The sequence below is a fragment of the Equus przewalskii genome, chromosome 10 (assembly GCF_037783145.1).
Source record: "Equus przewalskii isolate Varuska chromosome 10, EquPr2, whole genome shotgun sequence".
Classification (NCBI taxonomy): domain Eukaryota; kingdom Metazoa; phylum Chordata; class Mammalia; order Perissodactyla; family Equidae; genus Equus; species Equus przewalskii.
This window is the reverse complement of record NC_091840.1, coordinates 38,543,268-38,614,060: the sequence shown is the minus strand read 5'-3', so window position 1 is coordinate 38,614,060 and position 70,793 is coordinate 38,543,268. Positions and strand designations below refer to the sequence as shown.

Sequence of the window (70,793 nt, the reverse complement as noted above, 5' to 3'; positions counted from 1 at the left end):
CACTCTGTGGAACGTCTTGGGAGGCAGTGCAGGAGTGGGGAGAGAAATGTGGACTTTGCGTTCAAACACTCTCAAGATCAAACCTCAAATATGTCTCTTGTTTGCCTGATTACCTTGGGCAAGTCATTTAACCTCGCTAAACATCAGCTTCATCTGTAAAAACGAGAACAATGGCAGGACACACTTACCATGGGTATTGCAAGGATTAGATGAAATATCCTATATAAAATGCCTCACACCTGATGTGATGTGGGTCTGTAAACTGGAGGCTTGCTCTCTTCTCTTTTCTTTCCAAACCCTTCACGTCTCACTCGTTCTTTCTTCTCTTCATCCCTTATCGAATATTTCGCCTGCCTTCCAGAATCTAACACAGTGCTGGATATCTTGTAGACACTCACAAAACGAGCACTGAATTGAAAAGCATCCAACTGAACACAAGCAAATTAAATATAGTTTTGGTGTACTCTTTCCTCTCGAAGCCTCGGCTCTGATTGTCTGTGGTTCAGTTCAGTCCACTGTTTAGAAGGTCTGGTCTCCCCTAGGTGCTCTCAGAAGCATCAAGGGTGGCTGTGCCTGTGTCCCAGGTCCCGCCTGGTTGTTGACAGTCTGGTGAGGGGTTTAGGGGAGGAGAGAGATACCCAAACAGTGTTTCCAGGGTTTTCTATGTCGTGACCTTCTTTCCTCTTGCACTGGGCATATTTCCCTAGAATGCAACATCTATCTGTGTGTATTGACCACTGCAAATGGACAGGAAGTCTCCCCTTCAGAACACAGAGAGCTCCGCACTTCCCTTGCGCCGCTATTCACACCCTGTCCCAGATGATAGGTACTAGCCAATTTATCTTGTCCTTTCCCTCATTCTTCCAGCTCACCACACACACAGACACACCCCAAGGTGACGGCTGCCCTTGGATCTGCCCCTCCCCAGCTGTGCCAACTTCAGCAACAACAACAACAGATACACTTTCTGAACAAGCTTCACATTCCTGCTCTACAAAATGGATTTCTTGTAGGTATTGGGAGGAGTGAAAAGAAAAATAAATTATGCTCATTTCTTTCCTTCCTTATGTATCTTTGCATCTCCTAGCCACATACTAAGCACGGGGAACTGAGTTCTAGCTCATTCTCCCTCACCATGTAGATGGGAAGGCCTGACTTGGAGGGCCCCTGTGTGTGACTGGCGCTGACAGGATCTCTGCACACTGTCCCCAGCGGCGCCTCGTCCCCTCCTCTGAACCAGAATCCCTCCAGTTACCCAGCCCCGGGGCTGCCCTGGCCCTGGGATGGTGCCCTGCCCTCTGGACTGGCCTGGAGGCTGCTCGCCTGGCTCCCGGGGGCTGCGATTCTGCTCCTGCTTCCCAGGTCTCCTAGCTTCCTGCTCCCTCCCTCTGCTTCCCAACCAGATTCAGAGACCCCCTGCCCAGGATTTTAGCCATGTGTCACCCACTGTACCTAGACGCCCTGCTGGGGAAGTCCCAGCAGGTGCCGGTGTGGGGTCCACATCTGCCTCTTACCAACTGCGTGACTTTGGTTCTTTCCCTCTCTCACACACACACCCTGCCCTGGGACTCTGCCTCCTCCTCTATAAATAGAGGAGCTGGAACTCACATTCTATGGCCCTGTCTTAGTAAGGGACCGTGCTCTGTTTCTACAATCGGCCCTGGCCCCCTGGACTCCAGCTCCCACACAATGCACGCTGGGCCCTGCACTGAGGTGATGGAAAATACGGGGAGGGGGTTCCCCCTGGGAAAGTCATGAGACTCGTGCAGTAAGAATTTGTTCTCCCAGGTCATTTCCTACAAACATCACCGCTAGGTTCTCTGCAGGGGGAGATGAGGCCAAGCCAAGGGGACAATGTGAGGCAACCGGGGCCAGACATATCCACACACTCATCCCCTCGCAGACACCGCCACAGAGGGCTGTCTGCAACGGCCTTCCTGGCGGCGCCCGCCCTGCTGCCTTCTCCTCGCTCATTACCATAGAAGCTGGGGCCAGGCCTCCACCCGTGCCAAACTCTGATTCCTCCTGATTCCCGCCTCTCCTGCAGTTTCGGTTTCCAAAGGGCCGGATTCCCTTCAGGGTCTGAGCCTTCATGAGAAAGCCTGGAATTTCCTCCTGGACCCTGAAATTGGGAAAGTCCCAGCTTTATTGACTGTCCCCAAAAGGCAAGATAATCCCTATCAGCAGGCGGGTACTCAGAGCCTGAGGGCAAGTCCCTGCCCTGGCCTCTTTCCAGCCCCACTTGTGGGGCTGCCCAGCAGCCAGATGAGGTCGGCCAGCCACACTCTCCATCCTCCCAGCCTGCATCCAGCCAGGCCCCCGGTCCTCTGGGACTTCTCCCCACCCAGAGGAGTGCACGCAGCCATTGCAGGGGCTCCGGTGGGATGGACACTGGTTAGAGTAAGAAGGAGACCAAAGCGACTTCAGTGCCCGAGCATCACCTTCGCAGCCTTTGTTTCCACAGCCCTGAAAGGGGGAAGTGGTGACTTCAGAGAACCATGGTGAAGACAAATAAAACTGCGTGCAGAGCAGGAGGTCTAGGGAGCGGGGGTTGACTGTGAACTCAAACCATCAGAGGTGGCAGCCTTGCCTCACTCGCACCCCATCTATTCACCAGAGGGAGGGCCAGCCAGGGGGACAACAAGGCTGGGTCAACCCCCCAGCATGGTATCAGAAGATTGGGCTTCACCTCTTGGCTCTACCTCTCCCCAGCTGTGCAATCTTCATCAATGCTTAGCGCTCTGGGCCTCCATGTCCTCACGCTTTAAAGAGTGATGATTAAACCTTGCTTGTCTTATCCCCTCCTCTGTGCCTGGCAGGCCGGATCCCGCCCGTGTGTGCTGGCATTGCCTTCCTGACCCTGGACGCTGGCCTGCACGCTACTCACTGCTCACAGTGCCCTTTCCTCACCTCCTCTGCCCCACCATCAGCACATCTCGTGTGGTTTTCTGAGAAGTTTCCCTTCTCTTTTGTGAAATGGACAGAAGAAGAGGAAGTCCTCCCACCCCAGTGCCTTTCCCCAGGTTCATGGGAGGAACTCTGCCCAGCTGCTCAGAGTGTCCCCAACAAGACTTCTCTTGGGGCCGGCCTGGTGGCGCGGTGGTTAAGTTCGCATGTTCTGCTTTGGCAGCTCGGGGTCCACCAGTTCGGATCCCGGGTGAGGACATGGCACCGCTCACCAAGCCATGCTGTGGCAGGCGTCCCACATAGAAAGTAGAGGAAGATGGGCACGGATGTTAGCTCAGGGCCAGTCTTCCTCAGCAAAAAGACGAGGATTGGCAGATGTTAGCTCAGGGCTGAGCTTCCTCAAAAAAAAAAAGACTTCTCTTTCCCCAATTCTTCTAGGGGACGGCGGTGAAATCTCCCTTCCCCAGCCTCCCAGGGTCTGCCCACAGACACAGCTGTGCAGAATAGGAGGGAGCCAAGTCTTTCCTGGGGCTTCCGCATCACCCATCATCAAGTCCTTGGACTCCAAGAATACCCTGCCTTCAAGCCACTTTCCTCCGAACTCCGCCTGGGCTGGGGCACTGGCCCTGGCAAGGCGCAGGTCATCTGGCTCTACCCCAGGTATCCACAGCAGGATGTGTCTCTCCTCAGCAGGCCGCACTGCCAGGGCATCAGCTCCACTGAGCCCCATGGTGTGTTGATAGGTGAAAGTCACTCTAATTGCCCCATGTTGATAACGTGGTACCCACGTCCATCGTTCTCCTAGACCAGGACATGAAGCATCAATGAATCACGAGTAGAGAGAGGCATTCCCTTTTCAATTATCTTTTAATCTTTCTGATTCAATCAGGAGGAAAGCCTTAGTCCTGGCCAATCTCTATCCCCCGCCCCCACTTCAACAAGAGAGAGTACACTCAGGGCTCAGAACATGAGGCAGCCAGCTGCATCAAGTTGAAATTGAAAAACAATGTTTGTTTTGATTGTGTTTATAGCAAGCGATATTGGTTTTAAATTTATAGCAGTTATAAAATGTTTCCTTTCAAAGTGAATTTATTTAAGTAAAAAAATGAATCATCGTAAAGAAAACCACTAAGTATGTAAGAGAACAGTGTTCCAAAGACTTGTGAAAAATCACAAAGGTAGGATGGCAAACTGGGGTGTGCCATAGCTGAAAGACACACAGGAACAGCGAGAGTTCCAGGCCCTTAGGACCAGCTGGTGGACGAGGTGTTTGGATCCCAGAGTTTCTTAATGTGCCCTGGAATCTCAGCTCCAAGGGGATCATGCACCCTGAGGATGAACTCCATCTGTTTTCCTAGGTCCATTCATTCCTTCACCAAGTAAGTAAAAAAAAGAGAGAGAGAGAGACTGAAAGACCAAACTTTGCTGAACAGGGAGCCCATCTAATGCCCAGTCTGGGCTCTGGGAGATGAAATTGAGGAGAGGGGAGATGAGGTTGGCAGGAAAAATCTCTGGCATTAAAGGTTGGCTGGTGAGGTCTGGGTCCATCAGTCAGGTGACAGCGGGGCTGGCTGGGGGCAGGCTAGGCATACATGGGCCTCTGGATCTCGGTGGCCAGATGCTTCTGCTGCACATGTGACACGTCTGAGTCAGGATGATGCACCCAGACAGGTCCACCCCAGTGTCAGAAGGCCAGACTGCTAGGTTATGCGTTGTCACTTATTAGAATTGTGTCACAGAAAGACCACATAAGTAGGAGCCAGAAGCCATAGATTCTAATTTCAGTCTTAATCCAGCTGATCGTATGACCTTGGTCAATCCCTTTACCTCCCCAGACCTCAGTTTTCTCCTCTGCCAAAGGGCAGGGATGGGTAATATCTCTTAGCTCAGAGGGCTATGGGGAGAATTAAGAGTGAGCTTCACTGAGGAGGGCACCACGTCTGCTTGATGAGTTGATGTGGCCCCAGTATCTGTCCCATGGCAAGTTCTAACTCTTTTCATGAGTTAATACGTAAAGTGTGTAGCAGGAATGTCATCCCTATTGGGGGTTCTTGAAAATGGTAAGTCTGATGACATCTGTCATTCCTTCTACTCTTAGCACCAGTACTTTTCTGCAGTGAGGATGAATCCATGGCAGCAACAATGAGGGAAGCTGGTTGAGGAGTTCAGTGGTTCTCTCTGGATTCCAAGAGACTTAATAGTTGGCAGGTGCGTGGACCCCGGTTCCCGGCTCCAGCAAGGCACCAGTGTGCAGAGCTAGCTCCCCAAGCTCCAGCTTTGTCAACCTGCCCTGGGTGGGGAGATCAGAAAGATTCTGAGAGGAAACACCGACCACGGAGCAGAGAGAAAGAAACGCTGGCTCGCGAGAAGAAAAAGTCAAACGGCTTATGATTTTCCTCTTGAAAAAGGACCTATGTATAAAGAAAGCCACAAGAAAGTGTGGACTTTCCCAGCTGCAGTGACTAAAGCTGCTCTTGCATTCTGCAGCCTCTGGGGGCTTGAGAGTGACCCCTTTGTTCTCCATAAAAACAAACACAGACACATTCCTTCCTTCTGAGCTCCAGCCACCCCCGAGGGTGGACCAAGTTGGCTGCCTTTTGTAAGCTTCTTTGGAGCAGAGAGGAAAGATAGTTTCTCTCTTTGGAGCTTGTCTGATGTTAAGTCAATGGAACATGATTAAGCACCTTCTTGGTCCAGGCATTATCTATGTATTACAGATTCAAGAGCCCGCAGATATGTCGGGGAGACAAGCACAGATATGTCGGGGAGACAAGCACACGACAGATAATTGCGATAGAGTAGATAAACATTGTTTAACATGAACATCAATGCTGCAGAAATGCAGAAGAAGGGCATCTTTTCTAGCCTGGGCTTCCAGGAGGAAAGGATCTTTGAGCTGGCCTTTGCAGGTTGAATAGAACCTGCTCTGGCTAAGATCCTCCAGGAAAAGGAAACAGCTTGTGCAAAGACCCAGAAGTGCCCCTTTGGGGAGGGGAAGAGGGCAGGCAGTCTCTGCAAACCAGCTTGGCCTTTCTAGAACCAGGGTGCCTGAGGCGGGAGAGGAGAGTTGGAGCTGGAGAGGAAGCAAGGGGCCAAGCCATGACCAATATCTGGGTGGCATGCTGAGGGACTTGGGGTTTATCCTGAGGACAGAGGGGAGCCATAGAAGGATTCTCAGCAGGAAGAGACACAATTGGATTGGCATTTCGGGCTTCCGGCATCAGGGTGAAGAATGGCTTAGAGATGTCAGACTGTGGGCTAAGAGCCCAGCTGGGAGCCTTGCGGCGTCCAGGAAAAGGGTTCTAAGAACCTGAAGAAGGGTAATGCCAATTAGGATGGCAAGGAGGGGCTGGACTTGCAGTGTGAGGTCGATGAAAGAGCCCGGGATGACTGCCAGCTCTCTGCTTAATCTGCTGAACCAAAAGTCAACTCCTTGAAGTCCCCTACTATGTTTTATCAGTATGCGGTATCCCCAGCAGTTGGCTGAACGCCTTGCACAGAATAGATCTTTGATAAAACTTTGTTAAAGGATGGGGGGGGGGGGGGCGGTGAGTGAGTGAATGAACGAGCGAATGAGTAAAATCTTTCCCTAAGAGCTCTCTCAGGGTTTCATTGTTGTCTCATGAACACTGGTTATTTATCACTTCTTGTCTTAGCCTCTAGGGAAGAGGCTGGGGAAAGCGGAGACTGTGAAGAGGTGAAGGTGACAGGAAGCATCCATTGCTCTGACTAGGAAGCCCCCTCTGGAGAGAGAGAGGCCCAGCTGGAGTCAGTGGAAGAGACCTCGGGGCGGGAAGCAGTGTCCTGGTCACTGTCCTGTCCTTGGTCATGTGCCTGTCGCCCAGTTGGGGCTTTCTCCATGGGGCTGGAGGCCTGGGCGTGGGAGGCGAGCCTGGGCAGTGGAAGGTACCCTGAATCCTAGGTCCAGTTCAGCTACTTCATCACGGAACCTCCATGAGGGTGACTCCACAAGATTGCTGTCAGGATCTAAAGAGGCGAGGCTGTTGAAGGTGCTTATTACAGATCAATTTAATTATGAGTCTGTGTGCGATAGCAGTATAGCGAAAAGGCCCCGGATTTAGAGCTTTGGTTCTGTTGTTTTCTATCTACATGGCCCTGGCCAAGGTGTTTAACCTCTCTGAACCCTAGGTTCTCAACTGTAAGAGCGGAAAATAGGGTGCCTATTCCAGCAGGCTGGTATAGAGAGCAGAAGGGAGAGATGATACGCAAATGAGCCTGATCAGCTGTAAAATGCAACACACATCCAGTGTAATAATGGGAAGGCCCCTTGATGATGGTTTTTCTTTGGGAACAGGGCTTTTGGTGGACTTAGGGAGTTCCCCACTTTGCAAGTGAGGGCAGATGTCCCTGCAGCTTTGGAACAGAACTGTGAATGACCAACGTTAACATGTCCATGCCTCAATTTGCCTCATCAATGCTTCAGATGGCTGAAACCATGTCTGTAAAGAGCTCTGTGGCCAGCACATGACCCAGAGTTATGATCCCCTCCAGGAAACTTCTTCAAGTTTAAAGGGATGAAATAAGAGTGACCCCGAGAGGTTTATCCTGCATCCATGCTCTAAGATTCTGCAAATCTCTTACCAGGGGCCCCTGAGGCTCCACCAAGAACTTTGTGGTGGAGGAAAGACTCCTTCTCAGAAAAGGAATAAGAGACCTAAGTTTCAGGTCAAGCCCTGGTCTCTAATGTGCTGCATGACTTTAGGCAAGTCATTGCTTTCTCCAAGCTGTAGGATCTCAATCTGCAAAATGTGGCTTGGACGCCATGATGTCTTTCCCATCCTCGGTCTAGACGTGCAATGCTCACATCAATCAACCCTCTTAACCGTGGCTGCACCCACTGCTTGAAGAGTGGTCTCTTAAGCACACAGGGCGTTCGTAACCCTGAGCTCTGTTGGCCTGGAGAAAAGGCCCCAAGCAAAGAGTGAGCATCTACAGTCAGAGTTGCCTCTGCTTCCCCAAGGACCTGTCTGAGAAGCCAGCAGCCCCCAGCAAGGTGGAAGACCTGCTTGTTGTATAAGATGCAAATAATGGAGAGAGAGGGTCTTCTCTGAATTTCCTTTTCCTAGAAGGCCTAGAAACTAATATCACTCCTGGAAAAACCTGTGTCATCTTTCAAAAGGGGATGTCTGATGTAACAGAAACTGTCAGTTTGGACGATAACAAATACCAAGGAGATAAAAACGAAATCAGAGAAGGAAAAATGGAGAACTAGAAAAAATAGCTGTAAGAAAAAATGAGCAACAAAGGCTGATGACCAGAAAGGAAACCAGAGTCTTGATGTTTGGCACGGGGCAGTGAAGATAAGGATTACGTTGCAAAACACTTCCGAGAAATTGGAATGAGGAGGATGTGGTTTTGGCCAAGATGTGAGAGCAGCTCCTACTGTGGCCACACTGGGTTTCAAATCTGGGTGTCTAGATCCACTTTCATACCAAGAAGCCTGACAAAGCAATATTGGAGAGTCCAAACTGTGCTGGTCATAGAAGCAGAAGGCCTGCTTTCCAATCCTTGCTCTGCCACTTTCTTGCACTTGACCTTGGGCAGCTTATTTCACCTCTCTATAAGATGACATGGTTGTTGCTGACCTGCTCATCCTGCAGGTTTGTTACAGATATGAAGTGGAATTATGCTAATGTTGAGCCGTTGGGCATGAAGCCTGGTGTCCCATCCCGTGGGGAATTTCCAGAACTGAGCTATTTCCTTCCTCTGCAGCCACCCTGGAAGTGAGGAAATGGAACAAACAAACCTCAGAATTATAAAAAGATTCAGAGGTTTATTGTTTCCCATCTGTAGATGAGGGCCCAAGATGACTAGAAACTCAGCCAAGGTGTTACAGTGAGTCAGTGGGAGGCGTATGCTGGCTGGGGGGACGGCCAGTGGAGCTCAAACCCAGCCAAAACACAGAAGTCAGATTTTTTCAGATTTTGGCTTTTTTATTTAGCTGAGATCTAAACATTTCTCAGGTTCTCAATTCGTTCATTCAGTAAACATCTGCCTAGTCTAGAGCTCACATCCAGGACAGACTAAGAGCTTAATTACTGTTTGTTAAGTGAATAAATAAATGACCATTGAATGAATGAATGAGTGAATGAATGCTAGGCCCTGTCCTAGGTGCTGGGATAGAGTCAAAGAAGAAAATGTAGATAGATTCTGCCTATGCTTGCTCACAAAGTGGTGGAGAAGACACACATATAAATAACCTTTCAATTACAGGCTGCTATCAAGTGTTGTCAAAAGGAAAGTGTAAAGTTTTAAGGAAGCACAAAGGATTGTGTGCCTGAAGGAATCTGGAAAGACTTCTTGGAGAAGGCCCAGCTACCTTTCCAGGCAAAGAAAGTCATGCATGCAAGGGCCCTGTTCTGGGAAATACGAGCAACTGGTCTTACTACAGCCTAGGTTATGTGAAAGGAGTGATTCGTGAGTGAGATGTGGCCCGAAATGGATGCTGGGGCCAGATGGGGTCTTTTGATGTCCATACTAAGGAGATGGGCTCTATCAAGTAGATATGGAGAGTTGCTGAAACATTTTTAGCAGACACATCAGTGGTTTGGGATTGATAAACTTGCCATCAGTACAAAGGAGAGACTGGACGGTAGAGTTTCTCTTGGCAGGAAATCACATTAAACTGTTTTAACAGGACTCCGCCTGACGCAGGGAGTGTTGGGATGAAGAAGAGGAAACGAACACCAGAGATGCTCCAGAAGTGCAATGGACAGATGTTAGAGACCAACTAGACATGAGAGGACGTGGGGAGGGAAATCTGAAGATGGATCCCTGCTTTCCAGCTTGGCCCTCTGCGCACGTGAATTCTTGGTAGGGGATTCAGATCTGGCAGTGGCATGATGAGAGTGGGGACTGTGGGTCACTGCCTTCCTTGCACTCAGCGTGGTACCTGGCAGTGTAGGGACACACAGTGAGAGCAACAAGGGATGGTTTGGAGAAGTTTAAAATCCCTCCTCAAAAATTATCCATAGACCCCCTGCCTAAAGCCACCCCAAATAAATAACCTAAGGGAAAATAATGTGCCTCCTATGCAAATACAACCTCAACACCAGTCCTCTCCCACGTCTTCAACCAAATCGATTCCCCAAGGCCCTTTTAGGTAGGAATTTTGCATCTGCCACAGGGGCTTATTGCATCTTGGTTGAAAGAAGAAAAGAAAGAAGGAAGAGAGGGAGGGAAAGGAGGTAAGGAGATATACAAAAAAGGAAGGAGGGACTTGCTGATGTTGAGTGACATCCAGGTGTCAACGCCCAGTAGGTAGATAGAAACACAAGTCTAGAACTCATCAAATGAGTAATTTGCTGGATAAGGAGAGGTTAAATGTGGGAGTCCAGAGGAAAAAGAGTCTAGACCCAGGGTAACAAATTCAACTAGAATAGGAGCCAGGCAGATAAGATAAGTGACTGAAGGGAGTCAAGCAATAGATAGCAGAGAAGTCGTGGGGGAGAGGGAGGGAGTCTCTGGTGACCTTATGGACAGAAGCTTCAGCCAAAGGCGAGAGTGGCTCTCATGGAGCGTTGCCATGTGACATGTGGGCTGGGTGGTACCAAATCCTACTTGACCAAGACAAACCAGATATCTGAGTTTTTAAATGAGAAATCTCTGAATTTTAAATGTTAGCAATGAATTTTCTTCATTTTAATCACTGTACAAGACAAACGTTAAAAGTCTGCAGGCCAGGGGCCAGCCCAGTGGTGCAGCGATTGAGTTCACGTACTCTGCTTCAGCGACCCAGGGTTCATGGGTTTGGATCCTGGGTGCCGACCTACACACTGCTCATCAAGCCATGCTGTGGTTGTGTCCCACACATAAAATAGAGGAAGATTGGCATAGATGTTCTCTCAGGGACAGTTGTCCTGAAGCAAAAAGAGGAAGATCGGCAATGGATGTTAGCTCAGGGCCAATCTTCCTCACACACACACAAAAAAGTCTGCAGGCCAGAACCAGGTAATGGGCCCCAAGTTTGCAAGCTCCCATGAAGAGTGAGAATAAAAGTATGAATTCTTAGAGAAGAACAGTATTTAGAGAGGAACAGAGAAGAGAAACCAGTGAATACATGTAACAAAGGAGAAGCAGACAGTAATACAAGAAGAGAACGGAGCCCGAGACACAGACGGAAGGCAGGATTTCCTGTAAGAAGGAACGGCAGACAGTGTTAACTTGGCAGTGATTTCACATTTCAGAGTTATGAAAAAGTGTTTATTTTAAGTAATCAGGAGGTCACTGACGAGACTGTAAGAATTTGAGTTGAGAGATGGATGTAGAAAGTAGATGGCAACAGGTTAAGGAATTAATTGGAGGTGAGAATGTAGAGACCACAAGGAGAGATCAATCATTCAAGAATTTTTTCCCATGAAAAGAAAGAAAGAGAGAAGGGAGTAGCTTGAGGGAAGATGGGGGTTAAGGAAAATACATTTTTTTGTAACAATGAGGAAGATTTGAGCATGTTGGTTGGAAGAAGAGAAAGGAAGAGTGGAAAGAGGGGGGTAAAAAAAGACATAGAGCTAAAGGAGAATGCCACATTCTGGAGAAGGCTGCAGGAGATCAAGGACAAAGATTGATCACTGACCCTCAACAGGAGGGACCGGTTCTTCTCCTAAGGCAGGGTGGAAGAGATGTAATGGCATGAAGATGGAATCAAGTTTTGGTATGGGCGTGGGGACGAGCTTGGCAGGAATTCTTCTCTCATAGTCTCTGCTTTCTCCGTGGAGTATGCTGTCTCCTGAGAGTGCAGAAGCCTGAGGCTGGAGCAAGAGAGGGAAGGGAATGGGGAAGGTGTGAGTGCCACTGCGGAGCACGGCAGAAAGAAATACCCAGGCATACGCAAAAAGGATCGCTGGCGTAGTCATCAAGGAGAGCAAGACTTCCAGGAAGCCTGACAGCCTGGAGAGGTCAGGAATAAGGGGGATGGTCAGATGACCTGGGCTTGGGCACTGGTGGGTGGGGAGACAGAATCATAGAAATGAGAGGATCAATATGCTAGTGAGAGTGTGGCCAACACCAGGCTGGGCTGGGAAGGAAAGGAGGCCAGGTAAGTGTTGAGGGACCCGGAGCCGCTGACGCAGTGGATACAGAGTTGCTGATGGGGAAGGATGTGGAAGTCTGTGGTCAAAGTAAATGGATTACTAAGTTGAGCATCATGAAATGGAGAAGTTCAAGGAGATGACAAAGTCCAGAAGGTGGCCATGGGGCAGAGGCTGAAATGTTGTGGTGATGAATTCACTTGAAAAGGGACCCAGGGAACACGAGAGAACTTCCCTATTAGCTGGTTTACACCCCCATAAACTTTTCCTTCCTTAGCCTTCTACCATCTCACCACGCCTTCCATCTGCACGGTGGACAGAGGTGGTCTCGGAAGGTGAGCTCTCAGGAGAAGGGAAAGGAAATTAACCAGGAGAAGGAAAGGCCTGGTGGGGCCTGAAGAAGACTGGCCTTGGAGGGAGAACATTCTGGATTTCAATCCCAGAACTTCCACTTCTCGGCAACCTTGTCCTTGAGTGAGTCAACCTCTAAGCCTCAATTTCACCATCCGTAAATCGGGGATAGTGAGACCAGTCTCACCCACATTACGATGCCCTTGTTAGATTCACATGATTTTATGAATCATAAAGCATGCACAAGGAATTATAATCGTGGGCGCCTCGTGGCCGACAATTTTGAAATCTTCCCTCGTTAACTGCACAAAAGTTCTAGGAGGCATTCAGTAAATACTTAAAATTAATGTTGATCTTCGTCATGAAATCAAAATTGTATAATGGCAAAGCTTGTCATCATTTTGGAATACAAATGCATCCCAACTGTGTTGGGAGTGGAGTGAGGCAAAGGAAGTAGGCAGGCGATGTGCCGGAGCAGTGAACTGTCCACGATAAAGAAACGTTTGTGCGTAACTGATAGAGTCTTTTTTATGACCTCAGGGTCCAAGTGGTTCTCATCTCTGTTATTATGTTCAGTCAATCACTGCAGCCTCAAATTGTCTGGATTAGGAGGAAATCTAATAATTTGTGCTTAAGCGCCCCCTCTCCACTTCCTCACAGTGCCCAAGAGATGCTGGGGACCTATTGGGTCCCACTTGACAAATCCTGCTGTTAAATTTGGAGCAAAGTGAGAGCGGGGTGATCTGACCCACCAGTCAGTGGCCAGGACTCTTGCTGCCATTGCTCTGCCACTGCCCCCGGGGGAACTGTGGATAACTGACCCCACGCCATCCAAAGTTAGTCCCTGTTCCTTGCTCTAATGGTGACCCCTCCAGTTTTGGCCACAGTGCTACCTTGGCTTCCCAACATTGCAGCATCCTCAGTTTAAACTGGCAGGTTTGGCCATTGCCCTCAAAGCATGATGACTGCACCCATGTGGAGGGGCCAGGAGGTCTTCCCGTCCCTTGATTTCTCAGCCCTGGTTCAGAACTTGGTCCACCAATCCAGTCGGAACCTCCTCAGACTCTCACAGAGTGTTTCATAATTTTGGACTCAAAAGAAGGGCCTCAACTCCTCTCCGCTTAGGAGATCTCTTGGTCTTAAGCAAATGCATCCATTTCTTCCCCTGTGTCCAGCTTTGCGCAGCAATGGGTATTATTAGGAGGCAGTCTTTCTCTTTGGCCACCAAAGGTCCTTTCCTCCTTTCCTCCAGGACAATGAGTCCCTATTTACAATGAGCGCCTACTTCTACTGCCTTAGGAAGAATTCTCTAAACAAAGGAATGTTTCTCCTAGAGAAAAATGTAGCTGGCAGTCTCACTGGAAAATGCCAAGATCTGTGTTACTAGGCACATTCTACAACACGCACACAAACACACACACAGCTTGTCTGCACTGATTTAGGCGTGCACTAAAATCCTGGGCAACTTTCTTTGCCCCACTCTAAATTATAAGCAGGCCAGGGATTTTCAACTCTAGGGTTTCTATGGCCCATTCCCCTCTGATTTTTTCCTCCAGTTCATTCATTCATCACATTATTTGCTGAGCACCTAATGCAAGGTGCTGGTGCTCGGGATGAAGGAGTGAGTAACACACACTAAAGTCCCTGCCCTTGGTCGCACCTAGCTCCTGCCTGCCTGCCATTCCCACCCCATTATAAACAGCTCTAAGCAGGATGCCCGAAAGTTTCTCTCATTACCCTGGCTATATTTTTAGAGCCACATATGAGTTGCAGAGTTGAATTATTTGGTAATTTTTTTTTAAGTTCTTGCATCTAAGTCAGAAGAGATGTGTGTGCTTTGCAAAACCATTTCCCCCAACACTTCCCCTCCGCTAGACAAATGTCATTTGCATTTCCATTCAGACTCTCAGACTAAAATCTACAGTAAATGCAGGAGGAGCTTTCCAATGGAGCCAGTGCTTTGCAACCGGGGACTCCATTCGCGAAGCGAGCTGAAACTGTTAGCAAAGAAGGAGCTTTTTTTGGCAGCTGAAGTTTCCGTTTTTGAGCATGCAGCATTTTGCAACCGAGAGAGAAACAGTTCACCCCTCCAAAGAGGGATCCACGGAGCCCCAGAAAATCACTCGCCATCAGGGCCCTGCACACTGTGCCCTCAGCCCCACCACTATCTCCTCCCCAAAAAAGAAGATGTGGGAAACCCAGGAAACCAAAAGCATTGCTTCTCTACTCATTTCCCTGTATGATATTAAATCACCCCATAATTCAGAGGTCTGGGGGAAAGGATTTGAGATTCCCAGACTGCTCATAGGTTCAGAAAATATCTATTGAGGACTTACTCTACGAAAGACGCTGCACCAGGTGCTGGGATCCAGCGTGGGCAAAGGCCTTGAGGTGGGAAGAAGCATAGAGAGTTCTAGAAGCAGAAGGTATAACCACAGGCCCGCCGGGACCAGTTTGAACTGACTCCATCTCTTATCAACAGAGTGATGAAGAGGAGTTTTTCAGAAAATTTGCAAACTCACGTAGACAGGGCATGTGCAGAAGAGAAAATCTTGACCTGAAAGGACAATAGGATCAAACATTATCCGTATGGAACCAAAGGACGGGGACATGACTGGAACTTGAAAGATGGAGCCTCGTCAGAAGCAAAGGACCTGTTGTCTAGGAAGATGCAGTGCTAAAGCCTCTTGCACACCTTGCCATGAATTTTCAAAGCCCTCCAGTCAAAACCTGCCCCACCAGCATTTCCATGGACCAGCTTGTTGTCCCTAACCTCTTAAATTTTGCCCCAAATCTTGAACTGGGGAGACAGACTTGAGAGCTTTTTCCTCCTGTCTCCTTGCAATAAAGCTTTTTTCTTTTCTCAAAAGCTGATGCCATCATAATCGGCTCTTTATCCACATCAGGCCGGAGAACCCCAATTCTGTGCAGTAACGAGAGTGAGGTTGAGGGTGCCCGACGTTTAGAGGCAGACAAGGGCCTGGCAGAATACAGGCTTCCGGCGAGAGCTGGCTGCCGTGTGAGGAGCTAAGGCCCTAACTTGATTCTGGGGCTGCCCTTTCTGACCCTTAGCTTTCTGTCAGCACCCAAAGGCTCTCTCTCTCTGTCCAAAGGTAGACAAGAGGGATGAGAAAGAGCTTAGGAAATCTAAACCTCACTGCATTATATAATATAGATGCCCAAGGAATTTTCATAGCAAGAAATAAGTGTGGAGGCTTGGGCTATGCATCAGGGGCACGCCAATCTGTTGCTGGGACTGGCTGCATGTGCCCCAAGACTGCCCGCTCAGGCCCTTAGAGTGACACAGCTCTTTACACGTTGCTTACAAAGCATCCTTGGTTTATTATTTCATACAAGTCTCGTGACAATGTCAGAAACAGCTGTCTTACTAATCATGCTTTACAGAAGAGTTCCAGAGAGGTCAAGTGACTTGTGAAAGGCCACACAGCTATAAGGAGGCAGATCCAGGCCTCTGGTCCTAGTATTCTGACGCCACCTGGGGCCCTCCCCATGACCCCCTGTCGCCTCTTCCTTCTCCGGCCTCTTCTCTTCCTCTTCCTCTCTCCTCTTGCTTCTTTCCTCTTTTCTGATTGTGCCATTTTTCTGTAAGTTCCACCCAGCCTGGCCGGCACACTCACTACTTCATGTACCCTGTGCTTTAGCCCAGGGATGCCCAAACATAGACTGGCAATAATCTGAGAGCTTAGAAAAAACACAGCTCTACATAGTAAAATTACAGATTGTGACTCTGTGGGTCTGAGGGGAAGACCAGAACTCTTTATTTTTGATAGGTTCAAGGGTACTGACCCATTAGGAGGTTATAGATGCCCTTGCTAATATGATGGAAGCTATGGACCCTCTCTCCAGAAAAATACACCATCACAGAAATGTGGAAGACAATTCCAGAAGATTCTTGAAGCCTAGCCAAGAGCCACAAACAAGAATCCCGGACTAGACAAAATGAATGGCTCACAGTTTCTCACACCTGACCCGCCTGCCCCACCTGAGCCGTTTTCAGATGGTTCTAATCAAAGCACGGACCAGCATCGTCAGCATCACCTGGGAAACGCAAGCTCTCAGCCCCACCCAAGAGCTACAGCGTCAGAATCTGTACTTCAGCAAGGTCCCCAGGGGCTGCGTAAGCACTTTAAATTTGTAGTCTCTATAAGTCTGCTCTAAAATGTGCCCCTCCCCATCCAATCATCACCCAAGGTTCAAAACCCGCCAACCTGGAGCCCACCTTAAATGTACCTCCCTGAGCCCCTGAGCTGGGACTCTTGGGGCTCTGCCTCTCTCTAGTTGCTACAGTGATTCATTCTGTGTCACTTGAGCGTCCCTCAGGGGCCCCCAGCACAGGTGTTACAACACAGACTCAATGAAAGGCTGTCAGAACTATGTTCCTCTGTCTCCTCTCCACCTCATCTTCATGACCCCTGTTGCCCCAAGATCCCACCCAGTTCAGCACCTTCACAGGGGTTCCTCGATGTGCTCACCGGTGCCCTGGACCCCCTCATCTCACTGGTCACACCACCTTGGGCAATGCAAGCCGCATGGGAGGAAAGCGGCTTCTCCCCGGGCTGTGCCACCTGTGGTTACAGACTATCGAGGGAGCTGTAGAGTGGCTTACCCTGCCAGGAACCTAACATGTCCTTAGATTCGGCCCTCTCACCCATGGCAGCCCCCTCACCGCAGGGCTCAGGTGCTGGTCCATGAGGGCTGGCCCAAAAGACAAACTAAATGACAAGTCCCCTCCCGCTTGGCAGAGACACCACTCCCCACCCCCAATCAACCCAGGTCATTGCAGGTGAATCTTCCCTTTCTCTTCCCATTGGCCACCCCCATCCCCCTCCTTCATGCACGTGGACCTGCAGCAGATCCACCAGAGAACACAGGAAATGCCTGGATGCTCACAGCTTGGGGTGGGCACTGCGCAGGTTTATTCATAAACTCAGCCCTGCTTGCCGTGGATACTTGCTCCATCATCTCTCTGGACAGCAAGCTTCCCATCTAGGTCACTCCCCCAACCTCCAGTCCCCTGCCTTGTGCTCTGCACGGAGTAGGTGCTAACTGTATGAGTGTTAGCATCAGGAGACAGTGCAGTATGTGAGGAGGGGTGCTACACTGAGCCCAGAAATATACAACACCCCACAAACACTGCCATTTGTCTTCTATGTCACCTCAGTTCTGTCACTGCCTCTTTCTTGGTCTCAATTTCCCCATCAGTGAAACAGGAAGATGATCTCTAAGGTCCCGTTCATATCTGACATTCTGTGCAAGAGTGAAGAATGGATTTCCAGTCCTTGGAAGGAAAAAGATGGCAGAGCTGGGGAAATAGGCTCCAGTCTACCAGGAGCTGACATGGAGGAGAGCAGAGAGGCAAAGCTGGAGGAGAAGCCTGGGGTAAGCGTCTAGAAATGACCCGAGGAGCTCAGCCCTGACTGCCTAGTGGTTAAAGTTCAGCATGCTCCGCTTTGGTGACCCAGGTTCAGTTCCTGGGCGCAGAACCACACCACACCTCTGTCGGTTGCCATGCTGTGGTCACAGCTCACATAGAAGAACTAGAAGCACCTACAACTGGAATAGACAATTACGTACTGGGGCTTTGGGAAGGAAGAGAAAAAGAGGAAGATTGGCAACAGATGTTAGCTCAGGGCGAATCTTTCCCAGCAAAAAGAAAATTATAAAAAAAAAATAGAGAGGATCCGATGGGTGCAAAGCCTACTGTGTGTCTCCCTCCAAGGCCTGAGCTGGGGGAGCATCAGCAAGCACAGGCAAGGGACCCCATGCTGGATGGGGAGGCGGAAGCAGGTGAAGTGCAGGAGGGGCCAAGGCGGCAGGTTAGTCACTGGCTTCTGATATTTCTAGAAAGCTCACGCTTAGTTCCTCTTTCCTTCACCCCTGACACTGACTGGGAGTCGGAGGTGATGACAAAGGTCCGCGTGGAGGATGCTGGTGGGGGTGTCAGCCCACGCGAAGGAAGAAGGGATTATTCACCCAGAGGACTTTCCATTCCTCATCTATGAGTTGATGAGGAGGGGGCCCCAGGGGGACTGGGGATTCTGGGGAGCTGTAAAACCTTGGCCCTGCCTCCCCTCACATCCCTTTCAGGGCTTTCCTTCTTACGCCTCTGAGCAGGGACCCAATCCAGACTTTGTGCTGGAATCTTCCCGGTACAACCCCATGTGAGACGTCCTTGGCTCCAGGCCCGGCATCTGGAATGCAGGCTCCAGCCAAGAGCGTTCTTTTCTATGTGGTCTGGGAACTTCCAAAGCTGCTTCAGAGAGGGAATTTCCACTCATTTCTCCCACTCAGGTGACCGACCTTCCAGCTGAGGAGCATCTCTTCTTGACAGAGCAGAGGCGGGAGGGAAACAGCTGCCATCTCCCAGAAGACTTTCTCTTCTGAGTCATACCCTTTCACCTGTGACCTGTCTATTGTCTGACTCTTGCAGTGACAAGTCACTTTCCAAATATTGTGATTCTTCTCTGAGGTAGAGACATAGCTTCAAACATAGAGAAAAGCTTCCTGGCTGGAATACGGTTTCTTTACATAAAAAGAGGAAGTTGAAGTCCGCGATCTCTCCAGGTCCTTTGGTTCTAGGACACCAGCAGTGAGAGAGACACGGCTGGACCAGCAGAAAGATTCAACATCTCAGTATCTTCAAACTTGTTAACCTAGACAAAACCCAAGAAATGGCTGGATTCCACAGAGAAACGGGACACAGTCCTCCCGGTCTGTGGAAAAGGCCATGCTAATATATTAGCCAGGAGTTTCCATTAATATGAAGAAAAACGTCTTGGACGTTAAGGTGAGATGGTCTGGAGAGGAGTGTGTGAAGCTGCGCAGTCTCCATCCTGAAAACGTTTTCTTCATTCAATAAGAGTGGTTGGAGCCATTGGAGGACCACTGAGCAAAACACAGAGAGGTTTCAAAGTGGGGCGGAGGCCGGTGGGGGGTTAGCACGAGTCAAGCAGAATGGAAATAGGGTCTGAGCAAGGCGCAAGCAACGAGGTAGACAACTGATTTGTTCTCTCTTCCTTCTGCCTTTTTGGAGTTATTCCCGAGTCTAGAATGGCTACTTCATGGATGCTCTGCTCTCAGATTCTCTAGGAAACCAATATCCATCACGAGACATTAACCTAAAGCCTGGGAGCAGGGACGCTGGAGTCAAAGTGTCCTGGGTGGGAAACTCAGCCCCGCCTTCTATCACCTGTGAGATCCTGGATAAGTCACTTCACTTCAGTTTCTACCTCAGGAAAGTTGGGTTGTTTGGAGGACAATGAAATGATGCTGGAAAGCACCTCAGCGCCATACCTGGCGCCTGGTAGGCACCCAATAACACCAGCTGTTCATCTGCTTCACTCTCACTGACCACTTACCTTGGACCAGACACGGCCGTTTGCGGTCAGAGATGACCATTTCTCATTACAAATGTAGTGATTGGCAGATGTTTCTTGCTCCATGCATTTTGCAGACATTGTCTCAATGACCCTTTAAGAAAGAAGAGTCCCTATATCCTTCCACGTCCACTTGGAAAGGCAAAGCAGTCTCAGAAGTAGGAGGCAGTGGAAAGGGGCGGTGGAGAGCTGAATTCTAGGCTTCTCTCAGCCACTAACACGCCTCCAGGAATCCTACCGTGTCTGTAAAGGAAAAGAGTTCACCGAAATGAAAGCTCAGGTCTTTACAGTTTTATTACCGTGATTCTGGGATTTCTGAGCAAACCCAGACCAGCGCTGCAGCATGAAGGCAGCCATCCCATGCCCATCATTCTGTTCCTCTCCTCACTCATGCTCTCTGGGAATCCAGAAAGAAGCTGGGGTGACAGCCGCCATAGCAGGGGACGCACTTCTCGCCCAGAGCCGCCTGCTGAGCTGACCACAGGCTCCAAATCCCACAGTGACTTACCCACAAGGAATGTGTCATGACTCCTCTTGAGGTGACTGCTTGTTTGGCAGATGCTGGGGACAGAGGGCACTCGGATGGAGGCCCAGGCCAGCCGGAGGATGCTTGCTCTTTTCACCCAGGACTGTCTCATAGTGGTGACAGCACAGATGCTGGGTTCTGCTCAGGGGAACTTGAGTGGGTTACTTAACCCCCCTGTGCCTCAATTGTCTGATCTCTAAAATGGGAATAACATACCTACCAGATGGGGTTGGAGAACTGAAAGGCTTAGCATTTGCAAAGAATATTCCTGGCACCGAGTAAGCATTGTCTGAGTATTACATGGAAATTTTCTTTCGCAGCACTGTAGGATCTACATGGCTTCTCCCAAGTCTTAAATCTGATGAGTCTTAGAATTCAGTTCTATGGTTACAAAATCCTATAGTTCTGCTAAGCTACACTTGTGCCATCATCCTGCATTTTAAAGAGCAAAGGGATTTAGTGTGCTGTTGGGGAGCCCACCAAGACTTCAGGGCCCCTTCCTGGCTTGAAGGCCCCTCAGGTTGTTGCCTAAAGGTGGGCCGGGGTCAGCCCAGAGATGCTTTCATTTCCCTTCTGACCTGTTTCCTTGCTTCCTTTCATTTCTGCAGAGCTTTCACTTCTGAGAAAGCAGAAGGAATCTTTAAGAATAACCCTCTGGGTTCATGTCTGTGGTCGCTCCCAACATAACTGGCCTCCCCTTCCCCCCAACCCCACCACTTTTTTTGGTCTCAGCAACGGATGGAAAAAGTGCCAAGTCCTGACCACTGCTTCCCTCTCCTACTTCCTGGAAATCTCCCAGGATGCTGCCCTTGCTCAGCGCATTTAACATTCCACTTCGTCATTCATTGAGAATGATGCTGCTCTGGGGCCCAGCTTTCTCCCGTTGCCCCACCCTCTTGGCTTTCAATAAAAGGCAGGCAGAGCGCTGGAGGAGCAGAGAGGCTGAGACCAAGCCAGAAACCAACAACTCTCAGGCTGAAGCTCCCATCCTTACCCTCCAGCATGAAGGTCTCCGCAGCCCTCCTGTGCCTGCTGCTCACCGCGGCCGCCTTCAGCACCCAGGTGCTGGCTCAGCCAGGTAAGACCCCGTCTCCTTCCCTTTGAAGCACATCGCCCCATTTCTGGGTTCGCAGGCCATCAGAGCAGAAGGGTACCCACAGTCTCACTCTAACAACTGCCTTTTTAAGATCGGGAAGGTCAGAGAAGGATAAGGGGTGAGCCTTATCACACAGCTGCTCCTGGCCAGAGTCTGGGCGAGAATTCCAGCTGTGGACGCCAAATCCAGCTCCTCCCCGGACTCCAGCTCTGTAAACACAGCCTCAGTGCAGTTACTGCCCTGGCTCCCTTCAACAGTGTTTGGGGACTGGGGTGATCAAGATGGGGAGCCTCTGGCGGTGGGTGTGCAGGGTATTTCCAGATATGGGGGAGTGCAGAGCAGGAGACCCAGAACCTGGGCTGTGCTTCATTCAGTCCAGCTTCCAGAGACACAGCTCTGCAGAGGCAACGGGTATCAGAGAAACTTACTATTAGGCATAGATTGCTGGGTGCCTAGAGGGTGACCCATAGCTGGAGTCCCGGAGCTGATCTTCCCTGACCCTGATAATTTGGATTATTAGTCTCTCCTAAGGACACTCCCAGGAGTGATATAGTTTTAAGAGTTCCACCTTCCCTCTGTCCATTATCAGTGCTGTATACCCATTTTACAGCATAGGAAACTGAGTCAGTATGACCTTCTAGCTCCAAGGTATAGGCAGAATTGTTGGGGTGTAACAGGTTATACCCCCGCTCCTGACTTCCCTTTCCCTTCTCCTTATTCCTTTCTTCTGCTCTGACTAAGATCAGAAGAATCTAGTCCATCCTAAAATGGTTTTTCTTTGCGGTTCTATTTCCAGATGCAATTAATTCTCCAGTCACCTGCTGCTATACATTCACCGGTAAGAAGATCTCATCTCAGAGGCTGGGGAGCTATAAAAGAGTCACCAGCAGCAAGTGTCCCAAAGAAGCTGTGATGTGAGTTGAATGCACCAGCCCTCTCTGGGAGCTCCAGTTCTTCCTCAGGGAGCAAGCGGCAGCCTCACAAACTTAGAGTCAGAGTGACATCATCTCATTCAATAACTCACAGTGCCCCGTGCGAAAACTGAGGCCACCAGGGCAACGGTGACTCCAAACATCCCTCTCCATCTGGGTGCTTATTCAGAGCATTCCAATTTTTTTAACCCGATGTCAGGATGGCTTCAACTGGGACAACTATAGGAGCAACTTGCCCTGGGTTCCCTCCTTCCACCTGTCTTCCTCCTCTAGTTCCCATGGTAGCTTCTCGGGGCAGCATGGGCTTCACTCCTAGGCTGAAATCTTAATGGAACTAACTGTGCCTTCTCCCCCCACAGCTTCAAGACCATATTGGCCAAGGAGATCTGTGCTGACCCCGAGCAGAAGTGGGTCCAGGATGCTGTGAAGCAGCTGGACAAGCACCTACTCCAAAAGCCAAGAATCTGAAGCTAATTTATTGTCTTCTAGCATTCCCTAAATGCCCCCTGATATTATTTTATTGTAGTTTCAAAGAGTATGAACTTTGTTTATTGACATGAAACTTGATGCTTAAGTAGCGTTAATCTTATTTAAGTTATTGATGTTTAAAGTTTATCTTCCACGAATACTAGTGTCTGTGAGATATGGAGACTTGAGCAAACTGCTTTCCTCTGTGAACCCCAGTTCTACCCTTGGGATGGTGTTGAGGGTCCTTGCAAGGATCATTAATGCAAAGCCTTTTTGTTTAAAATTATAAGACATTGCTAAAAACGCTATTGTGGAAATGTATATTATGATGTAACTACTGAACAATATATATATATTTTTGTACAAAACCTAACTTTTGGTGTTTTCTTGAAGAAAATTCAAAAGCTGAATACACACACTTGGTGGTGAGGAAGCAGCATGGTTTCAGAGGGCGGGGTCATATGTTGGAGGATTGAGAATGTGGATTGGCCCTGGGTGGGTTCATCTAGTGCCTATAGAAGAATCTTTAAGGCATTCCCCCACCACCACTCCAGCCCCTGACACCATCTGCCCACATCCCAACTACCCTTGTCACCTGTTTGGCAGCAGCCTCCCCTCCCATCTCTTTTCTCACAGCTCCTGACCCCTGCCCACAATCTCTCCCATAATCTATTGCAAATGCCCCCTACCTGGGCTACCTGCCCCCAATCTCTCCCCATCCAATTAATCCTCCAACTTTGAGTAATACAGACACCGCAGACATTAGGAAATTAGAAAGAGACCTAATGGCTTAATGATAAGATGGTTAGATTAAGATTTCATAAAGAGGATAGGACTTGAACTTATTCTTGATGAATTACAAGATCGTTAAGAAAAGGAGAAAGAAGAGTGGGAGCAAATACCTAGAGGTAGAAATGATGATGATGCATACATCAAAGAAGGAGAAAACAAATCAGATGGGAGTTGGGGTCCATGTCTCTGTCAAGTGATGGGGAAGTTTAGAAAGGGAGGTTGAGTGAAGGGTTTTGAACGTCAGGGTGGTAAGTTAGTACTCAACTTCATAGGTTAAAAGGAGATGTTGAAAATATTTGGTCCGATGAGGAAGGCCACGGGCATGTTCAAAGGTTTACAGGTAAGTTTCAGGAAATGTAATTTACTGGCTTCACGCAGACCTGGAGAAGTAAGGACGAGGGAGAGGCTCCTGCCGTGGTCCAGGCAAGAGATGATGAGTGGCTGAATATGGGGTGTGAGAGGCAGCTTTGGAGAAGAATAAGCTGGGCAGGAGGAAATGCTGAGCGATGTAGATGGAGGAGAATGACTTGTGACCTAAGATATGAAACCCCGTCTACAACCTACATTTTAAGGGGACAACTTTCCTGAAACCAGAATGCACTTTTCCGCATCAATGTCCCCGCATTCCAATCCCAGGAGCCTGAGATCATCCGTTTAGGTGGATGGGCCTCTTTTTACTGAATGCCCACCTAAGGTCTCTATTCCTTTGCACGGCATTTGATCTACCTGTGAGGCATTTGACCCACTGAGACACAGACAGCCCCTCCACTAAAGAAAACAGGTCTCTCGCCCTGTTGAATAGGTTTTGTATGGTGAATTTGAGGTTCACCTGTCCAGCCTGACGGGGAGGTGGCTGTTAAATCAAGAGAGACCAAGCTGTGCCTTTGGTAGCTGGAGAAAACCCCGGCTGGGGAGAAGGACATTTGGGTTCTAATCCCAGAACTGGCATTGACTCACCCTGTCACTTAGTACAGGTTGAATATTTTGAGTCTCCATCAATAAAATGGGGATGATAATGTGTCGCAAATAGGAACTCAGTAGAATCTAGGTTCCGGGATCTGGGAGTGTGTTTCTTGGGAATCTCCCATTTCTACCAGCTGGAGAGGAAGAGAGATTCTGCTTCCACATTCCTGAGCCAGTCCAGGACCCCTGATTCAGGCTGAGGGATTCCATGGAAGCTCCAAGGAAGACTCACAAAGTACTCTGAGACGTCGGTCAGCAGATGATTTATTGGCAGCTATTTATGGAACTCACTGACCTTCAGGCTCGCCAGCCCTCCCTGCCTCTCCTCCACTCCTCCCATCCTCAGCTTTGATGGTCAATCAGGAGTAAATCTCAAAGTGCGGTGGACGTCAGCAGGCAAAAAGGGAGAGGAGCGCAAGCAAACGGGACATCACCGAGTAATTTACTGAGCATCCGGACCTCTATTGTCAGGCAGACATGAGATGGAGGGGCTGGAAGGAGGGGAGGCCGGGGGAGGGGCAATCCATGCGCTCCAGCCCAAAAACGATCCACTCACATTCCCTTTTTAGGCCATCTCCATTCATTTTCAGGAATCTTAATTCACTTTTGCCTCCAGCTAAGCATGGGATTCCTTGCTCCTTGGATGACGAAACTGTGAACACAAAGCATTGGCAAGAGGCCCCATTTGAGGAGAGAATGCCAAGTGTGGCGTCTTCATTTCCTGTCACTGCCAATAGTCGGTTCCAGGAAATCTAGGCATTTTCTATCATGCTCAGAATTCTTCCAGCCCCTGTTCATTGCCCGATTCCAAAGCCACTTCTACGTTTTCTCGTATTTGTTATAGAAACACCCCACTTTCAGACCAAAATCTATATTCATTTCTTATTGTTACTATAACAAATTATCATAAACTTAATGGCTTAAAAACACACAAATCTATTATCTCACAGTTTTGGAGGTCAGAAATTTAAAATAGGTCAGTAAGGCTGTGTTGCTTCTCGAAGCTCTAGGAGAAAATCTGTTTTCTTGCCTTTTCCAGCCTCTGGAGGCTTCCTGAATTCCTTAGCTCATGGGCTCCTTCCTCTACCCATAACAGCTTTAAGGTGAAGGAAGGGAGTGAAGTCATTTGGGATCGAAGTTCTCATTTACTATTAAAATTAAGTTGGTATTAATCTGGACTAGCTTGTTCTCAATTACAATGATAACGGTAATCCTTACAGTGACTACTAAGAAAGTAACTCAAACACATGTACTAAAAGAAAAAAAGGAAATAAAATGGTACACTAGAAGCTATCAAAATGTCACAAAAGAAAACGGTAATGGGCAGAAGAGTGAAGTCAGTAAGATGGTCAGATAAGATGTTCATCGTTCATATCTTCCCCTCAACGACAGTAATTTTGCAACCATTCATGAAAAGTGTCTTTTTGGGAGCTGTGGGATCCAGCACCATAAGCCAAGGGACCGAGAAAGTCTCAGTAAAAAACATGCAGATCTCGGCCCTGGCTGTGGAATCTGCAGTGACCCATGAACTGGTTCTAGCCCCTTGTGGCTGTGGTCTGGGAGTCCACTGGCGAGTGCTGTCCTAGACAATCATGCATATATGAAAGAGCCTTTGTGGAAGTTCAGGTTTCTAGCAGAGAAGCTTCTAGCACACCATTGGAGCAAAAATTCAAGTTTGGATGCATTGGAGTGGATAAGACGAGCAGTTTGACATCACTGGTGCCACCCTTCTCCCAAAGTGGCACAGCTCGGTGCCAAGAGAGACCTTCTCAGCCTGCGATTTCTCCTGTGAGGGGAAGTGAGAGCACATGAGTGAGCTTCCCCAGCTCCTCAGTTATGTGGATGCTGCCAAAGACACTCATTTCTCTCCTGCCCCATCCGGAGTACTGAGGTGTGAGCTGCTGGGGGTCAAGAAGAGGCTGGGGGAGCAGAAGATAGGACTTTGGGAAGGCACTAAAGGGATGTGAATCCTACTAACTGTATTGCAGACTCCATCGAGAAGCCCACCCACAAGCCAGTGGAGATGTCTCATCTGAAGACCCCCCTAACTGGCCCACAGGCACCACTAGTGCTCCATGAGCCTCACCCACACACCCCCAACATGTGTCTGGCTCCCTATGAATATCCCCAACAATGGCAAAAGCAAGCTTTAGCAGACAGGTAGTGAGCACAAGCAGAAAGCCAGCCTGAATCTCTGGGCCAGGAGGAGATCACAAACTGGAGCTAGCTCCACACTTGAGAAAGCAAGAGAGGCTGCCAGCGCTTGGCCTGGTGTGTTGCAGGATTGAGAAAAGGCATACAAGCTTAAGAATTCTGCCATAAGAGGGAGCAAGAAGCCTGGAGAAGGCATATCCATAGACGTTCTGAGAAAGCTTCAAAATCCCTAGCAGGGCTGACAGAAGGGATTTGTCTCTAAAAGTCAGACAATAAAGACTGGAGGAGGTGACTGCTACTTCATATTCAAAGAAAGCAGCACAAGACTCCAAGGAATGTGAAAGAGCAAGAAAACATGGCACCACCAATGGATCGCAATAACCTTCTAGTAGCTGACCCCAAAGACATGGAGATCTATGATTTACCTGAAAAAGAGTGTGAAATAGCATTTCAAGCAAGCTTAATGAGCTACGAGAAAACAGAGGAAGACAATTCAACAAAATCAGGAAAGCAATACATGAACAAAATGAGAAGATTAACAAAGAGATAGAAATCATTAAAGAAAAGAAAAGTCTAGAGCTGAAGATACAATGAATGGAATGAAAAATGCAATAGATATTGTGAACAGGAGAATGGATTGAGGAGAAGAAAGAATTTGTGAGATAGAATGCAGGCCCTTTGAAATTATCTAGTCACAGGAGAACAAAGAAAAAAGAATTAAAAAGAGTGAAGAAAGCCTACATGTTTTATGAGATACCATCCAAAGAAACAATCGTGAATTATTGTGGTTCCAGAAGGAGAAGAAAGGGAGAAGGGGGCAGGAACCTTATTTAAAAAAAAAATAACGTCTGAGAACTTCCCAAATCCAGGGAGAAATTTAGATATCCAATTTCATGAAGTTCATAGGCTTCCAAACAAGCTCAACTTAAAGAGATCTTCTCCTTTGGGGCCGGCCCAGTGGTGCAGCGGTTAAGTGTGCATGTTCCACTTCAGTGGCCCAGGGTCCGCAAGTTCAGATCCTGGTACAGACATGGCACTGCTTGGCAAGTATTCTTTTGATGAATTGACCCCTTTATCATTATATAATGACCTTCTTTGTCTCCTCTCACACTTTTTGGCTTAAACTCTATTTTGTCTGATATGAGTATAGCTACTCCTGTTCTCTTTTGGTCTTCCCTTGTATGGCATATCTTCTTTCATCACTTCACTTTGAGCCTAGATGTGCCCTTAAAGCTGAAGTGAGTCTCTTGTAGGAAGTATATAGTTGGATCTTGTTCTTTTTAATCCATTTAGCCACTCTACGCCTTTTTTGGAGAATTTAATCCATTCACATTTAGAGTAATTATTCACAGGTAAGGAGTTACTAATACCATCTTATTGTTTTCTGACTATTTGTAGTTCCCTTGTTCCTTTCTTTCTCTCTTACTGCTTTCCTTTGTGAATTGATGCTTTTCCCTAGTGGTGTGCTTTGATTCCCTTCTCTTTATCCTTTGCGTATCTACAGTAGGTTTTTGCTTGTGGTTATCATGAGGCTTACATAATATATCTTATAGATACAGCAGTGTATTTTATGCTGATAACACATTAACTTTGATTGCATACAAAAACTCTACCTTTTTACCCCTTTTATGTTTTTTATGTTACAATTAACTTCTTTATATGTTGTGTAGCCATTAACAAATTATTGTAGCTACAGTTATTTTTAATCATTTTGTCCTTTAACCTTTGTACTAGAGTTACGTGGTTAATTCACCATCATCTTACAGTATTGGAGTACTCTGAATTTGAATATATACTTACTTTACCAGTGTGTTGTATATTTCTTTATGTTTTTATATAACTAACTAGTGTCCTTTCATTTCAGCTTGAAGAAGTCCTTTCAGCATTTCTTGCGAGGCAGGTCTAGTGATGATGAACTCCCTCAGTTTTTGCTCGTCTGAGAAAGTCCTTATCATTACTTAATTTCTCAAGGACTGCTTTGCCTGGTAGAGTGTTCTTAGTCTGTGAAGTTTTTTTCTTTCAGCACTCTGATTATATCATCCCACTGTGTCCTGATTTTAAGGTTTCTGCTGAGAAATCTGCTGATAACCTTATGGGGATCCCTTTGTAAGTTCCAAGCTTCTTTTCTCTTGCTGCTTTTGAGATTTTCTCTTTGTCTTTGATTTTTGACAGTTTTATTACAATGTGTCTTGGAGAAGATGGTTTTTTTTTTTTTTTGAGGAAGATTAGCCCTGAGCTAACACCTCTGCCAATCCTCCTCTTTTTGCTGAGGAAGACTGGCCCTGAGCTAACACCCATGCCCATCTTCGTCCACTTTATATGTGGGACGCCTGCCACAGCATGGCTTTTGCCAAGCGGTACCACGTCTGCACCCAGGATCCAAACCAGCAAACATCAGGCCACCGAAGCAGAACATGCAAACTTAACCACTGTGCCACCAGGCTGGCCCCTAGTAGGCGACTTAAATACTCCACTTTCAACAGCAGATATATCATCCAAACAGAAAACCAATAAGGAAACATTGGATTTGAACTATACTTTAACCAAATGTGACTAACAGACATATACAGACCTTCCCATCAAACAGCAGCAGAATACACATTCTTCTCAATTGCACACAGAACATTCTCCAGGATAGATCACATGATAGGTAAAATAAGTCTTAGCAAACATAAGAGGGTTGAAATCATGCCAAGTATTTTTTCCAAACACAATGATATGAAACTATAAATCAATAACAGCAGGAAAACTGGAAAACTCACAAATATAGAAATTAGAAAACTCACTCCTGAATAACTGATGGGTCAAAGAAGAAATCAAAGGGAAAATTTTTAAAAATCTTGAAAAAACGAAAATGACAATACAGCATACTAAAACTTATGCAATGCAGCAAAAGTAGTTCTAAGAGAGAAGTTTATAGTGATAAACACCAAAATTAAGAAAAAAGAAAGATTTCAAATTCCTAGAAACATACAACTTACCAAGATCAAATCATGAAGAGGTAGAAAATCTGAGCAGACCAATAATGAGTGAAAAAGTTGAATCAGTAACCAAAAACATCTCAACAAATAAAAGCCCAGGACCAGATGGTTTCCCTGGTGAATTCTGCTAAACATTTAAAGAAGAACTAATGCCAACCCTTCTCAAACTCTTCCAAAATATTGAAGAGTCCAAACTAATGAGGCCAGCATTACCCTGATATCAAAGGTAGATAAGGACACTACAAGAAAAAAAAGCTACAAGCCAATATCCCTGATGAATATACATGCAAAAATTCTCAAGAAAATATAAGCAAGTTTAATTCAACAGCACATTAAAGGTATCTTGTACTATGATCAAGTGGGATTTATCCTGGGATGCAAGGATGGTTCAGCATACACAAATCAATAAACATCATACACTACTTTAATAGAATGAAAGATAATAATCATATGATCCTCTCAATAGATGCAGAAGGAGTATTTGACAAAATACAACATACTTTAATGATGAAAACTCTCAAAAAATTGTGTATAGAAGGAGTGTACTTCAACATAATGAAGTCTACATGTGACAGTCTCACAGCTAACATCATACTCAACAGTGAAACAGTGAAAGCTTTTCCTCTAAGATCAGGAAGAAGATAAAGGTGCCCACTCCTGCCACTCTTATTCAGCATAGTACTGGAAGTCCTAGCCAGAGCAATCAGGCAACAAAAAGAAATAAAATAAAAAGAAAGGAAGAAGTTAAATTGCTTCCATTTGCAGATGATATGATCTCATATCTAGAAAATCCTAAGACTTTACCAAAAAAACTGTTAGAACTAATCAAAAAATTCAGTAAAGTTGTAGGAGACAACATCAACATACAGAAATCAGTTGTGTTTCTATATATGAAAAACAAAATATCTTAGAAATAAAGAAAACAATCCCATTCACAATAGCTTCAAAAACAATAAAACATTTAGGAATAAATTTAACCAAGGAGGTGAAAGATCAGTACACTGAAGATTATGGGACTTTGATGAAAGAAACTGAGGAAGACAAAAATAAATTGGAAGTTATCCAACATTCATAGATAGGAAGAATTAAAATTATTATAGTGTCCATATTGCTGAAAGTCATCTATAGATTCAATGCAATTCCTATCAAAATTCCAACAAGTCGCAAAAAATTTAAGAAGATTGAAGTATTACCAAACATCTTTTCTGACCACAGTGGTATGAAACTAGAAATCAACTACAGGAAGAAAATTGGAAAAGCCACAAATATGTGGAGATTAAACAAAATTCTGCTGAACAACCATTGGATCAACAAAGAAATCAAAGGAGAAATCAAAAAATACCTGGAGACAGGAGGCCTGCCCAGTGGCGTAGTGGTTAAAGTCCACGCACTCCACTTCAGTGGCCTAGGGTTCACAGGTTTGGATCCTGGGTGCAGACCTAGCACTGCTTGTTAAGCCATGCTGTGGTGGCATCTCACATAAAGTAGAGGAAGATTGGCATGGATGTTAGCTCAGTGACAATCTTCCTCAAGCAAAAAGAGGAAGATTGGCAGCAGATGTTAGCTCAAGGCCAACCTCCCTCACACGCACAGAAAACATCTGGAGACAAATGAAAATGAAAATACGACATGCCAAAATTTATGGGATACAGCAAAAGTAGTTCTAAGAGGGAAGTTTATAGCAATTCAGCAGTTACAGCAACCTCAACAAACAAGAAAAATCCCAAATAAACAGTCTCACAGTCCACCTAAAGGAACTGATCAAAGAAGAACAAAGAAAGCCTGAAATCAGTATAAGAAAAGAAATAATAAAAATCAGAGCAGAAATAAGTGAAATAGAGACTAAAAAAGAAAATAGAAAAATCAATGGAACTAAGAGCTGGTTCTTTGAAAAGAAAAAAAAATTGGCAAGGCTTAGCTAGACTCACCAAGAAAAAAAAGTGAGAGGGCTCAAATAAATAAAATCAGAAATGAAAGATGAGAAATTACAATGGAAATACAAAAAAATTATAAAAGGGAATACTACAAAAAGCTATACACCAACAAATTGGATAATCTGGATGAAATGGATAAATTCTTAGAATCATACAACCTTCCAAAACTGAATCAAGAAGAAATAGAGCATTTGAATACATCAATCACCAGTAAGGAGATTGAAACATTAATCAAAAAACTCCCAAAAAATAAAAGTCCAGGACCAGATGGCTTCCCTGGTGAATTCCAGCAAACATTCAAAGAAGACTTAATACCTACCCTTCTCAAACTCTTCCAAAAAACTGAAGAGGAGGGGAAGCTTCATAACATCATTATTGTTATTATTATTATTATTGTTGTTGTTGTTATTTTACAAGGCCAACATTACCCTGATTCCAAAACCAGAAAAGGACAATACAAAAAAAGAAAATTATAATATTACTGATGAACACCGATGCAAAGATCCTCAACAAAATACTTGCAAATTGAATAACACAACACATTAAAAAGATCACACACCATGATCAACTGGGATTTATTCCAGGGATGCAGGGATGGTTCAACATCCTCAAATCAATCAACGTGATACACCACATTAACAAAATGAAGAATAAAAATCACATGATCTTCCAAACAGATGCAGAGAAAGCATTTGACAAGATAAAGCATCCATTTATGATAAAAAAAACTCTGAATAAAATGGATATAGAAGGAAAGTACCTCAACATAATAAGGGCCGTATATGACAAATCCACACCTAACATCATACTCAATGGTGAAAAACTGAAAGCTATCCCTTAAAAACAGGAACCAGACATGGATGCCCCCTTTTGTCACTCTTATTTAACATAGTATTGGAAGTTCTAACCAGAGCCATCCAGCAAGAAAAAGAAATAACAGTTACCCAAAACAGAAAAGAAGAAGTGAAACTGTCACTATTTGCATATGATATGATTTTAAATATAGAAAACCATCAAGAATCCACCAAAAATCTATTAGAAATAATAAACAAATACAGTAAAGTTGCAGGGTAGAAAATCAACATACAAAAATCAGTGGCATTTCTATACACTACCAATGAAATAGCAGAAAGAGAAATCAAGAATATAACCCCATTTACAATCTCCACAAAAAGAATAAAATACTTGGAATAAATTTAACTAAACAGGTGAAAAACCTGTACACTGAAAACTATAAAACACTGTGGAAAGAAATCAAAGAAGATGCAAAGAAATCAAAAGATATTCCATGCTCACAGATTGGAAGAACTAATGTAGTTAAAATGTCCATACTTCCTAAAGCAATCTACAGATTCACTGCAATCTCCATCAAAGTCCCGATAACATTTTGCATGGAAATAGAACAAAGAATCCTAAAATTTATACGGAACAACAAAAGACACTGAATAGCCAAAAGAATCCTGAGAAAAAAAGATCAAAGTTAGAGGTATCACACCCCTTGATTTAAAAATATACTACAAAGCTATAGCAGTCAAAACGGCATGGTACTGGCACAAAAACAGACACACAGATCAACGGAACAGAATCAAGAGCCCAGAAATAAACCCACATACCTATGGACAGCTAATTTTTGATAAAAGAGCCAAGAACATACAATGGAGAAAAGAAAGTCTCTTCAATAAATAGTGTTGGGAAAACTGGACAGTCGTGCAAAAAAAAATGAAAGTAGAACATACACAAAAATTAACTCAAAATGGATTAAAAATGTGAATGTAAGACCTGAAACCATAAAACTCCTAGAAGAAAACATAGGCAGTATGCTCTTTGACATCAGTCTTAGCAGTATCTTTTTGAATGCCATGTCTCTCCAGGCAAGGGAATCAAGAGAAAAAATAAACTAATGGGACTGCATCAAACTAAAAAGCCTATAGTGATGGAACCATTAAAAAAATGAAAATACTACATGAAAATTGGGAGAAGTTATTTGCAAATTGCATACCTGATTTGGGGTTAATATCCAAAATATATAAAGAACTCATACAACTCAACAAAAACAACAAAAAACTCCAACTAAAAAATGAACAAAGTATCTGAACAGACATTTTTCCAAAGAAGATACACAGATGGCCAACAGGAATATGAAAAGATGCTCGGAATCACTAATTATTAGGGAAATGTAAATCAAAACTACAATGAGATATCACCTCACACCTGTCAGAATGGCTGTAATTAAAAAGCCAAGAAGTACCAAGTATTGGAGAGAATATGGAGAAAAGGGAACACTCAAACATTGCTGGTGGGAATGTAAACTGGTGAAGCTAGTATGGACAACAGTATGGAGATTCCTCAAAAAATTAAGAATATAACTATTATATGATCCAACTCTACCACTTCTGGGTATTTATCTAAAGAACACAAAAACACTAATTCAAAAAGATATTTGAACCCCTATGTTCATTGCAACATTGTTTATAACAGCCAATACTTGGAAACAACCTAAGTGGCCATCAATTGATGAGTGGATAGGAAAGATATGGTATATATACACAATGGAATACTACTCAGCTATAAAAAAGACGAAATCTTGCCATTTGTGACAACATGGATGGACCTTGAGGGTATTATGCTAAGCAAAATAAGTCAAAGGGAGAAAGTCAAATACCATATGCTTTCCCTCATAAGTGGAAGATAAAAACAACAACAAAAAACAAACATGTAAATATAAAGATTAAATTAGCAGTTAGAAGAAGGGAGGGCAGATTAGTATGGAATTAGTATGGAAAACTGTACAGAGGTTCCTTAAAAAATTAAAAATAGAACTACCAGACGATCCTACAATTCCGCTTCTGGGCATATATCCAAAGGAAATGAAATCAGGATTTCAGAGATATCTGCTCTCCTGTATTCATTGCAGCATTATTCACAAGAGCTAAGATATAAAAACAACCTAAGCGTCTATCACTGGGTGAATGGACAAAGATATGTATATGTGTATGTGTGTATGTATATATACACATACACAATGCAATATTATTCAGCCATGAGAAACAAGGAAATCCACCCATTTGCAACAACATGGATGGACCTTGACGTCATTATGCTAAGTGAAATATGTCAGACAGAGAAAGACAAATATTGTATGATCTCACTTAAATGTGGAATCTAAAAAAGCTGAAACTGGGGCTGGCCCAGTGGTGCAGTGGTTAAGTGCACACATTCTGCTTCAGTGGCCTGGGGTTCGCTGGTTCAGATCCCGCGTGCAGACATGGCACCACTTGGCACGCCATGCTGTGGTAGGTGTCCCACATATAAAGTAGAGGAAGATGGGCATGGATGTTAGCTCAGGGCCAGTCTTCCTCAGCAAAAAGAGGAGGATTGGCAGGAGTTAGCTCACGGCTAATCTTCCTCAAAAAAAAAAAAATCACAAAGCTAAAATCATAGAAACAGAGAGTAGAATGGTGGTTGCCAAGGGCTGGAGGATGGAGCAAATGGGGAGATGTTTGTCAAAGGGTACAAACTCCTAGTTATAAGATGAGTAAGTTCTGGGGATCTGATGTACAGCATAGTTACTATAATTAACAATACTGTATTATATACTTTCAAGTTGCTAAAAAAGTAGATCTAAAATGTTCTCACCACACACAAAAATGTGAGGTGATGGAGGTGTTAACTAACCATATTGTTGTAATTATTTCATATATGTGTATCAACTCTTCATGTTTTACACCTTAAACATATATAATGTTCTAAGTAAATTATCTCAATAAAGCTGGGGGGAAGGGGAGAATGAATATATTCCAAAAGAAAGTAATGGAGGGGTTGAGGGGCAAAGAAGATATAAGCATATAGGAAAAAGAAAGCAAAATGTCAGATGTTAGTCCTACCTTATCATTAATTACACTAAATGTAAAAGGATTAATCTCTTCAACCAAAACGCAAAGATTGGGTGAATGGATTTTAAAAATCAATCAACTATATGCTGGCTACTAGAAACACAATGTAGGTTCAAAAGCTCAAAGAATTTGAAAGTAAAAAGGTAGGAAAAGACACATCATGCAAACATTAACCAAAAGAGCATTAGTGGCTATACTATTGTCTAACAAATAGATTTTAAGACAAAAATTGTTACTAGAGACAAAGAAGGATATTTTATAATGATAAAGGGTTAAAAATACGTTTTTAAACTCTGAAAATAAATTAACCATTTCTGCCTTTGGGTGCCAACAATGTAGAAGGATTTTGTCCTTTTCTTGTGTGTTTTCAATTTTGCCATATTTTCTAAAATCAACTGACATTGATTTTAAATCATTACAAAGTGTTTTTACAAAATTCTGTCACAAAACTAACAGTCTCTTATTTATTCCATTCCAAGCTCCTATGGATGTCAAGCACAGACTTTTCCATAGTGAACACAAGCTGGCATTTTTCCCTGGGGTCTTAGGCAGAGACATCCTGGGGGACTTCACTTGAGATTTTATGAAGGAGAGAGGTTGGATGAACTGGACTCATCAGTACTTCCTTGACCTGCTGAACAGGTGAACAGACACATCCAGGGAAGTTATTCTCTGGGCAGGACCCCTGTACCCTGCCCCAGGTTTGTGGATCATCAGTAGGTTATCCATGACAGCTGTCTCCTGGAACAGAAAAAGCCAAGGGAGAGAGTTCTGCGTCTTAGAAGCACCAAGTAGATGGAATATACACACCGGATTAGAAAATAAGCTATTGGGATGGGTTACATGAGAGTGGGCAGAGAAGACTCCATGGATAAGGAGATAGGATGTAGATTGAATCTCCACCAATTTCTGGAACTGCGAGTAATAGAAATTTGAAAAAGAGCTAATGGAGATAGTAGCATGAGCAAAGTCACAGAGGTAAAAATAAACTTGATAGAAATCTAAAGGCAGAATAAAAGCCTTGAATTGCTTCAAGTCAGTGTTCCAGGTTGTATAATGCCCTTATCTCTCCCACTGAAGAATTTTCCTCCCTCACATCCCACGTCTATTGTGGGCAATCCAATTATAGGTTTGAAGGGCCATGCAGGGCCTCTTGTCAAACCCCTTTTCATCACTATCACCAGCAATTAGTTGGTGATCTTGTAATGTATGTGTGTAAAGGAAGATACTTTGAGATGGGTAACTGGACTTCTGGTTTTCAAAATCTATCCTTTGGATCCCTCAGATTTGTGTGGGGAGTACGATGTGGAGACTCCGGCCTCTGCGTCAAACTGTGTAAGTCCACTTAGATTTTGTTCATAAATTTGGCTTCCCTATATTCTTTTACTTGGAATAATATTTTCCTAGATAATCAGATATTTTGAAAAGCATGGCATGCCACAATCTTCACATGCCTTGCAGTTCTGATAGCCTATGAAACAGATAGTGATTTTAAAACATGTCTGCAAATTCTTTTATACCCCTTGCATTAAGAGATGGTGTCTACATTCCCTAGCCTTGCACCTGGGAGCCTTAAACCATCATATGAAACATCCAGCCATGTGGACAGACCACTGGAGAGATGAGAGACAGAGAGAGAGGAAGGGAGAGAGAGAGATACGCTTCCATCTGGTCCAACTCCCAGCTGTTTAAGTCCTCAGCCCAGACAACGGAGAGTGAGTGAAGCCCTTGAGATGACCCTGTTACCATACAAAGGGCGTTATCTGCTCGCCGCAAGACAAAAGCCAATAGCCAAGAGGCAAGATGGCGGCAGAGAAAGGGCATTTTATTAAGCAATAAGCTAGCAAATCAGAAGATTGCAGGACTAGTATCCTAAAGAACCTTCTTAAATGAGGCATAGAATCTTGAAGCAGTTCCATAGGCCAGTGGGTTATAGCGGAGGGAGTTAAGAATGTTGACCCTCTGGGGTTGCAGACTAGGAATCGCCACACCAGGTCTTTCAGTTGTCATTGATGGTGGCTACAGCATAGACTCTGTGTCCAGGCATCATCACATTCCCAAGGAACTCAAAAGAACGAAGTTATCATCTTATCACACCTGGCAGGTATATGCAAAAGCAGGGGCCGTACAATCTGCAGAGCAAGTGGACCTCCTGGAGGGCGCACATCCAGCAGGGTTAGTACGTTAGAGGTCATGCAAAGTTACAACATGATTTCTTTTCTACAATATGGCTTCCCTCATGTCAACCTTGTGTTGAGCCGGTATCAACCTCAATCCTAGCCATCACCCAAACGTGAAGATGTAAAAGATCCCTGAGTGAGAATTGCCTTGCTGAGGCCAGTCAACCCCCGCATTCAAGAGCGAAACCGATGACTGTCATTGTCTTAAGTCACTGTTTTCACATGGGTTGTTACACAGTAATAGAATAGACACTACAATTTTAGGTATTATTCTTCTAAGAATACTGAATTCTATTTTGCTAAGGTGCTATTATCCTATTTCTCTCTGGGTGTTGGAAAAATCAGCAGGATTTGAAGCAGTGAAAGATTTTTTAGTCCATTTTAGAGCCCAGCCAAAGTTTTGGGGGGAGCCTCTTTCTGGACCCCAGGGCCCTGGGGATGCTGAAAGGGAAACTGGGAAAATCTCTTGCATCTCCTTGATCTTGGTATCCTTTTACTACAGAAAGTGTTTCATTTCAAAAAGGCAGAACCCTTAATAACAGCCATAGATCACATGCGGTGGTTTCTGTGGGCACAGCCCCCGCCTCACTGGCGATTCTGACCTTGGATGGAAAACCAGCCCACACCAACTTACACTTTTCTCTTTCATTTCCTAACATCCTTCTCAGGGCAGGGTGATGGCTCAGCAGGTTTATTACTACATCCTGTGATTCATTCAGAAGAACAAGGGACTCTCCCCTACTGAATTTTTCCCTTTTCCTGTCTGCTCCTATAAAAGGCAGGCAGAGCAGCCAGAGAAGCAGAGAGGCTGAGACCAGCCCAGAAACCAACAGCTCTCACGCTGAAGCTCACATCCTCGCCCTCCAGCATGAAGGTCTCCGCAGCCCTCCTGTGCCTGCTGCTCACCGCAGCCACCTTCAGCACCCAGGTGCTGGCTCAGCCAGGTAAGCCCCCGTCTCCTTCCCTCTGAAGCACATCGCCCCATCTCTGGCTTATCACGGGCCATCAGAGTAGAAGGGTACCCACGGTCTCACTCTTAACAACTGCCTTTTTAAGATCGGGAAGGTCAGAGAAGGATAAGGGGTGAGCCTGATCACACAGCTGCTCCTGGCCAGAGTCTGGGCGAGAATTCCAGCTGTGGACGCCAAATCCAGCTCCTCCCCGGACTCCAGCTCTGTAAACACAGCCTCAGTGCAGTTACTGCCCTGGCTCCCTTCAACAGTGTTTAGGGACTGGGGTGATCAAGATGGGGGGCCTCTGGTGGTGGGTGTGCAGGGTATTTCCAGATATGGGGGAGTGCAGAGCAGGAGACCCAGAACCTGGGCTGTGCTTCATTCAGTCCAGCTTCCAGAGACACAGCTCTGCAGAGGCAATGGGTATCAGGGAAAGTCATGATGGAAATGATTACTTGCAGTCGAATGAGGGACACATAGCTAGAGTCCCCTTGCCCCAAGAAATGGAATTATTCCACTAGCCTCTCCCAGCAACACCCAGAGTTTTCTTCCATTCCTCCTCAATTAATGATGGTGCCTTTCCATTTTACACTCCATGCAAGTGAGACAGAGAGTTTAAGGCATGTCTCAAAGGATAGTGACACTGGACTTGGGGTGGGTGGCCTTCTTTCCCATTGACTTCTCCTTCCTCCTGCTTGCTCCTTCATAAATAGAAAGCCCCAGCACACATTCTAAACAGCCTTTTGTTGTTGTTTCATTGTAGATGGAATTAATACCTCAACGACCTGCTGCTACAGATTCATCAATAAGAAGATCCCCATCCAGAAGCTGGAGAGCTACAGAAGAGTCACCAGCAGCTACTGTCCCCAGGAAGCTGTGATGTGAGTGGCCCCTGACCACCCAGACTCATCCCTCAGTTCTGAGTTCTTCTCCCGGGCAGTGATAGGGTTATTATCAAATTGAGTTAGAATTAAACCTTCAGGTGCTTAGACCCTCTCTAATCCAATTCCAGAAATTTTCCAATGGGAAAATTGAACTCATGAAAAGAGAGACTTGCCGCTCCCAGTTCCCTGTCTAGCCATTGGTTCAGATCTCAGTTGCTTCATCCAGGAGCCAACACGGCTTCACCTCGGCCAGCAAAAGCAGCTGCCCTCCCTGAAGTCCCTTCTTTCTTCTCCATCCCTGGGCCAGCGCTACCTAATGAGCCTAATGGGCCGGGCCAATTTCCCATAGAATAGGTTATGCTCCCAGGTCGAATCCTCAGAGTGCTGCCTCTCACTGTGCCTTCTCTCCCTTACAGCTTCAAGACCAAACTGGCCAAACAGGTCTGTGCCGACCCCAAGCAAAAGTGGGTCCAGGATTTCACGAACTACCTGGACAAGAAAACCCGAACTCCAAAGCTTTAATTGCTCACGCCTGAACTGAAGCCAAGCTAGTACCTGAGAAACAACTAATTTATATTCCTATCCTTTCCAAGATGCACTCTGAGATTATCTTCTTATAATTCTAAGGAATGTGAGTTTTGTGGAATAATGTGAATTATAGTTTTTAAGTACTGCCTTATCTTTTTTTTAAGTTATTAATATTTTAATGTAATGTGCCATGGATTTGGCTGGGTTTTAAATGTAAAGCCTGGGACACAACGTCCCCCTCAGTCCTCTGAAAACTGCAGGCTGCTCCTCTCCTCTCTACCTCACTGTGGCGTTACGAAGCTCCTTGCACAAGACAATGCAAAGATTTTTGGTTTGGGTTTTTAGGAGGTGATGTGCTTATGAAACCATAATGTTATTATATAATTGAATATTTTTATTCGTATGTCTCTTGGGATTTCACATAAAATATGTTTTTGGATAAAAGTTGACTTTGATGGGGGTTTTTTTTTTCATTTGTAAAATAATAGCTTTATTTGAGGTATAATTCACATACCATACAATTCACCTAAAGTATACAATTCAGTAGTTCTTAGGATATTCGTAGAGTTGTGTAACCAGACTTTGATGGCTTTTTAAAGGATAAAGACAAAGCTGGCAATAACTGGGGAAGAAGGCGTGATTTTGGGAGGTAGGGCTTGGGTTCTGGAGGTGTGAGTATAAGGATGGGCGCTGGGCTTGCCTCCAGGCTGCGCTCACCTGCGTGTCAAGGAGAGTGAGGCAGGTTGGAGCCAGACGTAGCCAGCTACACATCTCCAGACCTGACAGCAGCTTCAGCCATTTGTTCAAATACCTTCTTTCTTTTCAAAGTCATTCCTTTTCTCACCATCCCAACTCTACCCGAAAGAGCTCCCCCCTCCACCCGCGGCGTCCCTCCCCCCACCGCCGACGCCCTCCCCCGCTTCTCCCCGTCTCATCTATTGCATCAGCTTTGTGGCTGGCTGGTTTTCCCCTTCTAATCAGTCCTTGAATCCAAAATAATACAAACATCACTTGCATTGAGAAATCAGGGAGGGGACTGACAGATGACCTTACATGTTCCCTTCCACATCCACTGAGAACCCCATATCTTAAAAATTTCTATCTCAGCAAGCTGAGGAAGAACAAGGAGGGTGAGGACCCTGCAGCCAAGGCAGGATACTGACAAACCCTTGATAACTTCAAGCTGAGCTTCTTGGAGACAGATGATTTGCATCAAAGCCCCAAGGAGAAATCTCAAAGTGTCAGGAGAAATCAGGCTCCTTAGTGCCAAGCAGACAATTTATTGGTGACCATTTACTGCCAAGGGGTGTCATCTCAAATTGCAGTGGAGAACAACTGGAGGCCGACCAGAAGTAGGAGGAGAAATAAATAGCTGTTAGAGCATCCTGAGACACAGCAAGCCCTCTGGTGCAGGCAAATATTAAGCAGAGTGTCAGACAGTAGGCCAGGCAAGGGGAGATGAGCTCCATGTACCCAAGCCCAAGCAGAATCTGCTCACACTCTCTTTGTCAAGCCGTATCTCTTCATTTTCAAGGACTTCTAAACACACTTGTCCTCATGTAGGCCTGGATCCCTTGTCCCCTTCAGGCACAGAGGATTAGAGAGAAATTCCAAAACACAGCCAGGATCAGAGGCTGATACATAATTGGGCATTGAGTTTCATGGGATTCAAAGATAGGACCAGTTATATCACCAATGTTCCTAATAACTTTGGGCAAGTTACTTTACCTGACTAGGTCCCCATAAATGGAGATTGACAGAAGACCGATGGCTCTCATACTGGTGTCACCATCACTTAGACACTAAGGAAAACACAGATTTCCAGTACCATCCAAAGATTCTGGTACGGAGTGTTGGGTGGGGAAGGGGCCCCTTCCATCTTTAACTTGTTCTCAGCCACATCTGTGGGCTGGTGATGGGATATGCTTGAGGCTCCCCGATGTTCTGTCTTTCAGATCAGTGCAGCCTCTGGGCTTGACCTGTGCCTCCGGCTTAGACGGGACAAGTGCCTTTTGTTTGAACTTTCCCTCCTCCTAGACTTGGCTGTTGGGCATTCACTAGTCCTGAAGTGGCAGGGCCTCTAAATGCCCGCCACATATCCATGTACATTTCCACATTTTCCAGCCTAAACAGCATTTATTGGGGAGCCATGAGACTGAATTCTAACCAATTGGATGAGAGCTGCAATGATGCAGCCACTTCCAGACACAGCCCTCATAAATGACTTATACCTCCAGCCTTCTCTTCCTCTGTCAAGCTGACCCTGGAGGGAAAGTGTTCCTTAAAGCTCAGCTTCCAGGTGGGGGCAGCCAACGTTCCCAAGTCACTGGTGAGCGCTTGGAGGAGTCACCTGACCTACCCTGCACTATGACATGAGAAAGAAATAATCCTTCATTGTATTAAGCCACTGAAATTTGGAGCCTAGCTTAACCCTGTTAATAAAAGAACTGATACCATGAGCATGTGTTGCCATTAAAAACCTAGATTATGTGGCATTGACTAGTCATTCAGCAGCAGGCAGCGAAGAAGCCAATATTTCAAGTTGAAAAGGAGATTCATGTTACCAAGAGTCAGAGCTGTGAAGTCCTGTCTGCTGAAACTGTGGCTCCAGGGAGAGAGTTTGAAAAATACGCATTAGTAATGTGATTGTTGTTTTTGTCTGCATGTGTTAAGGTATTGCAAGAAAGAGATGAGCTCAGGAAAAAATTGACTGGTCTTAAAGTAGAAATGAGATGGGGTAAAGTGGACAAATTCAGGACCTTACATTGTTAGAAAAGCCCCCTGTTTCTAGGTCCCAAACATTAAAAGAAGGTATTTAAGTAAAAAAAGTAAAAAGATTTCAGTAATAAAAATCTAGCAAGAAACTTCTAGTTGGATGAAGAACCTTAGGGCAAAAATCAGATTAAAGTTGTAGACTTGCCATTTCAAGCCTCATTAAGAGGAGGGAGAGAGAGAGGGGAAAGTGCAGAAAAATAATTTGAGGACTATATTTAGAAAGAAGCTTGGGCTGTGGCTGCAGGTATATGGAATTGGCTGGGGAGAAAGACATCAGAAGTTTGTTAAGTTAAGGAGAACTGATACTATACTGCCAATAAAACCATGAATCAGCCTGGAGTGAAAGAAAAAAGAAGGCGGCATTGACAGTTCAGAATGAAAACAAACTCCAAGCACTACCATGCAGCAAGCTGTCTTCAGAGGCTACAGAACCCCCTGGGAGAACACGTCTGTCTTCCACACCCACTTCAGAGGTGGCCAAGGGGAGTAATGTAAAAGGAGGGACCTCACAAGGGCAATCAGGAGCCAGCATCAAAAAGAAAAAAGAGTGGGTCTGGCCCTGTAGCCTAGTGGTTAAGTTTGGCACGCTCTGCTTCAGTGGCCTGGGTTCGGTTCCCAGCTGTGGACCTACACCACTCGTCAGCAGCCATGCTGTGGTGACAACCCATACACAAAAAAGAGGAAGACTGCCATAGATGTTAGTTTGGGGCAAATCTTCCTCAGCAAAAAAAAAAAAAAAAAAAAAGACAAAGGAACTCCCCTAAATTGCAGAATCAAGCCTACTGAAAGGTGAGGGACTTTTACAATACCTGCCTAAAGAACTGCAGGGTTGCTGCAGAGCATTGGCCACTGGTGTCTACCATCTTTCCCTCCATGAATGAGAGTGTTCACTGCAAGTACTCTGTCCTTTTCAAATTTGTTATATTGGAGAAAGGACAAATAACTTGTCTTTTTAGTTCACAAGTCACTGGACAAAGTAGATCCATGTCCTCATCTGACAGGGAAGACCACCTGCCACTCAGGGGTCCCGGGCAGTTAGGTTGATGCAATGACTGTATGGGACTTTGGGTTATCTCATTTGTGGGTGGATTAATGGTATTAACTTACGATGAGAAGAAGCAAGCAAAGGCCAGTCTGTGACAGAAACCATTAGTCTTCACCAAATATTCATGCACTTATCTTCATTCCTCAGCCTCTGTTGCAGTTAAACTAGAGTAGTATGATGAGTTAAGGCCAACAGGATGTTGATGGATGTAATATAAGCTGCCTCCAGGCCTGGTTCTTTAAAACATCCTACACAATCTGTCAACCATCTCTTCTCGCCTCAGTGAACTTAGAGGCCACTTGGCCCAGATGATGGCTATAATTTATAAGCAGCCTGGATCTCTGAAGAAAGTACCTTTGGCAAGCTGCCTGACCAACATCAGGCTGTGATGTAAACAAAAGATAAATATCTGTTGCAGTAAGCCGACGAGCTTTTTGTGTTGGTTATTGTTGTTGAAGCACAGGCTAGCATTCCCATGACCAATTGGCTCAGGGAAATGCCTTCAGCATTCTGTGCCTCAGTTTTCACCTTTGTACAAAAGAACAAAGCTGATTGCCCCAGGAAGACTACGTGAGATAATGTAACAGTAAGAATATTTTAAATCAAAGAGCTTGGGTTTCTCTCTGGGCCACTTGGAGAAGCAGGCTTCACTTTTATCAAGGATTTCACAGAAAGGGAAGTTGCTTAACCTCATTTTTCTCATTTTTGAAGTGGACTTAATTAGAATATAGTCATTTGTCACTTAACAATTCAGATACATTCTGAGAAATGTGTCATCAGGCAATTTTGTCATTGTGTGAACATCATCGAGTGTGCTTACACAAACCTAGATGGTATAGCCTACGACACACCTAGGCCATATGGTACGAATCTTATGGGACCACCATCAAATATGCAGTCTGTTGTTGACTGAAGCGTCAGTATGCGGTGCATGACTGTGCCTACTTCATAGGTTTGTTGAGAGGATTAAATGAGTCAACCCATGTGAAATGAAATAATATAGTGGCTTGCACAAATTAGCATTGTTCTTGAGAGCTTGCTATTTGATAGGCATATTGTCAAAATTTTTATATTAACATATATTTTGAGGTAGTTTTCCTTCAAAAGCAACAAGAAACTGGAGACATGGTCTTAGTGACCCTTGAGAAGAAGAGATAGCAGGCCCTACTTGGTCCTATTTTGCATAAGGGAAAACTGAGTTGGAGGGCCACAATGTGGTAAAGGTTTCACAAGATAGAGAGGCAAGAGACAAGTTCTAGAATCATCTCAGCCTAAAACATACCATGTGGCCTTAGGGATTTGGGCACTGGTCCCCGTGGGCAATCAAATTGGCCAAGCCAAAATGTGTCTTTCTGCCTTGACAGAACAAAAGACTCTGAAAGAAACTTTGACCTTTCCCCTAACTGCCTAAAGAATTTAAGATAGGGGCTGGCCCCATGGCCGAGTGGTTAAAGTTCGCGGGCTTTGCTGCAGGCAGCCCAATGTTTCGTTGGTTCAAATCCTGGGTGTGGACATGGCACTGCTCATCAAGCCATGCTGAGGAAGCGTCCCACATGCCACAACTAGAAGGACCCACAATGAAGAATATACAACTATGTACCGGGGGCTTTGGGGAGAAAAAGGAAAAAAAATTTAAAATCTTTAAAAAAAAAAAAAAGAATTTAAGATAAAAGTCCTGTCCCCTGGACAGGCCATCACCGTAGGTAACTCTGGGTATCGGTAGACTGGGAGGATCCTCGCCAAGCCCACTCTTATCAAAGTTCTGTTCACCAAACATTTGCTTGTCCATTTCCATGTGAATTGCCTTCCTCCCCTTTGAAGTCCCAAACCACTACTCCCAATACCCTCCTTTGTCTTTAGCTGAAGATGATGTTGAAGCTGGCAACTTGGCCATTATGGCAAGTTGCTCAGTTTTCCTGAGTCTCTTCCATGTTTGCATGTCATAAAGCTTTGTTTGATTTTCTCCTGTTATTCTGTGTCATGTCAATTTAGTTCGTAGCCTAGCCAGAAGGACCTAGAGTGGGTAGAGGAAATATTCTTCCTCCCCTACATCCCCAAGCCTCAAGACTCTATTCTTTTTTTTTTTTTAAGGAAGGTTGGGAAAAAAATGGATGTTAATGTCTCTTTCAAGTCTGTGTATAACTTTGCTTTATTAGAGGACATCTGGGCAGAGCTACAAAACAGAACCAGGAGTCCTGATTCCTGGGTCCTTTACCACTGATCACTTGCCATTCCTTGGAAAACACTTATGAAGCTGGGATTTTCCTTTTACAGTAGGTATCCAACTCCTGTCCATCACTCAGAGTCATTCCTGACTAAGACCTCACATTCATCCGACGCTTCATTCAACAGCCAGCAGTGGAGCTTCCCCCATTTGTTAGGGCCAACCAGGCAGCAGGATGCAACAGCTGCCAAACTTGGATGTCTAAAGACTTTGTTTATCTTTTCCCACTGGAGTTTTCCTGGTCCAGACTAAATTCTAACCCCTGGGAGGACAATATGAACATGGAAACTCACTTGGTGATAGGGCCTCCTAAACATCCAGCAGTTATGAAATTGTTCCTACCAAAGGAATATAATCACTTGGTCATCTTAGCCAAACACCTCTGAGGTCAAGAACATTCCAAACTTCTTGTATTGACACAGCTTCTGAGACCACACATGTGCAACTCAGGCATTCTTCGCAACCATCCCTAGTGTTACGTGTTTTTCCTTGGAAGCAGTAGGAAAATTGAGGTGGAAGCCATCGGGCCAGACTCGGAGTCCTCTTCTAGCATCCCTGGACCCATAAAATATTTCTAATGATAATAAATATGAACTTCCACTTACTGAGGATCTACAGTGATCTGATCATTCTTCTGAGCACTTTATACCTATTAACTCATTTAATCCACACAACAATCTTCTAAGGTAGGCATGATTGTTATCCCTATCTTAACCTAGCAAAGAGTGCTTAGTAAGTTGTCCACGGTATCAAAGCTGGTTATTGGCAGAGCTATCATTCAAACTGAGGATGCTGATTCCAGAGACAACACTAGAACACCTCTACCAGTGTTGAGCAGGAAAGAACAAGGAAGGTCCAGGTTCTCTGCTCCCTACTTGATCACTTTTTGTAGACCAAGTATTCTATGTTGGGTTTTTTTTTGAGGAAGATTAGCCCTGAGCTAACATCTGCCACCAATCCTCCTCCTTTTGCTAAGGAAGACTGGCCCTGAGCTAACATCCATGCCCATCTTCCTCTAGTTTATATGTGGGATGCCGCCATAGCATGGCTTGCCAAGCGGTGCATAGGTCTGCATCCAGGATCTGAACTGATAATCCCAGGGCCACCAAAGCAGAATGTGTGAACTTAACTGCTGCACCACCAGGTTGGCCCCTAGACCAAGTATTCTAGATGGGATCATAGAGATCGTGTAGGCCAGCAAGGGCACTTTCTTAATCCTGTGCCCATGATGGACATAACTAGGAAGCCACAAAACTGTCTTCTATTAATCCAAGACAACGCCTCAGAGTCCTCAGCACGCCTCTCTGTGTAAGTTGTAGCAATAAATTAATTTGATATATGAGGGTTCAGGAAAAGTCAAGAAAGGGCCTTGAAGTGCCTCCATGCCAGTATTCAATTCTGTATTCACCACAGTTGTAACCGAACCTGAAGTGCGTTCTCTCACCCATTGCACAGCAAGCCAATCTCTGACACCAGGTGTGGTGGAAGAAAGTAGGAATTTTATTTTTGCACAGCGCTGAGCAAGGAGAGAGGGCAGCTAACGCTGAAATCCCAAACTCCCCGAAAAGCTGAAAGGAAGGGTTTTTATTTGGGGTTTTAGGTAGGAGAGGGGGAGCATATAGCCTTGCTGGTCGGAGCTTTCCCACCAGCCTGTCTTTGGCCTTGAGACTACTTGCAGAGAGGAGGAAGCCTGTCACCCTGCTGGTCAGCAGCTTTCCCACCAGCCTGTATCGCTTTGCGGGGAGGAGATGATCCAGGTGCTTGTCCTTAGCGGTGTCTGTCTCCATGGAGGATAGTGGATTCTGGAGTCAGGAAGCCAGAGAGTAAACAGGGAATGAGTGTTTTGGTTTTAACCCCATATATGCTGGGTTTAATGTGGGGAAACTGATATCAGGGTCAGTATCAACTCCCCCCTATTTTATGTCCATCCCTGAATCTTGAGAGATTTGGGGCGGTGACCGATCTAGCTACTTCCTGCTGAAATGGGGCGTAGGTTGTTTCATCTCATTGAACCAGTCTTTTAATAAGGCAGTGATGCTGGTGGGCTCCTGAAGGCCTGTATCATGTAAGTAAGTAACCAGGTATTTAATAAGAAGTTTTTCTAGAGAAACAAAAAGAGAAAAACAAGGTTAATGGTTGGAGCAAATTATAAAAAAGTTTCTGAGCCCAGGGGGCAGCCAATCAAGATTCCTAGAAGTCAGGGTCGAAGCATCTTTTGCAGTTTGAATTGTCTCTCATGGTGTCATCGGGCACTCAGGTAGCTTTTTGAGTGGCTTACACAGCAGTAGACATGAATCTCTCTTAAGTTTATATTAGGTCCTCCAGCTTCAGTTTGTAAGGCTTTAGGAAAAAGGGCAGATTTAGTTTTCAATGACTCCAAATGAAAATAATGGGAAAAAACACTGAAAATGTTAGTTTGGAGGTTTTTAGCCAGATATTTTAGGAGACTAGAAGAATTCAAGACCCAGTTCAGTTAACAGAAGTAAAACAAAATTTCAAAGTCAATTGAAAAAACTAAAAACCAATATCTATAAACATGTGTTATAGTTTCCATTGAAACATAATTTTCCTCTCTAAAATCACCCTCAATTTCACTAGACATAGCCAAACTAAGACTAACTCATTTGCAAAATAAGTCTAGTTTTAATAAATTTGGCATAATTATTTACACAAGTACAGCAAGAATAGTAATTGATCATATAGGCTCTTTTAAATCTGCTTTGCTGGAACCCTATAAGGAATCTCAGGTTGAACTTTAAAGGCCTCTCAAGGAAAGCCAAGCAAAGGACGTGTTATCAGGTTCCGCCTGCAGTATCTACAGATTTGGGTGAATCCTTCTCTTCATGAGGTCCCCAAAGTATTGAGGTTCCTGTACCTGTCAGAGGGAGCGACATTCTTTGCTCAACCTTACCAGGTTACAGAACCCATAAGCACAGTACCAGGCCAATATTTCCAAGTGGCTTTATTCCAGAATGTCAACTTTCGTTCCTCAAAAGCTGTCTTGTTATATTCAAGCCTGTATGTTTTTTTAAATATGATGGTCCAGTCAAAGCCTTGGTAATATAACCAGTGTTTCCAATTGTGTCCTGTTAAAAGAAGAACAGATTCTTATTGGACTTATGCAAATAACTATATTGCCATAAGAATAATAATACTTACTCATCAGGGTTTTCTACATTCTGGAGGGCTCAGATAGGGAGGAAAAGACAAACGTTTCAATTTTGTTTATAAATTGTTGTAAGTCATAGTTCTTTAAGAGAATAGAGAAAAAGATTTTCTTAACTCTGAAAAAAAGCAAAACATCAAAAATCAGTAATATCTCAATCAAAAAGTCATAAAAATTATAATCATCCCTATCAGTTTATTTTGTCCTGTGTAACTGGTTCTTGATCTTAATCTTCTGTCAGCAGTTTGTGAGGTCATCAGTTTCCCTGTTGGAGTTCTGTAATTTTTACCTAGTTTAGTTTTACAATCTGAACGTTTATTGGAAACCTGTATTCTAGAGTGTCAGAGTCTTTTCCATGAATTTCTCTGAAGATGAAACATATTTGCAAAAACATCAAAGTAAAACAGTCACTGTTTATAAATAACAAAACATTCAAAAATGGTAACTGACAAAGGCATTTGATCATGTCTGTGATATGTATAATATTTTGAGATAATAACCAGGATTATAGCTGACGATCAGAACAGATCAGATAATTTTTTAAATATTTATATCAATAACATTCATTTATATAATACCATTTAAGAAAGTTTATCATTGCTTATTTGACAACGCTTCTCATGTAATTTAACATACAAATAAGCCTCATTAGTTTAGCTTTTTTTTTTTTTTAATAAGAAGAGAGCAAATTTCTCTGAGAAGTCCCAGGGGCCCTCTGAAAATCCCCAGAGAAACCTGTCTCTTCTTCCAGGTCAAAAGAAAGCTTTTATTCAAGACTTGAATATTTGTGTGTGTGCTTGTCAAAAATATTAAAAGCTTTAAAACATTTGTTCAGATAGGAAACAAAGTTCACTGCGAAACCCTGTTCAGGTATCTATTCCAAGTGACAACAAAACAGTCAAGGGGAAACAGAGTTAAAATAGTAAAAAAAAAAAAAAAAACCTTTTTGTAATCTTTTTATCAAGAGCAGATTAAAAATTTAGGAAAATTATCCTTTTAAGAAAGAGGAAACCAAGTTTTAATTTTGTATCAGTTTACTTTTGACATATAAGTTTATTTACTTAATTGGATTTACTTTAATCCTGGCCAACTTGACCATACATAAATCTCTTTAGGGCTTTACTTTTACAAACCTTTGGTTACTTTTTACATTCAGAATTTGTCCCAGACTTTAGGACAAATTTATCTTTCCCAACTCAAGAAACAAAAATATTTCCATTCTTTATATTTTTTTACTGAAAACATATATTTTACTTTCCTTGCATATAGACCTTTTAGAAATATATGTTTTCTCATAGAAAATTTCTCAGCACACATAAAACATGTTTATCAATAAACCTAAGCACTTTTCAGTCTCTTCGATATAAGAAACCAAAGGCAGACAAATATATGCTTAGTAGTTAACCTTTAATATTTTATCTTACGTGGAAATGACCTAGATACCCAATAAACTGTTATTATTTAACTTAACTTAGTAAAGCTATAAAATTTAAGTATCCAAAAAGATTTTGGAAGCTGATTTTTGAGTATGCAGACTATAAAACATAATTATTGTCCTTAAAACTCTTACCCAGTTTTAACAATTATTCTTAAAAACTTCATGTGACATTACAGCAGTTAACTATCTTCCTCAGTTGTTTTAAGTACATATATCATAATATAATTATTATATACATAATTATACAGATAATTATTGCTAAAAAGTTTTTCCAGAAACTTTTATTTTTTTACATTTATTTAGTTTACCTGTTCTTAACAATTATATTTAGATCGTCTACAAAAACTCCATGAGACGTTAAACCGACTTAGCTATTATACTGAGTTGTGAGTTTTGCTGATGAATTTTGTAGCAGAGATGACATGAGCTCATTTGACCAGTAAACCCAGGCTGTGTGTCTGCATTATAGCCAATGCTGATAACTTTGAGGACACGTTCATTTTAAATGAAACCAGCAAGCTTAAACAGGCTTTCATTCATCAAAGATCATTTTACATCATGTTAAATAACTTTGTCTCTTAGAAGTTTTCACATATTCATTAAAGACTGCATTCCATTATGAGAGATTTTGAATCCTCTTCTGAAACAGGTTTTCAGAATGGCCATTACAATTCCAAATTATCTCAAAAGTTTACTTATTTTTACTTATGCAATTTTAGATCAGGAATTTTGGGGGAGTTGAAGCGAAGCTCAGCTTGCTGGGAAGCTCAGCAAGAGAGCAGAAAAAAGCCGCAGATTTGGGTTTGGCTGCTGGCTTGTTTAATTATTTAATTATTTTCTCTTAAAGAGGCAGTAAAGTATTTCTAATTTTATTTAGAAGCCTCAAAAGATTAAAACAGGCTCCCCGTTGTTGCAGCTGGCTTTTCCAGTTGCATACACCAGTTTGGGTGAACTGTTTTTGGCCCGTTTAAGTATATCAATTTTTACAAAACTCTGTCTTGCTTTTCCTAACCCTTATACTTTTAATTATAACTTACATTAGAATTTTATTAACAAGTTTTGGTATTACAATATTGTTCAGCGGAAGCATTCCCAGCTACACATAGCATTTATTCCCAAAGAAAACATTCAGGCAAAGTTGACATAACCTCTTCATATAATATTAGCTTAAACACTTTAATCTTTATAGTTTTATTAATCTTAGTAGCCTAACTGTTGCCCCAAATAATTGTTGGTCAGGTTTCTCACTGTGATTTTTGCCTCCTGACCTTGTACATTTTTCAAACTGGGGTAAATAGAACAGCTTTGTCTGATGTCCTCTAATGTTGGGGAGCAAATAGGGGGGTCCCTCTAGCCCATCCAACCTTAGGCAGTGTTTCATTAAAACCTTTCTTTTAGCTTCATTCATATCTGTTCCCTTTATCCCATTTTTCTTTTAATAACTAGCTAAAGATTTTTATCCCATTGGGATAAGTCCTGTGACTCTTCCCTTTCTGATTTCTCTTTGTTGACACTTTCATTAGCATCTGTAAGACCACAAGAAGCTGAGACCCCAAGTTGAATTAAGTTCTTAAGACTAGTCATTATAGTTTCCTCTTAATTTGGTCTTTTCAGAGGTACCAAGAAAACAGTCGTTTATCATAAGAGCTCTCTAAAAACTTTCCCAACTTGAGGATCCATCATTTGGCCATTTTTTCTCTCCGGCATCTAAAGAATGTTGTGGCCACATGGTTACAAAAGAAAATCGTACCTCTTTAGACACTGGCTTATCTATAGGTCGACCATCAGCCAAAGTTTTTCCCAAGGAGCTCTTAGGTGGAATAAATCCAGCATCTCCCATGTTAACACTTTTAAAAGGACAGACAAACAGACAAACAACAACAAATGCCAAACAAGCGCGCATTCCCAAAAACCCTCGGCCACAAACGGAAGCCAAAACAAAGACCAAAACCAAAAACCAAAGAGCTTCCAGTCCCAGCTTAGTCCGTGTCCTGCACTCAGTGGGCGCCCAACAAATGAAGATCCGCCATGCAGACCTTCCCAAATGAGCAAGGACAAGGGACCTCGGTTGTGCACACCCGGGGAACTTACCAAAATTTGGCCAGGGCATCGCGGTGACTTCAAAACAAATGGAGCCCAGAGGGCTGCCGGGTACCCGTTATTTCTGGCCGGTCCTGTTGGAGAAGGTTAACACAAAAACAAAACCAAAAGCTACTAGCTACTTACAAGAGACATCTTCCTAAGTCCTAAAGCTAGTTTCTTCCACCACCAAAGCAAAAGTGCCGTGGGCCGACGACATCTGGTTAGCAGCCAGTCTCTTGGGGCTATCCCTGAGACAGGGGGCTCAGGCAGCTGCAGCACAGCTTCCAAGAGAGGCCTTTAGCCAGAGGCCGGTGTGCCACAGGCGAGACGTCCACCCGGGACATTGTCCCATCTGGGTCACCAAATTGATACCGAACCTGAAGTGAGTTCGCTCACCCGTTGCACAGCAAGCCAATCTCTGACACCAGGTGTGGTGGAAGAAAGTAGGAATTTTATTTTTGCACAGCGCTGAGCAAGGAGAGAGGGCAGCTAACGCTGAAATCCCAAACTCCCCGAAAAGCTGAAAGGAAGGGTTTTTATTTGGGGTTTTAGGTAGGGGAGGGGGAGCATATAGCCTTGCTGGTCGGAGCTTTCCCACCAGCCTGTCTTTGGCCTTGAGACACTTGCAGAGAAGAGGAAGCCTGTCACCCTGCTGGTCAGCAGCTTTCCCACCAGCCTGTATCGCTTTGCGGGGAGGAGATGATCCAGGTGCTTGTCCTTGGCGGTGTCTGTCTCCATGGAGGATAGTGGATTCTGGAGTCAGGAAGCCAGAGAGTAAACAAGGAATGAGTGTTTTGGTTTTAACCCCATATATGCTGGGTTTAATGTGGGAAAACTGATATCGGGGTCGGTATCACAGTGATCTCATTAGAGATCTTAATTAAGGACCTCATTAAAGACTGCCTGCTCTTGCACTGTCTCCCACAAGGAGTCCTTGTGTGGCGCACAAAGAAGATATATGTGGGTTCTTGTCTCCTCTTTCTCTTTGAGAATTTTAGTCATCGGGCACCTTGGGTGTGACATGTGCTCAGGGGAGAGGGTGAACTAGAGCGCTGTCTTCCACACGTGTTCCTTGAATCCTTGGGCTGTGAGAGCGTGGGGAACCACCCATTCTGCTTCAAACAGACCCACTCCACTATGGCGGAGCTGATGAACAGGGTTTTACTGTTTGATCCCTTTGGAAAAAAGACTTTAGCAGCCAAGCAAATCGTTTAGAAATGCACAGGAACCTCTCTACTGTTTTCCATAGGGGCTGCACCAATTCACGTTCCCACCAGCAGTGCACCAGGGTACTCCTCTCTTCGCAGCCTCGTCAACACCTGTTATCTCTTGTCTTTTGGATAACAGCCATTCTAACAGGTGTGGGGTGATATCTCATTGTAGTTTTGATTTGTGTTTCTGGGGAGATGTTTGTCAAAGTGTGCAAACTTTCACTTATAAGATGAATAAATTCTGGGGATCTAATGCATAGTGTGAGGATTATAGTTAATCATACTATATTATATACTTGAAATTTGCTAAGAGAGTAGAACTTGTGTTCTCAAGACACCAAAAAAGATAAAAAAGGTAACTATGTGATGTGATGGACATGTGAGTTAACTTGACTGCAGGAATCATTTCCCATTGTATACGTATATTAAACTATCCCATTGTACACCTTAAATATATACAATCTTTATTTGTCAACTATTCATCAAGAAAGCTGGGGAAAATGAACAAGAAGTCAAGAGCAGGGGCTGGCCCCGTGGCTGAGTGGTTAAGTTCGTGCGCTCCGCTGCAGGCGGCCCAGTGTTTCGTTGGTTTGAACCCTGGGCGCAGACATGGCACTGCTCATCAAACCACGCTGAGGCAGCATCCCACATGCCACAACTAGAAGGACCACAACAAAGAATATACAACTATGTACCGGGGGGCTTTGGGGAGAAAAAGGAAAAAAATAAAATCTTTAAAAAACAAAACAAAACAACAACAAAAATGAAGTCAAGAGCAATAGGAACTATCAGTTCTGATGTCCTATGACACGAAGATTCTGGGGAACTAAGATTCTATGACCCCTGGATTGAACTATTGGGGTGAGGTTCTTGTTTGCTCCCATTCCTGGGTTCCCAGAGCCTGGCAATGTTCAGAGCTGCTGAGATCTCTCTGCAGCTGGAGGGGAGTCTAGCAGAAGCTTTAGGGCCCCTTCCTGGCCTCCAAAATCCTACAGACCACCATGCGAACACAGGGACCAGGGGAGGTTCTTGGATCTCCTCATCTCTTCACGCTCTTTGTTTTCCTGCTTCTTTCGCCAACCCCAGATGTTTCATGTCAGGGAAAACAGAGCTTTTAAGAATGAGCCCCTCGGGGCCAGCCCCATGGCAAAGTGGTTACATTTGGCACACTCCAATTCGGAGACCCGGGTCCGTGAGTTTGGATGCCAGGTGCAGACACTACTCGTCAGCCCACCTGTGGCTGTGACCCACATATAAAGTAGAGGACTAATGTCCCTCAAGCAAAAAACAAGGAAGATTGGCAACAGAAGTTAGGCCAGGAGTAAATATTCCTAAGAAAACAAACCAAAACAAAGAATGACAATCTCTCGTTACTCTCCGTGCTCAGTTATTGCCCAAGCATACACGCCCTTCCCCACTTGGAGGGAAAGGTATTTCGAGTCTCCTTCCTCTGGTTTGTCCTGTTAACTTGCCAAGATGTGGAGCTTGGTCAGCAATTCAGGACACCCCTCCATCATGATTTGGCCATGACCCTGCCCAGGGACAGCTTCCTTGGAAGCCCCCACCCTCCCTGCTTCCTATAAAAGGCAGGCAGAGCTGCAGAGCTGCAGAGCAGCAGAGACCAGCCCAGAAACCAACAGCTCTCACGCTGAAGCTCGCATCCTCGCCCTCCAGCATGAAGGTCTCCGCAGCCCTCCTGTGCCTGCTGCTCACCGCGGCTGCCCTCAGCACCCAGGTGCTGGCTCAGCCAGGTAAGCCCCCCTCTCCCTATGGGAAAGCTAAGCACCTCCAGAACTATCAGATCAGCAAGGATCTGCAGAGACTTGCCACAAATCCTGCATTTTAAAGATGGGAAAAGAGGTCCCATGAGTGGATAAGAAATGCCCAGACCTCACAATCAGTGGAAGAGCCGTAACTAGAAACCCCGGCCCCTGAGGCCAGTCTCCATGTTCTTTCCTGACATGAGTATTGAGAGAGATGCCAGGTGTATGTACAACCCAGCTACCTTCACAGTGTTTAGGAATAGGGCACACAAAAGACCCTTTCTTACTGTGGGCACAGTGGGCATCTGGGGCAGTGGTGGAGGGGGCAAAAATTGCTTAATTGGAGAATTTTTACGGGACTCCAAAAGCTTTTCAGAAACTTTCAGAAACAGTGGTTAGAGGAAGGGAATGAGGTCCCAGGGGACATATTTTGACTCTGTTTGGGAAAAAGTATCTAAATGTTTATATCATAACTCACTTTTCCATCCTCTGATGACTTAGATTTACTGCATGTGTCAGTCCGAATAAGAACGTGGATGCTGTGGTAACAATCTTAAATTATCAGTGGCTTAAAACAACAAAGGTTAATTTCTCGTTTGTACTAAACATCTGTAACGTACTGGCGAGAGCTTCTCTTCATATACTCGGGATTCTTGACTGATGGAGCAGCCGCCCTCAGGAACATTGCTGCTCCCTGTGACGAAGGAAAAGAAAGCTCCCAAGAGTCTTGCGCTGGCAATTACAAACTCTGGCTCAGAAATGACACCTCCCACTTTGTCTTCTCACTTATGGGTCAATACTAGTTAATCGCTCTAACAACCAAAAGTGGCCAAGAAATGCAAGTCCACCGTGTGTCCAGAAAGCAGAGAATGGAGAATACTTGGTGAAAACACGATGACTATCACATAGTCACATAGCTCCTCGTAATGACAAAGCTAGAGCTTGTTACCTTGACCGAGATTTTCCATACCCTAGCCCAAGGTGATGGGTCCCCTGTGTACAGCTGGGGACCTTGAATCAACAGGCAGAGGCACAGGACCTCAGAGCAGATGGTGTCTATATCCACCTCTTACATTTCCTTGCCTTCTCCTAAATTTCCTTCCTTCCTTACAAAGTTATGTTTTAATATATCTACATATCATTAGTGGCTTATCCTTTCTTTCATTTCTCCCCCAAATTCAGTTTCTATCTCGACCGTCTGCTGCTTTAACGTGGCCAGTAGGAAGATCTCTTTTCAGCGACTGCAGAGCTACAGAAAAATCACCAGCAGCAAATGTCCCCAGAAAGCTGTGATGTAAGTAGACAAAGCTCGACCTCTCCCAGCCCCCAAATTAGAATTTCTAGGAGGCAAAGGTCAAGAACTGCATCAGAGTTGCTTGGAATCTTGGGAGTCATAGACTCAGAGAGTTCCAATGCTATGAATTTTCACAACACGAAATTTTCATTCCCAGCTCCCTGCCTGAAGGCTTGTTTGGGTCATACCAGTTCCTTTGAGTCAAGAGCACAGATGGCTTTACTGGGCCGTCAAGAGCTGCAGCTAAGCCCCAGCATCCCACCCTTCCTCTCTCCCCTTCCTCCTCTCCCATAGCAAGCCCTTCACCCCATGACAGATGGTCCTAGAAGGTTTAGGGTTAAATGGACACAACCTTGAAAGAGGATCCTTCTAACTGCTTCCCTTCTCTCCTGCAGCTTCAAGACCAAACAAGCCAAGAAGATCTGTGCTGATCCCAAGCAGAAGTGGGTCCAGGATGCCATGAAGTACCTGGACGAAAACTCCCGAACTACAAAGTATTCATCTTTTTGAGACCAAATCAGAGCCAGAGGAATGCCTGATTCATCTTCCCTGCTCTTCCTAAGATGTGTCCTGAGATAATTTCATCATCATTACAAAAGGAATGGCTTTTATTTAATAATTAAAAAATACATATATTGCATTTAAGTTATTGATGTTTTTAAACTTATCTTCTATGAATATCAGTTGTTTTTAAAATCCAAAGCTTTGGTCAGGTCCCTTCCCTCTGTGAGCTCCAATGCAATCCCCTGCAAAATATGAGAAACATTACTCCTCTCTTCCCTACCTCCCTGGAATCTTGTAGCGACCCTGGCCAAGATCATCAATATGAAAGTATTTTCTTTTTCTAAGAAGACATTGTTCTTGTGATCCAGAGGTGTGACTCATAACGTTCAGTGGAATTAAATTTACTTTAGGAATACATAAAAATATTCATTTTTAATTACAATCAGCTGTCACGTTTTTGTGGGGAATTCACATTGAGCTGAGAGGGAGAAGGAAGGAAGGAGGGATGAGAGATATGGCCATGGGGGTGGGAGCTGTGCTCCTGAGAAAAGACCTTTGGCCCAGCTGGCTTTCTGTGAGATTCAGGGTAGAACAGACAAGACCAGACAAACCCTTTCCATCCTTCTGATTCTAGTCCCCAAGAGCGGTTTCCCAGACCCCAAGGACTTCGGTCACTGTTCAGCTGGACCCTCCCCACCATTCCTTTCCTGGCCAACTTCATGCTTGCCCAAAGTCTTTCCCGTGACCCACTGCAGCAGCCGGTGGTATTCTCCCTATGCCTGGCAGTACTCCTCTGATTGCCCTCCAGTCCAGACTACACAAATAGACAGACGTTGGGAAATTAGAGGCACAGTGGACGACCCTTGACAAGAGCCTTATTCAGACTAAGGCTTTAGAGGAACTTACAGAGGCTTAAGGCCAGAACTTAAACCAGGTCTTGATGGACTGACAAGTGCAGGGAGCTCTTTTGGAGGTATTTCAGGCTAGGTAAAAAAGAGGTAGGTATAGCTTGAGAAAATGACTCGAAGTAGAGATGATCATGATGTGTTTATCAAATTGGGTGGAAGCCCATTGGGAAGGTGTTAGGGTCAGGGTCTGTGTGAAGTGGTGGGGAAATTTGGGAAGGAAAGTTGAGGCCAGGCTGTCAAGGTGGGGAATTTGTGCTCCATTCAGATAGTAATAAGTAAGACGAAGATGTCATTTTTATCATTCAGATTAGGGCATTTTTGAAAATAAAGGGAGACACCACTAATAATTATACTAGGACAACAGATACAAATTAACACTGTCCCAGGCAAACCGGAGTGTCTGGTGCCCCTAGTGCTAACAGGCATTGAAAGTCTTGCTTCAGTGGGGAAGGGAAGTGCCATGGTCAGAGGTGCTTCCGGAAGAGTAAGCAGGGGCTCTGGGTCGGATTGGGAGGGGGAGGGGGAGCAGTTAGCACAAGTATAAGTGAGAGGTCACTGTGGATGGAACCAGGGCATCGGTAGATGGGAATGGGAGAAGGCAATTGTGAGAAGATGGGACTAGGTAGGGTGAAATGTCCAATGTTATGGATGGAGAAGCAGGACTGGTGACATGGAACCCACTCAACCTCCACAAACTGTACTTAAAGGGTGGCTGCTTAGACCCAGAAAATTCACTGCCCTCCATCACTCTGCCCCTTACACCCTAATGATACCGAGAGGGCTTGATGTGCTCGCTGTAAGACAAAAGGCCAAGCAGGCGGTGGTAGAGAACTTTAAGAAATGATAAGCTAACAAATCGGAAGATGGTCAACGATCATCCTAAAAAATTCATCTTAAAGGGAACTGATTTGGAAATGTCTTATATAAAGCAAACGGAGTTGGGGTCGGGGCTCAGAAATGTCACGTGATGGATGACTGTAGAACATTGGGCGCCTCTCCGTGGTGGATCTGCTGAATGCAACATTCAACATTTTGGGCAGAGGGCATAAATTTTCTGCAAATAAGTTATTCTTTCTACTGATTAGAGATTAACTAGACTACACGCAGGTCTAAGCATTTTTCCAAAGCATATTGTGAGAACAACATGAGGTGGGGAGCATGTGGCCTTGGGGGCTGATGTTCTAAGAGTCCCCTGCACCGGGTGACTTTCATATTTCTTCACGGGCCGCCTGTGCAAATTCGAGGGGACTCTATGTGTTGCATGCGGTGGATCTTTGGTCTACAATGTGTAAAGCTTGCAATCAGTCATTTTAGCTTCTCAGTGGTCCTGCATGATGCTTCGTCAGGCGGAGGGCTGTCTGCAAGCTGCTCTCTTATCAGCGGTCCTCCTGCTGTTCTTCAAGGCAAGCTCAGAAATGTGGGTTCGCACATTAACCTTGTGGGTACAGGCACAGTTTCATCCTAATCCAGGGGAACTTTAACTCTCCATCCTCAGTTTCGCTAACTTTCCAAGCTCAAGTGCTTCCAATCAAATGGACTGGACTTCCACTTCCTGTCTCAGCAACTCGAATCAGGATTCCCCTGTGGCGTATGAAATCCACCTGCATTTGTGTCAGTCACGTGACCCTGTGCCTGGCCACAGAGACCAACTACATCCACAAGGGTAGAAAAAGGTCAAAGGTGCCCTGTTGGTATAGCTCCACATTGTCGCAGGATGCCCATCTAAAAGGCCAATGGCTTCCTGTATCATGCTATGTCCAGCAGGGTCACTGCATTGCATAGCTCCAAGGGGCTCCACTCACATCACATTCACATCACAGTCCCCTCAGGTCACTATAGGTGGCACAAAGCAATATAAATGGTGGCATGAGGCAGAAGGGAGAGCACTGACCTGGGAGGCATGTGACTTTGCTTATATCCCCAGAACATGTCTCTCTCACTATGTTACTTTGGGCCTTGATTACCCCATCCATAATAGGAGGATAATAAGTTTTAGGGAAGGAAGGAAGGGGCCTAACAGATGACTCCTCAAGGTCTCCTGCTTTCTCTTGGAAAACATCACTCTCTCTACCCACTGGGGCAGGGAAGTTTGGGTGAGGGCTCAGTACTCACGTACCCAAGTCAAACGGGGGCTGAGGTGACTGGCACACCTGCTCCATCTCAGATTGAGCCTTTCTGGGAAGCTTGTTTTGAGAACCTCAAGTAGAAGGACCCCAAGAGCCATCAGAGCTTCCAGTGGCTATAATCGCAGGCCCTCCAGGACCAGTTCAACTGACCCCATCTCTTATCAAAAGACTGATTAAGAATTGCTTTTCAGAAAATCTGCAAAGTCACAAAGCCAGAGCATGCGCAAAAGAAGAAATCTTGACCCAAAATGTCTGCAGAACCAAAGATCCTCCTTCCCATGGAAGCCCAGGAGCAGGATGCGACCGGCACTTGAAAGTCGGACTCTTGTCAGAAGCGAGGGGTCCCTGGTTCAGGAAGATCTGGTGTAATAATCTCTTCCCCACCTCATCAAAAATGTTTAGAACCCTTTCATGAAAGTTCAGACCCTCAGAAGTGTTTAGAAACCTGTCATAAATTTTAAAACCTTACCATAAATGCTTGAAGCCCACCAATCGCAACTTGTCCCACCAGTGTTTCTGGGTGCCAGCCTGTTCTCCTTAACCTCTTAAATCTCACCTCAAATCCTGAAGTGGGGAGACAGATCTGAGGGCACATCCCCGCACCCCACCCCCGTCTCCCTGCAGGTGGATCTCACAGAATAAAGCTGATCTCTTTTCCCAAAGGCTGATGCTGTAATCAATTGGCCTTTTATGTGCATCAGGCAAGTGAACCCCAATTTTGTGTGGTTGCTGTGGCAACCACAGAATGTCTCCCATTCAGAGCAACTACTGGAACGTCCTCCAGGTTCGAGTCTCTCTGCTTCACCTGCAGCCTGACAGACTTCAGCCCAAATGCCAGTGAGGGATGCACCTCCAAATGTCAGCATGCCCAGGAGGCAGGCACCAGCAGGCCAGCAGTGGGGTGGCCACAGGACACCCTATGATCTGCAGACCCTCTGGTGTCAGGCAAATCTTGAAGAGGGGATCAAGAAGGGAGAGTAGAAAAGTGCCTTCCATTTGTGAAAGACTAAACAGAATTTGCTCACATCCCCTAAGCCAAACTTTCTCTCTTCTCTTTCAAGGAATCCTGAATAGAACGCACCTCTAACAGGGCACAGCATCACCTGCCCCTGGAGTATGAAACTGTGGGCACAGAGCACTGGGGACATTTGAGCCTTCTGATGGCACACAGAGCTCAACTAGGAGCCACGGATGTCACCAAATGGTTTCTCCGGGAAGCAAACTCTTAGATGTAAATCATCATTCTGAGTGTGCTGGAGAGCGTGGAAAGCAGGACCAAGCCGAGAGAGAATTTGTGTTGTGACACCATCACAATACAGGTCTCGGCCAGTCCCACAGGGAGCTTTAGAACTGGGATAGCCCAAATCAGGGCGAGGGCCCAGGCTTTCATTCGCATCTCAACTTGTCATGGAAGCAGCTGCTCCCGACAAAAGGCATGACTGGGCAAGGCAACTCTCTTCAGCCCGGGGCAGGTCCCATGAAGGAGCTCAGCAGAGAGCTGTCAGCTGCCAACACTCAGCAGCCTGGGGAGGAACCTGCAGCACTGGAGGGGAGAATCTGGGCAACGCACCAGGGAATCCACTACAAGCCACCTGTTGTGCTGCTCTGATCCGACAGTTTATATGACGCATTCTCAAAAACTCCTCCAGGAATCTGTTGAGGCTCCTTTTCTCAGGAAATTTGCAAGAGGAAAGACAATGGAGTGAATTACTACCCACCCCCACCCTCATGGCTGCAGCTGGTCCTGAGGCTATGACGTTGTCATTTGTAATAAGAAACATATATTTGGTCTGCAACCTCATTCCTGGTACAGACCTCCTAAAACCTTTGGAATTTCCTGTGACAAACATGATGAAGGTGCCTTTTGCTAATTAGACAACTTTTGGAAAGCACCTAAGGATGGCTTAGGTTGCCAGGGAAACCAACCGTATGATTGGTAGGTTGGAACTTCCAATCCTACCCCAGACCTCCGGGGAGGGGAGAGAGGGGCTGGAGACTGAATTTCATCACCAACAGTCCAATGATTTAATCAATCATAGTGTCGGGGAGGAAGACATTTCCTCTACCGGCTCTGGGTCCTTTGGGCCGGACAACAAATTAAATCCACAAGAGATAGAATAACAGGAGAAAATTAAACAAAGCTTTATAACATGTATACATGGGAGAGACCCAGAAAAACTGAGTGACTCACCAAAATGGTGGAAGTTCTCACCTTAAAAACCATCCTCAGCTAAAGACAAAGGAGGATGTTGGGGGTGGAGAGAGTCAGTTATGGGAGATTACCAGAAAAGCACAGTAAACAAGAGTAAGGTTATTATGAAGATTTAAGTCTTTGCCTTCTGCATTGATAAGAGTTTCTATAGAGAAGGTCATCCCCCCTTCTTCCTGGTACAGAGAGGGAGATACCTTTACAGATGGAGATTTCCTTTACAAATGTAAATGTCTCTTAACAAAGGGTTAAATTCTACTTTTCCGAGTTTCTCTCATGTCTGCAGTTTTTAAAAGTAATCGGCCCAAAATAATCCTCTTGCCAAAGAGACATATCTTGGGGTGGCCAGTTCAGTCCCCTACAGTCCCGCCTTTGAAACTTTTAAGTTTCACAGTCCTTTGAAACTTTAAGAAGTTTCATAGTCCAGAAGCTGAGTGGTAGATGGCTTCATCTCAGCGAACACATTTCTTAGTCCTGAGAATAGATAAGTCCAGTTAAATTTATTTTAGAAAGCGGTGATGCAGGTGTGTTCCCAAAGTTAGACCTACAGTGTGGAAGCAAGCAATCAGGTATTTAATAAGTATTCTATGGAAACAAAAAGAAAAACAAGGTTAATGGTTGGAGCAAATTATAAACTAGTTCCTGAGCCCAGGGGGCAGCCAGTCAACAAGATTTCTAGATGTCAGAGTTGGAGAATCTTTTGCAGCTTGAGATGTCTCTGATGATGTCATCAGGCATTCACATATCTTTCTGAGTGGCTTACAGCTTACACAGCAGCAGACAGGAATCTCTCTTAAGTTTATATCAAGTTGTTCAGCTTCAGTTTGCAAGGCTTCAGGAAATAGGGCAGGGTCAATTCTCAAGAATTCCAAATGAAAATGAGGGAAAAAATTGAAAATGTTAGTTTGGAGATTTGTAGTCAGATATTCCAGGAGTCTAGAAGAATTCAGGATCCTGTACAGTTCAAAGACAATTAACAGAACTAGGATCTAATATTCACAAGTGTACTATAGTTTTTTACTGAAACATAATTTTTCTCTCCAAAATCACCCTCATTTTTACCAAAGATAGCCAAATTAAGACTAATTGGTTTGCAAAATAAATTTAGTTTCAATAAACTTGGCCCAATTACTTACATAAGTGCAGCAAGAATAGCAATTGATCATATAGGCTCCTTTAAATCTGCTTTGCTGGAATTTTTTTTTTTTTTTTTTTTTTTGAGGAAGATTAGCCCTGAGCTAACATCTGCTGCCAATCCTTCTCTTTTCACTGAGGAAGCCTGGCCCCGAGCTAACATCCGTGCCCATCTTCCTCTGCTTTATATGTGGGACTCCTACCACAGCATGGATTTTGCCAAGTGGTGCTATATCTGCACCCAGGATCCAAATTGGCGAACCCTGAGCCGCCGAGAAGAGGAACGTGTGAACTTAACCGCTGCATCACCGGGCTGGCCCCCAGCTGGAATTTTTTATGAGGTATCTCAGATTGAACTTTAAAGCCTCTCAAGGCCAGAAAAGCCGAGCCAAGGACTTGCCATCAGACTTTGCCTGCAATACCTACAGATTTGGGTGAATTTCTCTCTTCTTGAGGTCCTCCAAAATACTTTGAGGTTCCAGGTACCTGCCAGCTAAGTAAGCTTCCTTACTTACCAGGTAAGATTGCTGGAATCTCTGTAAACAAAGTACCAGGCCAATATTTCCAAGTGGTTTTATTCCAGAAAGTCAACCTTACTCCTCAAAGACAGTATTGTCATATCTGAGCCTGTATGCTTCTCTCAAATATGACATTGCAGTCAAAGTCTTGGTAAGATAACCAATGTTTCCAATTATGTCCTGTCATAAGGAGAACAGATTCTTGTTGAACTTATGCAAATAACTACATTGCCATGAAAACAACCATACTCACTAACTAAGTTTCCAAATTCTGGAGGGATCTGGTAGGGAGAAAAAGATAAATGTTTCAGTTCTGCTCACAAAGGTATAATTTCACCAAATTGCTCTAAGTCATAGTTAGCATAAAAGAAAAGAGGAAAAGATTTCATTAAATCTGAGAGAACAAACTATCAAAAAACCAACAGTGTTTCGAACAAAATTCATAAAAAATTATAATCACCCTCATCAGTTCGTACAGTCCTGTGTAATCAATTGTTTTTATCTTAATCTCCTCTAGCAGTTTTACGGGGTCTTCAGTTTCTCCATTAGAATTCTGTAATTTTTTAACCAGTTTAGTTTTATGATCTGAAAGTTTCTCAGAAACCTGCATTCCAGAGTAGGTGTCAGAGTCCTTTCCAGGAATCTCTCTGAAAATGAGACATATTTGCAAAAGTAAAAAACATCAGAGTAAAACAATACTTGTCTGTAAACAACAAAACACTCAAAAATGAAAACTGACAAAGAAATTTGGTTAATTTTGTGACATACAACACCTTAAAATAACCGGAATTATATAACATTTTAGGAATGTTATAATTTTTTAAACACCTATATCAACAACATTGGCCCACATAATGCCATAGGTCCCTTTAAAACAATGTTTAGTTATCCATTTAACTATAGCGACAATTAAAGATTTTTAGGCAAATCCAGAACATTAAATAGCTGTAAGATCTTAGCACCTGTGATTAGAGACTTGATAAACAATACAGGAAACTTATTTTGATTAAACATAAAGTCCCTACTCTTCTGCCAGACTACTTAAAGAAAAAAACTTTCATAATCTCTTTACCAAGAACAGACTAGAAGTTCAGGAAAAGTATCCTTTGAGAGAAAACCAAATTTTAATTTCTGCACCAGCTTATTTTTAACATTAAAACTCATTTACTTTAATATTAGTCAACTTGACCAGCATAAAACTCCTTTCAGAATTTCTCCTTCACAAACTTCTACAACTTTTTTACCTTCAGAATTTGTCCCATGCTTTCCTTCTTCCTTTCTAGTACTTCAGGACAAATTTATCTTTCTTAACACAACAAACAAAAATACTTCCATTCTTTATACCTTCTTTACTGACAACATACCCTTTACTTTCCTTGAATACAGAGCTGTTTTCCTTATTAATTTTTAGTAGCTTTAATTACATATATTAATTTGAGTGTTAAGCCCTTACAGACCCTAGTAAAAACTAAAAAGTAAGCAACTATGAGCTATCCTTTACATCAGCATTCTAAACACTTTTCCTAATTTCTAGAAACACACCACTTCACAGTAATGGACCCAAACACTTGTAGCCTCTCTGCAATAAGAAGCCAAAAGTAGATAAACTTACATTTAATAATTAATGGCTAATATCTTATCTTATTTGGAAACGATCTAGATACTCAATGAATTTTATCATTTAAATTAACCTAGCAAAACTTCAAAGTTTCAAGTTACCAAAAAGATTTTGGAAGGTTTCCCAAGTATACAGACCACAAAACATAATTATCGTACCCAAAAACTCTTACCCATCTTTATCTATTTAAATCATTTTTTTCCAATACTTATGTTCAGAATACCCATGAAAACCTCATGAAATATTAGACAAAATTATCTTTTAAAGCTATTATTTTGCTGACAAATTTCTGACAGACAACATGAGCTTGTCTGACTAGTAAACCCAGGCTGCATGTCTGCATCATAGTCAAACACCGACAACTCTAAGGACATGTCTTTTTTTCAATCAAACCAACAAACTTAAACTTTTCATTTACCAAAGATTAATCTATATCATGTTAACTTAAAAGACATTGGGTTAATTTCTACTACATTTAGAATTTACATAAGCACTTGCTTTAAGACAGTTAAACAGAGCTTTTAATTTTGGCCATACCATCCAGGGGTAAAATATCACACATGTATAACATACATCTAGACACACATAAACACACAGGTAGACACAGACAAGACGTTAAATTTTTGTTATGAATCAGGTGCAATACAAAATGAACTAGTTTCTAAGAAACATTTGTATTTCAAAGAATGGCTCTCAGGTCCTAGAGAAGATGGGAGCAGCAAATTTACATCATAAAGACACAGAAAGAAGTCAAGTTCTCCTTAAGATAGAGTTTCATGGACATATTTGCCTGATCTGTTTCTACTGTCTCAATCTTTTGTCTCAGTTAATATCTTGGAGCATTTGGATGAGCCAGGGGAGGCTTGGGATTGGCAAAAGATGGCTGAACTTTGAACTGCCTTCTAGAACCATGCCTCCAGCCTTGCAGAGATTTTCAAGACAAAGATGGCTGCTTTCATTTCCCCCAAGAACCAGATTACAGCCTGAATGACAAAAAAAAAGGCTTACTCACCCCTTCAGCTACACCCTTCCAATTGCTTCTTTAAATCAGTGAAATTTTTAACCTAAGAAGTGAATCAAAGATTCGTATGTTCTAAAACTTTCTGGACAATGTAGCACACCTTTAAAAGTCTTACAATCAGGAAGGGTAAATATTCCCCAGGGAGGTAATGTCTGTCCACACAATAGAGTCTATAATACAATTGGACAAAGGGATACAATCACTTTCATAAAGGCCATAAATATATCCATTTTCTACAAATTTCATCTGAATGCCATCAACTCTTAGATACCTCTAACTATAGATTTCAGTAGGTCTTTATCAGTAGGTCTTGGTCTTATAATATTGGATAAGGGAAGTATTCCCAACCAGACATTTTAAAACACTCTCAGAGAAAGTTGATATAACCTCTTTATATATATATATTATATATATATATATATATTATATATATATATAAAATCAGCTCAAGCATTCCAACCTTTGTAATCTTATCAACACTTAGACTTTTATATCTCATCACTCAACTGTAACCTGAGTCAGGGTCTTAAGGCTAGTCATTACTTTTTTTGCATGTGTGTTTCCTTTTTAATTTGGCCTTTTCATAGATACCAATGAAAATTATGAGGAAAAGGTGTGGAGCTTCCATGCCTTCTCTGAGCACCACTCTCTTGGAATTGTCACATGTTCACCAAACCAAAAGATCTCACAAACTTTTTTACCCAGTTTAGAAGTTTTCCCAATTTAAATGATCCATTGTCCGGCCACATCAACAAGTAGGATCTTAACAGCGACTCAACCAATAAGCTTAACCATGGACACAAGGGGCATCCCCAAAAGAGACCCAGAAAGTTCACTCCCAAAAATAGTCTAAGAAAGTAAAGGCCTTCATTGCACAGTAAGCAATGAAGGTTGAGAAGACAAAGGCCCCTTATGAAAACAATTGGGACCCCTTATGACTAACTCCTCTGAGAGCTGACACAGCCAGACAAAGAGAGTGTGTTGGAACCCCAGTCTACTCAACTGGCCACCAAGATGCGTGCTGGTACATGCATCCTCTGGATGGCAGAGACCAAAAGGTCACAAAGTCAAGCTCTCAAGACATAGAACAAGACAAAAGGCCCAGACAACAGGTTTATAGAGATGTCTGTGTCTTACGACAAACAACAAAAAAAAAGACAGAGACAAGGAAAAGTACTATCTCTGGGAGGAAAAGGATCTGCAACCAGTGAGTACTCAATCAAATCCTAGAGTTGCTGAGTCCAATAAGTTAGCCTCACCAAAATTTTCTTCTGCTAATCTAAATTTAGAAAGCAAAAAGCTCACCACTCTCACTTCCATTGGACCCTGCAGAGAGAGATCTGGGAGACTGATGTGGTAAGAACTCTTACCTCCTGGCAGCTCTTGTCAGGGGTCCAGGATCTCTTGGCTGCAGCCATCCAGGAGTGAGCAGTGTCCGGCCAGTGAAATTTTATCCCATCCTCGTCACCACACTGTAGAGGAGGAAAACATTTCCTCTACCTGCTCTGGGTCCTTCCAGCCAGACAAGAAAATAAATTCACATGAGATAGAATAACAAGAGAAAACTAAATCAATGTAAATGTGGGACAGACCCAGAAAAACTGAGTAACTCACCAAAATGGTGGAAGCTCTCACCTTAAATACCACCCTCAGCTGAAGACAAAGGAGAATGTTGGGGATGGAGAGAGTCAGTTATGGGAGATTACCAGAAAAGCACAGTAAACAAGAGTAAGGTTACTATGTAGATTTAAGTCCTTGCCTTCTGCATTGATAAGAGTTTCTAGAGAAAAGGTCATCCTCCCCTCTTCCTGGTACAGAGAAGGAGACATCTTTACAGATGGAGATTTCCTTTACAAATGTAAATGTCTCTTAACAAAGGGTTAAATTATACTTTTCAGAGTTTCTCTCATGTCTTCTTCAGTTTTTAAAAGTAACCAGCCCAAAATAATCCTCATGCCAAAGAGACGTATCTTGAGGTGGCCAATTCCAGTCGCCTACAATGGCTATGCCATTTAGCCTCCTTGAAAACCTAAAATTGCAGGGTTCAGAGATCTTTTGGGTTGGTGAACATGTGGCAATTCCGAGAGAGAGTGGTGCTCAGAGGGGGCATGGAAGCTCCACAACTTTTCCCCATACCTTGCCCTGTGCATGTCTTCCATCTGGCTTTTCCTGAGTTATTTCATTTCATAATAAACCAGTGGCCTAGAAAGTAAAACCTTCCTCTGAGTTCTGTGAGCTGCTCTAGCAAATTAGTCAAACCCAAGGAAGGGGTCATAGGAACCTCCAGTCTATAGCCAGTAGCTCAGTCAGTGATACCACCTCAATACAAGGCTGACATAAGGGAAGCCATATTGTAGAAAAGAAATCATATTGTAATTTTACAGAACCTCTGATTAACTAAGACAGACATGCTCTGTAGAGTTTGTGGATCTTCCCAGCTGCTATAAATTGATAACTTTGTTTTTCTGAGTTCCTTAGGAAAGTGATGACCCCCAGACAGAGTCTGTGCTGATCGCCATCATCAATGACAACTGAAAGATCCGGGTATAGGCCAATCTGGTCTCTGATGCATATCCAGTAAAACAAAAGACTATCGGGAACTGAGACTAGATATCTACCCCACCTGGAGATCAGATGGACGCCCCAATGGGATTAGGTCTATTTTTCAGAGACTGTTAACATTTGGGTTGTCTACTTCTTATCCTTCTGGTTGGACACTTAATTATTAAATGTGCTTTTAGATGTTCCAAAACTGTAGAGCAAGATACAAAATTCTAATAATGTCAGTGTGAAGCTGGCAAAAAGAGAATATTTCAAAATGATGCTAAACAGTTTCATTCCTCTAACCCAGATCTATGCCCCAATTCGGCAGGAAGTAGTTAGATCAGTAGTCACTCCGAATCCCTCAAGTATGAGGAATGACCAAAGGATAGGAGGAATTGAAACAGGCAAAGAGTTAGTCATTGATGATTAAGTAGCTAGGAACTAAAGGGTTTTTTCCTTTTTGCAATTACTGACTATAGCTTTTAGCTGTTTAACTCATCCATCACTAACTGTGCTGTTTAGGCAATATGCTACCTGATTCCCACTAGGCTTCTATAGATAACAACTCCCCAGAGCCTGGGTCACCATGGTAATGGGGGTTTGAGCTGTTTTTCAGGAATTAGAACTCCTTTGTCCACTCCAGGCCAGTTGAGACCACCAACTCATCAACTAGGCCCACACAGATGTCCGATAGGCGACCTTTTGACGTCAAGAGGCTAAAAACTCCACCATCAGATCATGCTCACACCGCCATTTTGTGAACATGGGTCCTATGAAGAGGCATGGAGTCTGACTACGCTTGTGCACATCATCAATTACCTCACCTCTCTTCACCTCCAATCACCTATCTCCACATTTCAGACCACCTTGCCACCCTATCCCAATCCCATAAATATCCCTGAGTCCCTATTTTGGGGGAAGCAGACTTGAGACTCATGCTCTTGCTTCCTCACATGGCTGCCTTGTGATTAAACTCTCTCTCTGCTGCAATCTCGACATCTTGGTCTTTGATTTTCTGGGCAGCAGGCAAAAATGAAGCTGGCACGGTAACAATAGGAACCTCCAATCTCTGGCCAGTCAGTCAGAAGCACAGATGACAACCTGGACTTGTGATTGGCCTCTGAAGTTGGGGGTAGGGGAGTGGAGTATTATAGGACTGAGCCCTCAACCTGTGGGACCTAATGCTGTCTCCAGGTAGATAGTGCCAGAATTGAGTTAAATTGTGGG

General features: G+C 44.2%; 3 protein-coding genes and 1 long non-coding RNA gene across 4 annotated transcripts; 3 read left to right on the top strand and 1 right to left on the bottom strand.

The window, feature by feature from the left end:
- Window positions 1-18,617: 18,617 nt before the first annotated feature.
- LOC103543272 (C-C motif chemokine 2) lies at window positions 18,618-23,097 on the top strand. Its single transcript, XM_008510164.2, has 3 exons — window positions 18,618-21,306; window positions 22,121-22,238; window positions 22,616-23,097. The coding sequence occupies exons 1-3, from the start codon at window positions 21,231-21,233 to the stop codon at window positions 22,722-22,724; spliced, it is 303 nt and encodes a 100-aa protein (XP_008508386.2). The 5' UTR covers window positions 18,618-21,230; the 3' UTR covers window positions 22,725-23,097.
- A 15,314-nt stretch (window positions 23,098-38,411) lies between these two features.
- LOC103544644 (C-C motif chemokine 7-like) lies at window positions 38,412-40,140 on the top strand. The gene is made up of 3 exons (XM_070562551.1): window positions 38,412-38,565; window positions 39,338-39,455; window positions 39,875-40,140. Exons 1-3 carry the CDS (start codon window positions 38,490-38,492, stop codon window positions 39,978-39,980), a joined length of 300 nt encoding a protein of 99 aa, XP_070418652.1. The 5' UTR covers window positions 38,412-38,489; the 3' UTR covers window positions 39,981-40,140.
- Window positions 40,141-47,507: 7,367 nt separating this feature from the next.
- LOC139074097 (uncharacterized) lies at window positions 47,508-53,230 on the bottom strand. Its single transcript, XR_011523488.1, has 2 exons — window positions 52,726-53,230; window positions 47,508-49,116 (listed from the first exon to the last, which is right to left on the bottom strand). It is a non-coding gene; the product is annotated as an uncharacterized lncRNA (long non-coding RNA).
- Window positions 53,231-55,379: 2,149 nt separating this feature from the next.
- On the top strand, window positions 55,380-57,629 carry LOC103544971 (eotaxin). Its single transcript, XM_008511736.2, has 3 exons — window positions 55,380-55,678; window positions 56,873-56,984; window positions 57,380-57,629. Exons 1-3 carry the CDS (start codon window positions 55,603-55,605, stop codon window positions 57,492-57,494), a joined length of 303 nt encoding a protein of 100 aa, XP_008509958.2. The 5' UTR covers window positions 55,380-55,602; the 3' UTR covers window positions 57,495-57,629.
- Window positions 57,630-70,793: the final 13,164 nt, after the last annotated feature.

Excerpts from the sequence above, each read along its gene's own strand:
- LOC103543272 (XM_008510164.2), top strand. The coding sequence starts at position 21,231 with ATGAAGGTCTCCGCAGCCCTCCTGTGCCTGCTGCTCACCGCGGCCGCC. Across the intron at positions 21,307-22,120 it reads CCAGGTGCTGGCTCAGCCAG|ATGCAATTAATTCTCCAGTC; the intron begins GTAAGACCCCGT and ends TTCTATTTCCAG. Across the intron at positions 22,239-22,615 it reads TGTCCCAAAGAAGCTGTGAT|CTTCAAGACCATATTGGCCA; the intron begins GTGAGTTGAATG and ends CTCCCCCCACAG.
- LOC103544644 (XM_070562551.1), top strand. The coding sequence starts at position 38,490 with ATGAAGGTCTCCGCAGCCCTCCTGTGCCTGCTGCTCACCGCAGCCACC. Across the intron at positions 38,566-39,337 it reads CCAGGTGCTGGCTCAGCCAG|ATGGAATTAATACCTCAACG; the intron begins GTAAGCCCCCGT and ends GTTTCATTGTAG. Across the intron at positions 39,456-39,874 it reads TGTCCCCAGGAAGCTGTGAT|CTTCAAGACCAAACTGGCCA; the intron begins GTGAGTGGCCCC and ends TCTCCCTTACAG.
- LOC103544971 (XM_008511736.2), top strand. The coding sequence starts at position 55,603 with ATGAAGGTCTCCGCAGCCCTCCTGTGCCTGCTGCTCACCGCGGCTGCC. Across the intron at positions 55,679-56,872 it reads CCAGGTGCTGGCTCAGCCAG|TTTCTATCTCGACCGTCTGC; the intron begins GTAAGCCCCCCT and ends CCCCAAATTCAG. Across the intron at positions 56,985-57,379 it reads TGTCCCCAGAAAGCTGTGAT|CTTCAAGACCAAACAAGCCA; the intron begins GTAAGTAGACAA and ends TCTCTCCTGCAG.